This window comes from Cryptomeria japonica, chromosome 3 (assembly GCF_030272615.1).
Source record: "Cryptomeria japonica chromosome 3, Sugi_1.0, whole genome shotgun sequence".
NCBI classification, from domain to species: Eukaryota; Viridiplantae; Streptophyta; class Pinopsida; order Cupressales; family Cupressaceae; genus Cryptomeria; species Cryptomeria japonica.
In genome coordinates, this window is record NC_081407.1 from 223,479,816 (window position 1) to 223,551,904 (window position 72,089).

Genomic DNA, 72,089 nt, shown 5'->3' on the forward strand with positions numbered 1-72,089 from the left:
ATATTAGAGCAACTGCTCCTCTGCATGATGTATGTCACTCTACCACTTGAGACTCCTGTCCAACAAATTTTGAATATTGTTGCTCCCATTGTGCCCTCCTCTACTATGCTAGGGGACGATGTTCCCCCTTTGTGCCTCACTCTACTATGGCTACTTCGCATGTGGGTGTCCTACCTCCACCTGTGGGTGCTGGTGTTGTGGTTGCTTTGTCTAGTGACGTTGTCGTTGCATTTGTTGATGATGGTGATCATATTAGGACTTATGCGGGTGCTAAGGTACCTCCTAGACCTTCTTCTTTTTCTAGTGGGTGAAGCTTTGCTCCCATGGCGAGATCTATTGCTTATCCTCCTTAGGGGAATCGTCATCTTCCTTGTGCCAAGACCTCCCCTATAGTGGTTTATGGCCAGGATGTGGTGAAAAATGCGAGTTTCTACCAACGCATATTGTAGATTTGTTGGGTTTTGGCCTTCTCTCCTTGACCTCCATTATTAGGTAAGTGACTCTTGGAAGCCTTTGGTTGCTAGTAGCATTGAGTTTTACCCTTGTGCTAAAAACTTTTTCATTGTTTCTTTTGTTTCTTCTCATGATCGTAACTTAGTTTTGGGCAAGTTGTGGGCTTGGGGAGTTAAAGTTCTCTCTCTCTATCAAACCTTGGACAACTTCTTTTAACTCTCTTACCGAACCACTCAATGTGCGTTCGGTATGGGTTTGCCTTCCTAATCTTCCCCTTAATTTTTGGGAGCATTTTTGTTACAAGGCCATTGGTAACTCTATAGGTTGATTCTTGAAGGTTGGTGATTCCATGTCTACGTCCATTGGTTAGTCTACCTTTGCCCATATTTTAATCAACATTGACATCTCTATGCCCCTTCCTGGGGATGTGGTTCTTATGGTTAGGGATAGGTCGTGGACTTAATCATTGGATTATGAGGGTCTCCCCTTTCACTGTCGAAGATGCTCCTCAATAGGTCACTTAGCTTTGGATTGTTTTTTCTCACACCATAGATGTGTTACTACTTGGTGGAAAGACGTTATTGCTAATCACTTGACTGTCAAGCCTTCTATTTCTGATGATTTCGATGACTCCTCTCGGGATGAGGTTGTGCCTCATACTGTTGTTGAGGCCCCAGATAGCCCTCTCGTTTCTATTGTTGTGGCCTCCTCTAGCCCCAAGGTTCCTACACCTAATGCTCCCATTCTACACCATGACCTTCTCTTGGTGAGTTTGATTTTGTTGTGAACATAAACTCTACAGGGATCTCCCCGCTTGATCCTTCTTATGATGTTCCTAATAATCACATTTCTTGGATTGTTGTTTGTTGTAAGTGGAAGGGTAAGTCATCCCCCCCCTCAATTCCTCCGTGTTAAGTTTTGGGTGTCTCTCCCCACTCTTGAGTCGGGTTTTTGGGCTATGTATGGTTTGGTAGGCTTTTAATAGTGTTCTTCTAACTTATTGTTAGAGGATTGTCCAACCTAGGATTGTTAAGGGTCAACACCCTTGTTTCGTTGCCTTTATTTTTTGCCACCTATGGGCTATTTGTATATAGGGCCAACACCCTTGTTTTACTGCTTATTTTAATAAATAACCTATCAATTAATTTTAAATATGTATACAAGTAAAATAAAATTTATATAATTTATGTAGCCTTTAATTTTTTGTCTCTTAAATTAGAAAATATACTACAACAATATCAACCTCTCTTGAACACTAGAGCATTAAACATCTAGTCATTTCTATTAGGAAGTAATAGCATAATACACTTCTTGACAAAAATGGCATGGATTTTATGGAATTCTTAATCATGGGCAACACAATAGATAGATGGATTTAGGTAAGTGTAAAATATTTAAAATATTATCAATAATAATTCATAAGTGCATGATAATTTAGCCATCCTTATGTAATTATCTCGCATTCATCATTTTCAATATTTTTGAGCTTTCCCCACTCGTGCTTGCCTTAGGTGTGGTCTCTACATATTGATTTTTTATTTCTTTTCCTTGACATGAGTATTGCTGAATTTTTTCCACATTATTACCTATAAATAATGAAGTTGAGGTTTCATTTGCATGGTCAAAAGCAAGAGATGTTATTTTGGAATCTAATTTTGATTTAATGACTATGAATAATCTTCATAATTCCTAGCCTCCTAAGTGATGCCATTGAATAAGCCATTAAAAAGATAATTGGTTCAAATTTCCTTGAGGCTAAAATTTGTAGTAGGGTTAACACCATATATTTGCATGCTTACTTCAAATTCACTCTATCTAATTAGTGACAAAAGCTTGGTCAAGAGGGTGAGTGTAGGATCATGGGGTCCAAAAAGTGGCAATGGGAGAAAAAATGTGTTTTTACTTAACTAAAAAATGTGAAATTGATGTTTGACTTTTTGTATGGCTCGAAACAAAATTTTATTTTGGTCTGATAATACCAAACCAAAACAAATATCCATCTCCTAAAGTCATTTTCAAGATATCGTGTTTTCCAAAAAATAAATATCCATTTTGTTTAGGCTGAAAAGCATACCTTAGTAAAATGGGCATAAATTTGTGTTTCTTATTGTAATTTTTATTTTTTACAAGCATTGGAAAGGTGATTCAAAGACCTACAAAATGGATAAGGTAATTTTATTATATTATACACCAAAAATAAATTATAATAATTTGAAAGTTAATCCAAGTTCATTTTTTTAACTTTAAATACTCACAACTTTTGCATACGAAGTCCTTTTCTTTAAATTTTTTGGCTGAACTAAATGAATTAAAATATTTTTAAAATAGTAAAAAATGAAACATCTGTATTTTTTCACTAATAAGACTAACAAATTTTCATAAATCATCATAGAAGGTTGTCTTGTTGTCTTTGATCAATATGTTTTGCCCAAGTTGACCTACAAGAACATGTCTCTTTATTTATCTCCCTCCCTCTACCTATACCTATTTATTACTTGTCTCTGTTGCCTCCTTTCTCTCTCACTCTTTCCCCCTCCATCTTTATATCCCTTTAGATCTATCTTCATGTCTATCTATAGCTAATTATAGATCTAACTCTCTCGTATTCACTCTATCTCTCATTCCATGTTTGCTACTCTCTATATCATTTTCTATACATATCTATCTCTACCTCCATTTCCCTATCTCTCTATTTCTCTCCCTATCCATCTTTCTCTCTTTGTCTCCCTCTATCAATATCTCTCTCCCTCTATACATGATTCATCTATCTCTTCCCATCATCCTCTCTTTCCCTCTCTACATATCTCTCCCTTTCTCTAGCTCCATTTTTGTATTCACCCCCTCTTTATCTATCACCCTGTATATCTCTCTATCTCTATTTCTCTCTTTATCACTTTATCAAACCATCCATCTATCTATCTATCTATCTATCTTCCTTTGCCTTTATATCTCCTTGTCTCTTCCTCTTTGTATCTCCCTCTTTGTCCCCCTCTCTATCCCCACCTCCCTATCTCTCTATATATTTTTCAATGCCTTTACCTTTCTCTATCTATTTATCTCCCTCTTATCATAATTTCTATCTCTATCTTGATCATTTTATATCTCTATATATGTCTCCCTCTTTCTATTTATCATTCTCTTTTCATCTTTCTCCCTCTCTCTTCTTAGACCTTAATATCTATATCTATATTTGTGCCTTTGTCTCTTTGTCAGGTACTTCTATCTCTCTATATTTGTCCTTGTATCTCTCCCTCTCTTTATCTCTATATCCTTATTTCTCCATAAATCTTTACTCCCATATATCTCCCTATCTTTATCTTTATCTTTCTATATATCCATGTCTCCATCTCTCATTCTCTCCCTCTCTATCTCTAGCTCCATAGCCATCTCTATCTCTATTTTCCTTTATCTTTCTATCTCCCTATTCGTAATGGAGCTTGATTATATTTCTAAATTAGTAGTTTCCATATTAGATATATTTGGATCTTAGTTCTTGATGAGGGGTGTGGGGTACCTTTCCCTTCTAACTTTTGTTGCTAAGGAGGGAGGGAGAAAAAAGGAGTGGGTGTGTGTATGGTTGAGAGGGATATATGGAGATAGAGATACAGAGGGTAAGAGATATATAAATAGAGGGCGAGAGATGAAGATAAATAGATAGATGAGAAGTAGATAAATATAGAAAGAGGGAATGATAGGGAGAGAAGGAGAGAGAGGAGGGGAAATATCTAAGTATAGAGAGATAGAGGTGGAGAGGGATAAATATATAGATAAAAAAGGGAGAGGGGGGGTGATAAATATAGAGATAAGTGGAGATATATGGAAATAAATAGTAATAGGGGATGAGAGAGAGGGAGAAAGAGGGTTTGAAAGAGGGAGAGGTATCTAGAGATAGATGTGAAGTGGAAAAGCTAGAGGGGGAGAGAAAGGTAGAGAGAGAGAGAGATGGAGATGGAGATGGAGAGGAGGATATATATATATATATATATATATATATATGTTGGTATTTTGGTATGGTTTTATCATTGATGTCAACACCTACTAAAACACTAGCACTTTGGAGATCCAGAAGCATTCACCAACAAGCAAGTAACTATTGCACAATTATTGGTATATGGTTCACTGGCAGGATATAATGATCACTGACACTTGGAATTATGTGGAAGACACTTGGTAATGTCGAAGACATCTTTTGGACATCTTGTCCTAGAGTTTTTTTAATTGGTATATTCATATTTGCATATTTGCTTTTACCGGCAAATAGGTCCAGGGTTACCTAGGGTTACACCGGCAGGTTTATCTTTTCCAGATCAGCATGGCACGCTGTGGAGATGATTAATTATTGTTGTAAATGCATTACGTTGACATGTTCAATTGGTTATTGCATCGGATATTATATTGTTTGTAAAATGTTTTTATTGTAATATCTTGTAGAGCCGACCTACTAAAATTGGTCTTAGGTTATGGTATAAATGTAAGATCTTAATTGTAAGATTGAATGTGGAATGCGAAAAAGAATTGTGTGAAGGTATATGCGAGATTAAGCAGAGCTATACATGAAGACATCATTTGAAGGTGAAGTTAGGTTTTTGTGAAAGCATATCACCAATACACCGATACTGAATCCAGCATATGAAGATGCTATTTTGTGCAGTACATTCTTATTGGATTTAACCATCCAACTATAGTCAGTGTGACTCCCATTTTGTGATTGAGCACTGAGCTCTAGGCTGTTGGCTTTTCTGCATGTGCAGACCCCATTTATGTACACTTACTATCTGCAGTAGTATCATCTGATTGTGGGTAAGGTTTCCCACCGTGGTTTTTCCCCTTACAGGGTTTCCACGTACAAATATTGGTGTCATATGTTGTGGATGACTTTGTGTTTATGTTTCATGCATTAATCTTTACTGGTATAGCTAATAACTGTTAACACTGTCTACCGACATACTTAATTGGTTTACCAATATTAAGCATTAAGGTGGTTAAGTTGTTTTTGGTTTGAATTTAGTTGACAACTGATTCACCCCCCCCTCTCAGTTGTTTCCAAGACCTAACAATTGGTATCAGAGCTAAGTCCTCTTTTGCAGAAGTTTAACAACTTGAGGAGATCCAATGTCTACTAATTATTTCAGGAAGGACAGTCCTAAACTTGATGGAACCAACTATGGCATATGGAAGATCAGAATGGAGACACATCTAAATTGCATTGGCAAAGATGTCTGGGAAGTTACAAAGAAAGGTTACATTGCTGTTGTAGTTGGTCAGCCCAGTCCAACTACCTTGGCTAAAGATGAGGAAAATGATTGCAAAGCAAGAGAAGCACTTTTGAGCGCATTATCAGATCAACAAATCATGGGATTATCATATAGGTCTACTGCTAAATCTATTTGGGATCATTTGGAAACACTGAATGAAGGAGATTCCATAGTCAAAATTGCAAAACTTGAAAGGTTCCAGGTCAGGTATGAACATTTGAAAATGGAAGAAGATGAAAGGATTTATGCTTTTATGGAAAGAGTAAATGAAATTGTTTTGGGTATTAAATGTTGTGGAGGAACTTTAAGTGAGGATGAAATTGTTTCAAAAATATTAAGAGGATTGCCACCGGCATATAAAATGAAGGTTACTACTATAAATGAGTTAAGAACAATGCCTAATACATCAGTAACTAGGGATACATTGATTGGGAAACTTTCAGCTTTTGAAATGGAAGAATTTGGCCTTATTGCTACTATAAGGACAGATTTAGCCTTTAAAGCATCAACATAATCTACTTCATCATTTGAAAAATTTGATTGGAAAGCCTTTTATGCAAGAGAACTTGAAGAAACTAGGAAGGATAATGAAGAACTTGAAGAACTTGAAGCACTATTTGCAAGGGAAATGCCTAAAGGTCCAATTGGAAGTAAGTATGAAGGTAAAGCACCCTTTAAATGTTTTAACTGCAATAAGATTGGTCATATGGCTTCGAGATGCCCCGATAGACATGCTAGACTAAGAGAAGAAGCTAGAAGGACATACAAGCCTAATCCTGAATATCAGAGATACAGATTCAAGAAGAACAAAGACAAATCTTGTTACATTGTTGATGAAGGTGTGACTAATGATTCTGATGAGAATTCGACAGACAATGGATGGGTTTTTGTTGCTATAACAGAAGATCAATCGACACCTACTACTCAACCGGTAGAACAAGCCCTAGCAGCTAAAGTTGAAATAAAGGATGAATGGATCATTGACTCAGGATGCTCACATCATATGACAAGAGACAAAGATAAATTCTTGAACTTTCAAGAATACAATGGAGGTTTAGTAAGATTTGGAGATGACTACACCTGTTCAATCAAAGGTAAGGGTACAATATCTCTTGATGGTAAGCATAACACTGACAATGTCTACTATGTTGAAGGATTAAAGCATAGTGTTTTAAGTGTTAGTCAATTAGTTGAGAAAGGATTTCAGTTACAATTTAAAACTAGAAAATGCAAAATCATGAATAGAAATGGTTTGGAAATTGCAACCGATAATCAGACTAGAGGTAATATCTTTCATTTGAATAACAGTGAAAAGACATGCTTGATTGCACATATAGATGAAAGTTGGTTATGGCATAAGAGACTCTGTCATGTAAACTTTGATTGCATGGTAAAGATCAGTACTTCTTAGGTAGTTAGAGATCTACCTAAAATTGTCAAACCTCAGAACACAATATGCAAGGAATGTCAATTTGGAAAACAAGTTAGAGCTAGTTTCAAAAGTATTCCAAAAAAATCCAATAATGCTCTTGATTTGATTCACACTGATTTATGTGGTCCAACTAGAACTAAAAGCTTACAAGGTGATAGATATTTCATGCTAATCATTGATGATTGTATGCGGGAAAAGCGGGTCGATAGAACTCAATATGTGAAAAATGGAGCTCTATGAAGCCTTGCTCACACACTCACAAGACTTCTTGGTGCAAGATATGGAGTAACGAAGTATCACTCAGCTTCCCAAGGTTGGTCCCATGGTTCTCTATCTTACACGGTCCCTCAAACCAATGTTTTTGCTCTCAGATCAGTGAGCAAAATGGTTTAGGGATGGCAAATGCAAGAACGAGGGATGTTTTTGTTGGTTTTAATATGAGATGCATCCTAAACTATGCATGATTCTAGAAATGCAATAAACTAACTATAAGATGACAAGGTTAGTAAACAAACTATCCTAGCATACTATATTAGTTCAATGATTTAAGCTAATGATAATAGAAAGTATTCTAAACATGCATATCTAGACTAATTCCTAGTTAAAAGAGAGGCTAAATGATGAGCATAAATGATATATGAAAGCTTGAATGTATTTGAGCATAAGTGTGATACTACAAACTTGGATCTTTTTAAAATGGAGGGATGAGAGCTCTATTTATAGCGAAAATAGGGCAATGGATGGTCAGGATTGAAAGAGTTAATCAAGGGCTAAGTTTGAAAGTTGGGAATCCATGTTTGCAATTTGCACCAATGAAATGGTGACAAGTGTCAACATAGGGTTGGGTTGAGAGAAGGGGTTGGAGGCATTAAATGCCTGAGAAGACCTTATGGTTATCTAGAGGGTAAGGGTTAAGCTTAAGTTAGGCTTACCCATTGGATTAAGAGTTAATCCAAGGATAAACCCTTGTGAAAATGATTAAGGGATAACCATAGTCAAAGCAATAAATGCTTGAAGAGACCCTTGGGTTGGATGAAGGTTAAGTTAGGCAAAAAGTCTCTAACCATGTAAGAGGGTTGAATTAACCATTAATGGTTTGGGAGACTTTGGAAAATTAAGTGGTTGAAGACTTGAAGCCTTTAATGGTTATCAAAGACTTTAAGGGTTTGAGAAGTGACTTCCCTTTGTTTAGGGATATGACAAAGTTTAGAAGATGGGTTAGGTTAATTTAGAAGTGATTAGAAGCGTCTAGAAGAAATTTAGGAATAGGTTTTAGAATGCAAGTGGGAGATGTAGGAAAATGCAAGTGGATGGAAGGATAATAGGATTTAATTGAAATAAAGTTAATTTAATTCAATTTGGTTGTAATTTGGGGAAATTAAATAAATTAGATTTATTTAATTTAGGATAAACTATTTAATTAAATTTGAATTTAATTAAAAGTGGATAGAAGGGATTTAATTGAATAAAATGATTTATTCATTAAATGGGTATAGTGAATTTAATTGAGTAATTTACTTAATTAAATAGAGGAATACGGGTAATTTAATTAAATAGAGAAATGAACATAAAATATTCATTTAGGAATATGGTCATTTTTTACGTCTACAATGACTATTCTAGAATGTGTTGGGTTACTTTTCTCAGAGAAAAATCAGAAGTACTTGGAAAGTTCAAACTATTCAAAGCAATGGTTGAAAATGAAACCGGTAAGAAAATCAAATGTTTAAGATCAGATCAAGGAGGAGAATTCACATCTAAGGACTTTAATACATTCTATGAAGTGAATAGAATCAGAAGACAGCTATCAGCACCTCGAACACCACAGCAGAATGGAGTTGTTGAAAGGAAAAACAGAACTATCTTGGATGCAGCAAGAAGTATGTTATCAGAAGCAAATTTACAACATGTGTATTGGAGAGAAGCAGTTAGCACAACGGTCTATACATTCAACAAAGCTCACATCAAAGGTGAAACCGGTAAGACCCCTCATGAACTATGGTTTGGTAATACTCCTACTCTTAAGTATTTCAGAATTTTTGGAAGTAAATGTTATATTAGAAGAGATGAGTATATTGGAAAATTTGATCCTAGAAGTGATGAAGGAATATTTCTTGGTTATTCGTCTAAGAGCAAGACATATAGATATTTTAACAAAAGATTGTAGAAAATTGTTGAGAGTACAAATGTAAAGATTGATGAACAATTCAGAGGAACTTCAAGGTATATAAACTTTGAACCGGCAATAGAAATTGTGACAAATGAACCTACACCAAATCCACCAGTACAGAATGAAGATCCAGTTACCCTGGTACCATCTGAGGATTCCACAATAACTGAAGAACAACATCAAACAAAGACACCCTGGTATGTAAGATTGAATCATTCTAAAGATCAAATAATTGGAAATAAATTTAAAGGAGTTATGACAAGAGGAAGATTGGAAAATGAAGAGGTATGTCTTATTTCTCAAATAGAACCATCATCTGTTAATGAGGCATGTGAAGATAAATTTTGGAATAAAGCTATGGAAGAAGAATTAGAACAAATTGAGAAAAACAACACTTGGACATTAGTTCCCCGGCCTAAAGATAAAAATGTAATTGGAACCAAATGGGTATTCAGAAACAAGCTTAATGAAGATGTTAAGGTTGTCAGAAACAAAGCAAGACTAGTGTGTAAGGGATATTCTCAGAAAGAAGGAGTTGATTACAATGAAACCTTTGCACCGGTAGCTAGAATTGAGGCAGTCAGATTAGTCTTGGCTTTTGCAGCACACAAGAACTACAAAGTTTATCAAATGGATATTAAATGTGCATTTTTGAATGGAGATCTTGAAGAGGAAGTATACATTGAACAACCTGATGGATTTTCTTTGACAGATGACAATGATATGGTTTGCAGATTAAGGAAAGCTCTGTATGGACTAAAACAAGCCCCAAGAGCTTGGTATGCAAGATTGGATAAGTATCTTTTAAAGAATGGTTTTACTAAAGGAAATGCAGACAACAATTTATATTACAAAATAACTAATGATGACATCTTGATTATAGAAGTATTTGTTGATGATATAATCTTTGGAGGAGAAGATGGTTTATGTAAGGAATTTTCTACTAAAATGTAGCAAGAATTTGAAATGTCTATGATTGGAGAAATAAAATTCTTTTTAGGATTGCAGATTTCACAAACTGACAAAGGTATATTCTTGAGTCAATCCAAATACTTAAAAAAGTTACTAAAGAAATTTGGGATGGATAATTCTAAACCGGTAAGCACACCTATGACTACAAATGACAAATTATCTCAAAGGGATGAATCTACACTTGTTAATCCAACTAGATACAAATCTATGATAGGAGGTTTACTGTATCTAACACAAACCAGACCTGATATTATGAATGTTGTATGTATTGTTTCAAGATTTCAAAGTAACCCTAGAGAAAATCATGAATCAACAGTAAAAAGGATTTTCTGGTACTTACAAGGCACTATAAATCTTGGATTATGGTATCCTAGAGATGAAAACTTTGAATTATGTGCATACACATATGCAAATTGGGCAGGAGATGTGGATGATAGAAAAAGCACCACCGGCGGAGCATTCTTTCTTGGAAAGAGATTAGTTTCTTGGTTGAGTAAGAAACAAAGTTGTACATCTTTATCAACAACAAAATCAGAATATGTTGCAGCAGCAACTAATTGTACACAGATACTATGGCTTAAGCAAATGTTGAAAGACATAAAGGTAAAATGCAAGGAACCTATTACCATATATTGTGATAACACTGCAGCAATTGATATATCTAAGAATCATGTACTACATTCTAAAACAAAACATGTTTCTATCAAACTGAATTTTCTAAGGAAAAAAGTTGAAGAAAAGGAGATAAAACTGGTTTATGTGAACACTAAAAAACAGTTTGCAGATATTTTCACAAAACCTTTGCCTAAGGAGACTTTTGCATATCTCAGAGATCAACTTGGAGTCATACCACCATCGGTAGAAACTTAGACAATTGATGATTGTCATCAACCGACAGAATAAAAAGACAAAACTTTTACTCCGGTCTTTGATGAGGAAGCTACTTCTCAGGGGGGGTAGTTGGTATTTTGTATATGAACTTGGTATTATTGTAACTTTGGCATTTGATGTCAAAGGGGGAGAGATATCTATGGAAAAACACATTATCTTTTGGAGAAATTGGTATGGAAACTTTGGAAAACACATGTTGCTCCCAAGGGGAGAAATTGTTGTTTGGGAGAGACTATTACTCTCTATATTCTGGTTATGATCTTTTTAGAGATTATTGGTATTTGGCATTTCTATTTTGGCACTTTGATGGTTTTTTCATCTTGTGTTGCCATCAATGCCAAAGGGGGAGATTGTTGGTATATTGGTATGGTTTTGTCATTGATGTCAACACCTACTAAAACACTAGCACTTTGGAGATCCAGAAGCATTCACCGGCAAGCAAGTAACTATTGCACAGTTACTGGTATATGGTTCACCGACAAGCAAGTAACTATTGCACAGTTACTGGTATATGGTTCACCGGTAGGATATAATGATCACCGGCACTCGAAATTATGTGGAAGACACTTGGTAATGTTGAAGACATCTTTTGGACATCTTGTCCTGGAGTTTTGTTCATTGGTATATTCATATTTGCATATTTTCTTTTACCAGCAAATAGGTCCAAGGTTACCTAGGGTTACACCGGTAGGTTTATCTTTTCCAGATCAGCATGGCACGCTATGGAGATGATCAATTATTGTTGTAAATGCATTAAGCCAACATGTTCAATCGGTTATTGCATCAAATATTATATTGTTTGTAAAATGTTTTTATTATAATATCTTATAGAGCCGACCTACTAGAATTGGTCTTAGGTTATGGTATAAATGTAAGATCGAATGTGGAATGCGAAAAAGAATTGTGTGAAGGTATATGCGAGATTAAGCAGAGCTATACACGAAGACATCATTTGAAGGTGAAGTTAGGTTTTTGTGAAAGCATATCAGCAATACACTGGTACTGAATCCAGCATATGAAGATGCTATTTTGTGCAGTACATTCTTATTGGATTTAACCATCCAACTGTAGTTAGTGTGACTCCCATTTTGTGATTGAGCAGTGAGCTCTAGGCTATTGGCCTTTCTGCATGTCTAGACCCCATTTATGTACACTTACTATCTAGAGTAGTATCATCTAATTGTGGGTAAGGTTTCCCACCGTGGTTTTTCCCCTTACAGTGTTTCCACATACAAATATTGATGTCATATGTTGTGGATGACTTTGTGTTTATGTTTCATGCATTAATCTTTACCAGTATAGCTAATAACTGTTAACATTGTCTACCGGCATACTTAACTGGTTTACCGGTATTAAGCATTAAGGTGGTTAAGTTGTTTTTGTTTTGAATTTAGTTGACAATTGATTCATCCCCCCTCTCAGTTGTTTTCGGGACCTAACAATATATATATATATATATATATATATATATATATATATATATATATAGACACACACACACACACAGAGAGAGAGAGAGAGAGAGAGAGAGAGAGGGAGAGAGAGAGAGGAAAATTATAAAAATATGTGTGGGTATGTGCAGGATCATGGTGTGCCAAAACAAGTCCTTAAATGGCAATGAAATTTCATAAAATCAGAGTTATGCAACTTGACATGAAAATTTGAATAAGTTGTGAACATAATTTTTAAAATATGTAAGAAGAGAATATATAGAAAATTGAATGTAGTTTCTAAGCTACTAGTTATTTTTTGAAAAAAAAATCCTATTTGATGAAAATTTCAAATTTCAATGTAGTGGTACTAAAATTTTAGGAAAAAGATAAGAAGTAGGCATATTTTTGACCATCCTAATCACAATCAAATCATAATATTTTTTTATAATATAAGTATTAGACTCATGTTCGGATGTGACAAATATTTTTTTTATAATTGTTTATAAAGTAAATAATTATTTACGAATTTTTTACTACAGCTTTTTAGAAATTCAGAAACTCCTACGTCTGACCACCTTAACTTGGTCAAAACCTTATGAGTTTTTATTTTATTTTAATTTTTCCCTATAGTAGACGAAGCATAGGATGTGACGTATGTTTCGGATTCAAAAAATGTTATACCATTTGAAAATTATGAGTGTTTTTCAATCAGTCTATCAATCAGGACTTTTGTCGGAATTCAATTAGAAAATAAATAATAATTATTTATTAAAGTCGAATTAAGACAAGCCTTATATTGTTGGAAAGCTGAGAACGTCCTTAAAAAACCTATTTTGTTTTATTAATTTTGGCTATAAAAAAAGTCGTCAGTCACCAGTGTAAAGTTTGGAAAATCAAGGAATACTGAAAAACACATTTTTTCAGTTGACTTTCCAGGCTTGTCACTTCCAAGCAAAATCCCAAAGCATTCCCAAGCCAAAATTTTAAATTTGTACAACAAAAATCGGATATCTGATTTTAATAAGTAAATTCAATAACTAAATTTGCACATAATTAATCTATTGTTAATTAATATATAATATATTAATTTATAAATAAATTAGTAAAGGATATCAGGGAGAGGGAGGGGGGAAGGGAGAGAGAGATAAAGAGATTAGAGAGATAGAGGGGGGGGAAGGGAGAGAGAGAGATTAGGGGAGAGGGGGGAGGGAAGAGAGAGAGAGAGAGAGAGAGAGAGGGAGGGGGAAGCGAGAGAGAGAGAGATAGAGAGGGGGAGGGGGAAAGGGTCATATTGTGTCCTAAGGGGTCATATTGTGTCCTATGACCCATTAGGACACCATATGACCCCTTAGGTGTCAATTTTTTGTAAGCGATATTGGCACTTCTTTTTATATTGTAATAATGATTCATCTTGCCACCTTATGACACACTATGACCCCTTATGACACCATATGGTGTCGTTAGAGGTCATATGGTGTCCTAAGGGGTCATGGGATACCATATGACCCCTAAGGACAACATATGACCCCTTATGACACCATATTGGGTTGTTATGGGTCTTATGGTGTCCTAAGGGGTAATATTGTGTCCTACGACCCCTTAGGACACCATATGACCCCTTACAACACCAAATTGTGTCGTTGTGGGTCATATTGTGTCATATGACCTCTTTAAGACACCATACGACCCCTTAGGACACAATATGACCCTTTACAACTCTATTGATAACTCAATGATTAACAATGAGTACCAAACCGGTACTGAGAGGAGGTGGGTGAATCAGTACAGACACAAAAACTTTTCCTAAACCGGTTTGACTGCAAACAGTGTACTTGACAAACAAACACTAATACTGATCTAAACTAGATTACTACCGGTTGAACATAATGAGATTGTGAAAGACATAAACTAGAAACACTTAGCTTTCATACAATCTACTCCCTCATTTCCACTTCATCCTTATGCATAAACAGATAATCTATCATCAGAGATACAATAATTTTCTAGAACAACATGATTCACCACTAAACAGGAAATAACAAAACATCACATGAAAGAGACATCACACATGATACACATATTTTTCACATGGAAACCCAACTAGGAAAAAACATAGTGGGGATGAATACCCACAAGTTGTTTTTGAACTCTTTAAAAGTCTGCTCTATTAGGAGCCTAGTCCGGTTAAAGATTGTTACAACAAGTTCTGTTAGGAACTGATCCTATTAGGGATCACTCGGTTAAGGGATGGCTAGAATACCCGGTTAAGGGTTAAACCCTGTTAAAGGTTACCTTGTTAGAGGATTTTATGAACTCAATGGCTTTGAGTCACCCTGTTAAAGGATTTACAACAAGCTGGTTAAAGCTACCCTATTAAGGGATTTTCCAATTGTTGAAGTGATTAGAGATAAACAGGTATTACAATGATCTGGTAATAGTACTCAGTGCCAATGCAGATCCGCTTTAGTTCCTTCCTTCTGCACACACACTTTGCAGGTATCAATACTCTTATTTGGTCTGGCAAGAATCACGTATCTCTACACTTAGATACACACACAACATTTTCCAACCATCTCAACATGAAATACAACATTGACCTTATAGGAAACAGATAGGTTGGTAGCATAAACCCTAAACCCTAAACATTTAGGTTGAGCAATTCACTCGGTTCAATCTTGACCATTGAACACTTTGCATTTGAATACAATGGTCTTGAATAGATCTCAAGACATTCTCCATCATTCATTCTTCACCACTTCTTGGAGGCGATAACCCATCACGCGTTCTTCACCATTTGCAAGGACTTCGCACATTCCCGAGGTAGATAGGATCAATCCCCTTCATGAAAGATCCTTCATGCACACGAGGCTGACATGGCAATATGATCTGATCTCCATTACAATGCTAACTCATCACACAATTCCATCGATTGAATCACACAGGCTCAAAACACTTCAACCGGAAACCCTGAGTCTAGGACTACCAACCTGTAGTCATACCATATTAAATCTCGATAGAAAACATTCCATATACCAGTTCACTTGGACAAACATACCGCTTCACCTTTTTCACATATACCAGTTCACAACATTATACCAGTTCACTTTGTCAGTTGCTTAACTTCAATAAACTGGTTCACTCTTCAACATATTACCAGTTCACTCTTCAACATATTATTGGTTCCCTCTTCAGCATATTGACATCAATGACAACACAATATCATCATGTCAACATACTCTGCACATATGCCAACAATCTCCCCCTTTGGCATTGATGACAATATACAAAGATATCTCTCTTTCTGCATCACATCATCTTCTTAATACTACAGATATCTTCTCCGCTTCACATCTTCTCCCCCTTTGACAACAATGCCAAAGTGGAGGCACGAGCTTACCTGTTCCACTATGTTGCTCCCCCTGAGGAGTAGCATCCTTCAACACATCAATCCTGAAAAGATACAGCAAAGTAAGATCTTACTGATGTGGAGCACAAACCTTTAGTTTACCTCTTGAAGGGGTAGCACCCCTAATTCACCTCTCAGATAGGTAAAAGTAGCCTTCGGTAGAGGCTTGGTGAATATGTCTGCTAATTGCTCCTTACCGAAAACATGTTCCAATACCACCTCTTTGTTCTGAACCTTTTCCCTCAAGAAATGATACTTGAGTTCAAAGTGCTTGGTTCTAGCATGTAAAGCCGGATTCTTCGAGATGTTAATTGCACTTGTATTGTCACAAAATATACTTACTAGTTCAAATACAGGAACTTTGAAGCCATTCAATACATGCTTCATCAAAATAGTCTAGGTGCAGTTCATAAAAGCTGCAACATACTCCGCTTTTGCTGTAGACTGAGAGATACAAGTTTGCTTTTTACTCATCCATGAGACCAGTCTGCCACCGAGAAAGAATGTACCACCGATTGTGCTCTTCCGGTCAACCACATTACCAGCCCAATCAGCATCTGTGAACACTTTTAGGTTGAAATCATCATTGTATGGATACCATAATCCATAGTCAATAGTTCCCTTTAGATATCTAAGAATCCGCTTGACTACTGCCAAGTGGGATTCTCTTGGGATTTTCTCAAACCAGGCGGTAATACCCACTGCATGTGCAATGTCTGGTTTGCTATGCACTACATAATGCAACTTACCAATCATTGATTAGTATTCCTTCTCATTTACCAATGCTGAGTCATCCTCTTATGATAGTTTACAACCAGTCACCATTGGTGTACCAACCAGTTTTTTGTCTTCCATGCCAAAGGTCTTCAACACCTCTTTGACATACTTGGACTGAGTAATAAAGATTCCATCTTTCATTTGCTGAATTTGCAGTCCAATGAAGAACTTAATCTCCCCTATGAGTGACATCTCAAATTCCTTCTTCATCTCATCTACAAAGTCATGACTCATCTTGTCATCTCCACCAAAGATTATGTCATCAACAAATACTTCAGAGATCGGAATCTGATCTCCTTTTGATTTCAAGTAGATATTGCTATCTTCACTTGTTCTTTCAAATCCAATCTTCACAAGATGGGAGTGCAAGCGTTCATACCATGCTCTAAGTGCCTGCTTCAGTCCATACAAGGCTTTATGTAGCCTACACACCATGTCATTGTCTTCTGATAGGGCAAACCCATCTGGTTGCTCTATATACACCTCCTCTTCAAGTATTCCATTTAGAAATGCAGATTTTACATCCATTTGGTATACCTTGAATCCTTTAAAAGTTGCATATGCAAGAAGCATATGAACTCCTTCCAATCTTTCTACTGGAGAAAAGGTTTCTCCATAGTCTTCTCCTTCTTCTTGGGCATATCCTTTACATACTAGTCTAGCTTTGTTCCTTACCACTGTGCCATCCTCATTCAGTTTATTTCTGAAGACCCATTTGGTTCCAATGACATTTTTATGCTCCATTCTGGGTACCAAAGACCATGTACCATTCTTTTTATCTGATCGAGTTCCTCTTCCATTGCCTTGATCCAGTCTTCATCTTTATGTGCCTCTTTTAATGATTTAGGCTCAAATTCAAAGATCATACATGAGTTTTCTCTGACCTTTCTTTTTGTAAGAATTCCTGCATCTTTGTCTCCTATGATCTGATCTAGATCATGATTGAGTTTTACATACCTAGGTATATTCTTAACAGATTCCTCTTGCTTTTCTTCTTCATCCTCATCTTCATCAACATCAGCATCCACCGGCGTAGGAGCACAATTACTGGTATTGGGCTGATTTGCAATTGGTTCCCAGAAGGTTACTACCGGTTAATCTCCTACATACTCTCTGCCAGTTTCATCAGGTTTCTCAAAGTTTTCATCAACCCTAACATTGATGCTTTCAACAATTCTCTAAATCCTATTGTTGAAACATTTGAGAGCTTTACTCTTGGTGGAATATCCTAAGAATATTCCCTCATCACATTTTGCATCGAATTTGCTATGATGTTCACTCCTCTTGATATAAAATTTGCTACCAAACACTCTAAAGTAGCTTACTACTGGTGTCTTACTGGTCTAGTACTCATAAGGAGTCTTTTCATTTCCTTTCTTGATGAGTACTTGGTTCATTGTGTAGACTGCAGTGCTCATCACTTCTCTCCAAAAGGTGTGAGCAACCTTCCCTTGGATCAACATAGTTCTAGCCGCTTCAACCACAGTCTGGTTGTTTCTTTCTGCTAGGCCATTCTGCTATGGAGTTCGAGGGGCATACAGTTGCCTATTGATGTCATTCTCTTCACAATATTTGTTGAATTCACCGGAAGTGAATTCCCCTCCTTGATCAGTTCTTAGGCATTTGATTCTTCTACCGCTTTCCTTTTCTACCAGTGCTCTGAAAGCTTTGAACTTTCCAAAGGCTTCAAACTTGTCATTCAATAATGTGACCCACATCATTCTTGAGCAATCATCTATAAGAATCATAAAATACCTATCTCCCTACACACTCCTAGTTTTCATAGGACCACACAAATCAGTATGCACAAGATCAAGTAAATTGTCTGCAGTGAAATATTTACCTTTGAATGTTGAGGAAGACATTTTCCCCAGTTGACACTCTTTGCACAAAGGATTTTCTGGTTTGCTCAGCACCGGCAATCCTCTAACTGCCTTGATATTACTAGCCTTCACAATATTGTCAAAGTTTACATGGCAGAGTCTCCTATGCCATATCTAGCTATCATCAAACTTGGCCATAAGACATGTACTGACATTTGCATTCAACTGAAATAGGTTACCTTTGGTCTACATACCGGTGGCCATCAGTTCACCATTGTTTCCTTTGATTTTGCACACTCCATTTTTGAATTCCAGAGTGAGTCCACTATCATTCAGCTGGGCAACACTCAATAGGTTGTGTTTGAGACCTTCCACCCAATACACAATGTCAGCACTGCTCTTTCCATTCAGAGAGATGGACCCTCTACCTTTTACCATACATGGTGCATCATTACCAAAATGAACCACACCACCATCATACTCTTCTAGAGATAGAAACTTACTCTGGTCACCAGTCATATGGTGAGAACAGCCACTGTCGATAATCCACTCATTGGAATTATCAAAGCGAGAGACAAGAGCCTTCTTGTCTGAAACATCTTCCTTGACTGCTACAAACACAATATCTTCATTTTCTTCATCTTCTGATTCCTCATCAGTGACACCTTCATCAACTGCTACAAAACAGTTTCTCCAGTTTCCTCCTTTGAACTTCTTGAACTTTTCCGGTTTGTCCTTGCTATCACCATTAGGACAGTTTACAATAATGTGTCCTATCCAGTTACAAGAAAAGCATTTCAAAGGGAGATTACCTCTGTATTTATCAATTCCCTTAGGAAGTCTCTTGGCAAGAAGAGCTTCAAATTCCATCAGGATCTCCTCATCATCCATTTCTCTATTCTGTCTTGGTTCACCACTGGTACTAGCTTCTTTTCCTTTTATGGATGGTGTAGCAGATGCTCTGAAGGTTGATTCTATCTTCTGAATACTGCCATCATAATTATTTAGCTCATAAGTTGTTAGCTTTGCAATGATGGAGTCCAGAGATACCTTTGTCTTGTCGATAGACCTCAACTCCTAAATAGCTACAACCCTTATTGCATAGACCGGTAATAAGGATCTCAAAACTTTGCTAACAATAGTGGAATCTTCCATTTTACCACTTGCACTCTTAATATCTCCAACAACAGTTTTGATTCTTATTTCATATTGTTGAATGGTCTCTCCTTCAATCATCCACATGTCTTCAAACTTTCCCCTAAGGCTTTCTTCTTTAGCTTGTTTCACATGCTCATCACCACCATAGATATTCTCAAGGGCATCCCATACTTCTTTGGGATTATCTTTGTCCTAAACATCATTAAACTCAATGTTAGATAAAGTACTAATTAGGGCTTCCATGACTTGCCCATTCTCCTAAATCTCTCTCTTTTGGTCATCGGTGAGAGTACCGATAGGGATAACATAAGCATTCTCAACATAGCTCCAATGTTGAGCACCCATGCTTCTGATGTATATCTTCATTCTGTCCTTCCATATTTTAAAGTTATCTCTGTTGAACTTTGGACCTTCCCTCTTCATCATTACAATAGGATCTTTCCCTCAAGTGGTTAATCTTACATCACAGAGGACCTAGAGGATGCTCTAATACCAATTGATAACTCAATGATGAACAGTGAGTACCAAATAGATACTGAGAGGGGGGGCTGAATCAGTACAGACACAAAAACTTTTCCTGAACCGGTTTGACTGCAAACAATACACTTGACAGACAAACACTAATACCGGTCTAAACCAGATTACTACCAGTTGAACATAATGAGATTGTGAAAGACATAAACTGGCAACACTTAGCTTTCATGCAATCTACTCCCTAATTTCTACTTCATCCTTATGCATAAATAGATAATCTATCATCAAAGATACAATAATTTGCTAGAACAACATGATTCACCACTAAACAGGAAATAACAAAACATCACATGAAAGAGGCATCACACATGACACACATATTTTTCATATGGAAACCCAACTGGGAAAAACCACGGTGGGGATGAATACCCACAAGCTATTTTTGAACTCTTTAGAAGTCCGCTCTGTTAGGATCCTAGTCCGGTTAAAGACTGTTACAACGGGTTCTTTTAGGAACCGATCCTGTTAGGGATCACTTGGTTAAGGGATGGCTAGAATACCCGGTTAAGGGTTAAACCCTGTTAAAGGTTACCTTGTTAGAGGATTTTATGAACTCAATGGCTTTGAGTCACCTTGTTAAAGGATTTATAGCAAGCTGGTTAAAGCTACCCTGTTAAAGGATTTTCCAACTGTTGAAGTGATTAGAGATCAACAGGTATTACAATGATCTGGTAACAACACTCAATGCCAATGCAGATCCGCTTTAGTTCCTTCCTTCTGTACACACACTTTGCAGGTATCAATACTCTTATTTGGTCTGGCAAGAATCACATATCCCTACACTTAGATACACACACAACATTTTCCAACCATCTCAACATGAAATACAACATCGACCTTATAGGAAATAGATAGGTCGGTAGCATAAACCCTAAACCCTAAACATTTAGGTTGAGCAATTCAGTCGGTTCAATCCTGACCATTGAACACTTTGCATTTGAATACAACGGTCTTGAATAGATCTCAAGACATTCTCCATCATTCATTCTTCACCGCTTCTTGGAGGTGATAACCCATCACGCATTCTTCACCATTTGCAAGGACTTCGCACATTCCCGAGGTAGATAGGATCAATCCCCTTCATGCAAGATCTTTCACGCGCACAAGGTTGTCATGGCAACACGATCTGATCTCCATTACAATGCTAACTCATCACACAATGCCATCGGTTGAATCACACAAGCTCGAAACACTTCAACCGGAAACCTTGAGGCTAGGACTACCAGCCAGTAGTCATACCATATTAAACCTTGATAGAAAACATTCCATATACCGGTTCACTTGGACAAACGTACTGCTTCACCTTTTGCACATATATCGGTTCACAACATTATACCAGTTCACTTTGCCAATTGCTTAACTTCAATAAACCAATTCACTCTTCAACATATTACTGGTTCACTCTTCAGCATATTACCGGTTCCCTCTTCAGCATATTGACATCAATGACAACACAATATCATCATGTCAGCATACTCTGCACATATGCCGACATCTATATGGTGTTGTTATGGGTCATATGACCCCTTATGATACCATATGGTGTCGTTAGGGGTCATATGGTGTCCTAAAGGGTCATGGGAAACCATATGACCCCTAAGGACAACATATGAGCCCTTATGACACCATATTAGGTTGTTATGGGTCCTACGGTGTTCTAAGGGGTCATATTGTGTCCTACGACCCCTTAGGACACCATATAACCCCTTAAGACACCAAATTGTGTTGTTATGGGTCATATTGTGTCATATGACCCCTTTAAGACACCATATGACCCCTTAGGACACAATATGACCCTTTACGACTCTGTATGGTGTCATTATGGGTCATATGACCCCTTATGACACCATATGGTGTCGTTAGGGTTCATATGGTGTCATAATGGGTCATGGGAAACCATATGACCCCTAAGGACAACATATGACCCCTTATGACACCATATTGGGTCGCTATGGGTCCTATGGTGTCCTAAGGGGTCCTATTATTTCCTACGACCCCTTAGGACACCATATAACCCCTTAAGATACCAAATTGTGTCATTATGGGTCATAATGTATCCTAAGGGGTCATATTATATCATATGACCCCTTTAAGACACCATATGACCCCTTAGGACACAATATGACCCTTTATGACTCTATACGGTGTCGTTATGGGTCATATGACCCCTTACGATACCATATGGTGTCGTTAGGGGTCATATACCGTATGGTGTCCTAAGGGGTCATAAGACACCATATGACCCCTAAGGACAACATATGACCCCTTATGACATCATATTGGGTCGTTATGGGTCCTATGGTGTCCTAAGGGGTCATATTGTGTCCTACGATCCCTTAGGACACCATATGACCCCTTATGACACCAAATTGTGTTGTTATGGGTCATATTGTGTCCTAAGTGGTCATATTGTGTCATATGACCCCTTTAAGACACCATATGATCTCTTAGGACACAATATGACCCTTTATGACTCTATACGGTGTCGTTATGGGTTATATGACCCCTTATGACACCATATGGTGTTGTTAGGGGTCATATGGTGCCCTAAGGGGTCATGGGACACCATATGACCCCTTATGACACTATATTAGGTTGTTATGGGTCCTATGGTGTTCTACATGATCATATTATGTCCTACGACCCCTTAGGATACCATATGACCCCTTAAAACACCAAATTGTGTCGTTATGGGTCATATTATGTTCTAAGGGGTCATATTATGTCATATGACCCCTTTAAGACACCATATGACCCCTTAGGACATAATATGACCCCTTATGACACCATATGGTGTCATTAGGGGTCATGGGACATCATATGACCCCTAAGGACAACATATGACCCCTTATGACACCATATTGGGTCGTTATGGATCCTATGGTGTCCTAAGGGGTCATATTGTGTCCTATGACCCCTTAGGACGCCATAATCTCTCTCTCTCTCTCTCTCTCTCTCCCCTGATTCCTCTCTCTCCCCCTATCCCCTAATCTCTCTCTCTCTCCCTCTCCCCTAATCTCTCTCTCCCTCCCCCTCCCCCCTCTCTCCCCTAATATTTCTCTCTCCCCTCCCCCCTAATCTTTTTCTCTCTCCCCTACCCCCTCCCCCCTAATCTTTTTCTCTCTCCCCTACCCCCTCCCCCCTCTCCCCTAATCTCTCTATCTCCCCCTCCCCTAATCTCTCTCTCTCTCTCTCTCTCTCTCTCTCTCTCTCTCTCTCTCTCTCTCTAAAATATGAGTACTAAAATCGAATATCGGATTTCATCAGATATCTGATTTCTACCACTACCATTAATGTGGCAACAGTAAAAAAAAAAGGCAGCAATGGGAATAATTTTTGGGACCACAAATTTATACATTAAAATCGGATATCCAATATAATTTGATATCCAATTTTATCAGATATCTGATTTTTATAAATAAAAAAGAGCCTCGTGGGCCATTTTGTGGATTCCAACAGCTCGCATTCTTCACATTTTGTTTTCTATCGACAATCACATGTTTTCAGCCAAGTTGAGACAAATTTGTGCTTTTGAGAGATTCTTAAAGTCAAATCTTGCATTGTCAATCATTGAGGAGCATCTTTGTGGAGGTAAATGGGGAGTAGTAGTTGTAGTCACATAAATCTGTCCACTTAATTAAATGAATACTTAGTATTTATTTGATTATTTAACCATCAATTAATAATTAATTAAATTAATATTTAATTAATTCATCTTAACCCTCTTCTCCTATTAATTAAATAAATTATTCAATTTATTTGATTTAATTCACTTAACCAAATTCAGACCATTAATTAAATAAATAAATCATATTTATTTATTTAAATATTCTCTCACATTTAAATAAATTAATATTTATTTAAATCCCCCAAAATCCCACCTCTCACATTTAAATAAATTAACATTTATTTAAATCACCTTTATCCTCCACCCACTTGCATTTTCCTACAAATGCAAGTTGCACAATTATTTTAAATAAATAATTTATTTAAATCACCTTTATCCTCCACCCACTTGTATTTTCCTACAAAAGCAAGTTGCACAACTATTTTAAATAAATTATTTATTTAAAATCCTATTTATCCTCACCCACTTGAAACCTTTAATGGTTTCCCTTAAAGTATTCAAACTTGATGGCTTTAAAGTCTTCAAACTTGATGGCTTCCTTCTATAGTCTTCTTAAAGACTTTAATGGTTTTCCTTAAAGTCTTCAAGCCTTTAATGGTTTCCCTCAAAGTCTTCAAGCATTTTAATGCTTTATCTTCATTTTCTCATTTAAATAAATTAATATTTATTTAAATATTTATCCAAATTCAACTTACACCATTTAATTGAAATAAATGATTTTATTTTAATTGAAAATACCAAAATTTCTCCCACTTGCATTTTCCTACAAAATCCACTTGTATGCCTAAACCCCTTCTAGATTCTTCTAAACCCTTCCTAATTAGCCTAAATCCATCCCTTAAATATTGTCACATTCCTAAGCAAATTGGAGTCACTTCTCAAAGACTCCAAAGTCTTTGAAAAGCAATTAATGCTTTGTGTGTTCAACAAATTAACCCTCAAAGTCTTGGATAACCTTTGAAAGCTTCCAACCTTCAACCACTAAATGGCTCAAAGTCTTTGATAACCATTGAAGGCTTTCAACCTTCAACCACTTAATCCCCAAAGTCTCCAATAACCATTAATGGTTACCTCAAACCCTCCCACATGGTTAAAACATTTGTTTTGACTCAACCTCTACCCAACCCAAAGGTCTCATCAGGCCATTAATGCTTTGACCATGATTATCTCTTAAACATTTGTACAAAGGTTTATCCTTGGATTAACTCTTAATCCAGTGGGTAATCTTAATTTAGACTTGACCCTTGCCTTCTAGATAACCATGAGGTCTTCTCAGGCCTTTAATGCCTCCAACCTCTTCTCTCAACCCAATCCTATGTTGAAACTTGTCACCATTTTATTGGTGCCAATTGTGCACATGGATCCCCAACTTTCAATCCTAACCCTTGTTAAGATTGCTCAATCTTAACCCTTCATTTCCCTATTTCTTCTATAAATAGAACCCTTCTCCTCAAGCAAAAGGAGAAGCATTTTAGAGTATTGTTGTTATACTGGCATTAGCATAGAGCTTTTTCATAGCATCACTATCTACTCTTGCATAGTATTTGCTTATCATATTCAACCATCTTGAATCTCCATATGGCATCCATGGCTAGTGCTAAAAGCTGAGAGCTACACTCATTTGGGACTTGGAGAGGAGAGGAACAAGGGAGAAGCATCAAAAGGCATCATGGAAGCATCTTAGGGAGGCTCTTCTCCTTTCTTTTATTTTGTTAAACTTCTTTCATGCTTTTTGAAATCTCTCTTGATATGTTTGGAATGGTTTTTAGTTCTTTGTTTTGTTTTTATGGTTGAAACTAACTTATTAACATTGAACTTTGTTGTTGCCTTGTCCCCATTTCCATGACATCATTTGGTGAACCCGACGTGAATCCAAACACCAAAAAGATCAACTTTTTTTTTTTTTAACCAATAACATGTTTGAATGTTGAAAATGTCACACAGGTTGCGCTTTTGACACTGTTTTGGTGCGTTTGACATTATTTTGGCGCTATTCACTCTGTTTCAGTGCTTTTCCCTTCTCTGTCTTTCCCTTTCTTTTAGTGCGTTTGTGTTAAATAGTGCCTCTGTTCAAACGCAGACTAGTGCTATTGTAACAAAACGTTGTACAAATCACCTTGTAACCAAAAAAAAAAAAAAAAAAAATTAGGCTTGTAGAAGCCCACCAAATAGGCGGATTTTACTAACTATTTTTCTCTTTTGTGCAGATTTAAATTAGATTAAAAAGTAGATTTATATTTTTTACTAACTTGTTTTTTGAAGTTGGTTTTAAAAATGAATTCACTTTTTATTTCGGTTTAAAATTAACTTCACATTTCAAATTTGGGCTTTTAAAAAAGAATCACACATTTGTTTGGGGCTCTTAAAAAGAATTTCATTGTTCAAAGGTAAAAAGAACCACAAACTTATACAAAAACAACTTTATTTTTTTTGCAAGTTAGGAAACAAACTTCGTTTTGGTGCTTAAAATCAACAAGGCAAATTTTATTTCTTGCATCAAGATAAAACTCACAATCCACACTTCCATTTTTGGTGCAAATAAAATTCACAATCAACTTGTCTCATTTTCAAAGCAATTTTACTTCATGCAAACGTGTTTTTCATTAAGTTGACCAGGATTTTCAAATTCTAGTTTACTCAAACAATTGCCTTTGAAAATTAAAAAGAACACCATGATTGTTGGAGCAACATCTCCAAATAGTTAGATCACATTGCAATGATAGATTAAAAAGAACAAGTGTTTTTCGTGCTTGGCACACTTGTGCAAAGAGTTGGTCGAGTGGTCCTACTTCTAACACACACTATCCTCTCCCTTGGCTTTCGTGGTCCTAGGTGCAAGAGAAAAGTGTTAGTAACACTCAAAATTTTATCTTTTTAAGAGAGGCCTGCCAAGAGACACATCACTCTTGGGAACGACCTTGAGCGGTAAATCCTTCGAGCCGCTATAGAAATCAGGTGTGAGCGAAAGCTGTAGCCTTGGGTATAGCTGTTCCTACAGTGTAACTGGCCGAAAGGACAAATGGGCCCCACCACCAGTTACAAGGCTCTTAAGTGAGTCACTGCAGAATGAACTTATGTCCAAAAACATCGAACATGACTAAACACCTTTAAATAGTAGCCCACCCGTTCTATTGATTGAGGATATTTGAGGTATAATTTAGTGCAAGAGCATAGATGGTTTTGCTCCCAAGATACTCACCATACATATTTCCTTGAGTAGAAACATAGCTTTTTGAAAGGTCACTTGTGGCTTGATAAAAGTGGTGACTCCCCCATCATAGGGATCATCTATTTGTTATGCTCGTGCAAGACTTAGTATATCACATCCTTACCTGCCACGGCGGGATTCATAAGGTATGTAGTACCAAAGTCGAAGAAATATCAAGATGTGGGCTAAATTTATCACAACTGGCCATTTGACCTTAGGGATAAAAAGTGTTTGAAGTGTGTTCGTTTTACAGACCTAGTGCGAATTGAGCCGACTTCAGGCTTTGGAAATACACCTTAAAATACATCTAAAGGAAGGGTCAAAAACAAGTCCAAGAATTGGGTTGATCTAGACCCATACTCATTTGTGCCTTTGAGGCTACAATCTTGTGTTTGTGTGCTTGCTTTGTTTTCTTGTCAAAGAAAAATCAGAAAATCAATCCCAAAAACAAAGTATTCATCTAACATCTGTCAACACAACCAAAAATACCAAAAACAAGGTACAAACAAACAAAGAGTCAAAAATTTATGACCATTCTTCACATCTTGCGAAAGAAGAAGTGTCATCAGAGTATCACCTTGAAAAGGAGACCACTAAGCTCAAAGGCTTTAATCAAAAGGAGGAAATTCTTCTATATCAATCGACAAATCTTTGTCTCCCATAGAGTCTTTCTACATCGCATGCGTCTATACCTTCAAGGTAAAACAAACGAGTTTGATTTAGAATCATTGAACCACAGAGCTTTTATGCAATATAGAGCTCTGAGTTATCACAAAAATCAAGGAGGAAAGATTAATCCCAATTTCTTCCCAAACATCTGTATCATCTACAACACAGCTCGAGAAGTGCCACCAACGTCTGAAAGGGAAGAAGAAGAGTTTGTCCCATTTGTGACACAAAGTTTTTATTGAAAGTTGAAAACATTTTCATCCATCATCCCACTCATACATCATCACTTCATCATCAATCCATCCCAACTCTCAAAACATTAAGAGGTTCTTGTCCCACGATTCCTTTTTAGATATTGCTTGAAATCAAACACATCACATCACTTTTAGATTGTTTCTACAACTAGGATAAGCTCATCCTAAGAGACACATCTACGCAGGTTAAAACTAGTTCATGAGTGAATCCTCTCATTACTAGGTAGTTAAATCTGTAACACATCTCAGATTTCTCTACACCTTATCACATCCAAAAATCATCAAAACAAACAAGCAATTCAAAGAAGGAATTCTGGTTACATCTACCTTTAGACTGCTAGAGATCTACATATCATACAATCCACTAATCATCCATCTTTCCTCAAAACAACTCATCATCATCATCAATCAACTTCAAACATAAACTTGCAAACAAAATGGCTCAAACCCGATCGCGATCAAGGCAACGAGAAATAGAAATTGAGGAAGAAGAGGACAACCTCAATGAATTTCAAGAAGCACTTGGAGGAAATGGGAATGATGAAAACCCAGGTACACCCACTCCTTCAACAATCGAAAGGGTTCAGCATAATCCTCATTTTAACAGATTATTTGATGAAATACTAAGGAGCAACGCAGATGCTCACTTCTTAAAACTCGCTCAAGAAGGAGCCAAACTCCCCTCAGACTTTGATCTTGCCCAATTAAGACAAGCATCAGAAAGACAAAGTCGCCATGAGGAAGAAAGGCGTAGAGATCCCATCAGATATAACATCCCTCGAGGTAACCCACCACCTCCTCCTCCTAATGAAATGGAGATGTTGCGGCAACAAGTCGAGAATCTCGCCCAACAACTTCATAGTGGTGTTAAGACCAATCAATTCTCACTTAACGACATCTGTCCCTATCCGTTTGATAGGAATATTTATATGCCACCCTTTCCACGCGGGTTCGAAACACCCAAATTTGAAAAATATAGAGGAAAGGGAGATCCCCGCGATCATGTCCGAGAATTTCATTCCGCTTGTCTCGAAGTTGCATATGAAGACACATACTTAATGCGCCTTTTTCCCCAAAGCTTGGGAGGAACAACCACATCATGGTTTTCCCGACTACCAGGTGGCATTAGAACATTTGAGGAACTCATCCAGAAGTTCCTATCTCATTACTCTCATAACATTGAACGCGACATCACCATGGCTGATCTATGCAATACCAAACAAAAACCAGGTGAACTATTCTCAGTATTCCTGCAACGATGGTGCCAAATGTCTAGCAGACGTTCTCTTCAGTTACCTGAATGAGAACTAGTGGAAATTTTCATTTCCAACTTAAACGAAGAAATGGAATTTCACCTGGATGTCAAAGACACAGATTCTTTTAACGATATGATCACCAAGGGTATAAAATGTGAACGGGCACTCATCAAAAAAGGACTCATCAAAATCTTTAATGAACCAAAAGATGGTCCTCGCCCGCGCTTCAATAGCGATAAACCGAACTTCTGGAACAAGAATAAGAATATCGTCAACGATGGAGTTGTGGATGCTCGGACTATCCAAAATGCACAACCTGTGGTTCGATTTGCAGGACAAAATCTTCCACCTCAGAATAACACAAATGTTCCTTCCAATCAAGCTCGCATCACATCTCATGATGAACCTAGACCTCGTCAGCAAAAACAAAAACGAACATACACTCCCTTAGGGGAACCCATTGAAACAGTGTTGCGACAACTCCTCTCTCAAAATTTGGTCACTCTACCTAAGCTATCAAACTATGAGCCTCAAGTCAAACCAGCATGGTGGAGAGATACTGAACATTGTGAGTTCCATCAAGGACGAGGACACAAGACAAGTAATTGTCACCGATTGAAAGATCTCATTCAGGATCTTATTGACCGAGGAGAAATTGAAATTGAAGGACATGACCCAAAAACAACCAATAATGATCATCAGATGTTCAAGAATGCCATGCAAGCCGTTCCATCTACCTACCATCAATGTATCAAGTTCCCACATAACGGTGTAGAGATCACAATCCTGGGCGATGCAAATCCCTTTGCATTTTGCCATAATATCAGCCATCAACCAGAGATTACTGTCCCTAATAATAGGGAAGCCATTTCCTCCACATCATATGTAAATCCCGCCTCTCTTGCCAGTTCAAACACTCCTATACCCAAGCAAGAAAAGCTTAAGATGAAAGTCGCAGAGGAAGGTCCTGGAGAATACAACTTGAGTCAGCTCTTTTGTGTGGGACAAATGCCCACTTCTCCTAGAACACATGGTAAACCACAGCAATTACTCCAGCAACCACTAAACACGCCTGCATGTGCCTTAACGCCTTTCATCCTTGGAAAGAGTCAAGAGGAAGAGACACAAGATAAGGACCTAGCGGAATGGATCTATAAAGATCCCATCACCACTGACATACCGCGAGTTACACTTCCTACAGAACAGTATGGCAAAGGCCTCCTCATTATGCAAAGAATGGGATATGATGGTCAGAGTGCTTTGGGATACTGCAAACAAGGACGACATGAACCGCTGCTGCCAGAGTTCAAGCCCAAAGGTAATACAGGCCTAGGCTTTGAAAAAGAGATCCTTCCTAAACTCAGATTTAAAGGAAAACCTAGCAAACCATTTTGCCCACCTACTGTAAAGAGGACACCTTTCATAATCAAAGCACCATCAAGCAATATTGTCACTGCCCCATCGAGGCTCACAAACCCATCGCAACCATCATCAGTGCCAAAAATCCCACCAATCGAACTAGTAATCCCATCCACAGCAGTCATCACATCAATAAAACCATTCATAGCAGCAACTATATTGGAACCCGCAGCAACATCTATGGCACTAGCCCTTCCAGCAGAAGTCACTAAATCAACACTGCCGATACTTCCAGTAACAAATCCTATAATCCCCATCACAGTTCCTGCAGCACCGATCACTACAAAGATACATAAACCAATCACACCTGCCGTGTTTAACTCCAAAGACATCCCAGTATGGTATAGCAATCGGATGCTAGAAAGTGATTCAGAGACTGACTCACATGAGTGGGAATTTGATTCTGTACAGCTTAACACTTCAGATGAGGAAGACACGTCACCACCTCCACCACGCAAAGACATTCCTGTTTACGGAGAAGCACAGATAAAGACCACTTGGGTACCTGAGCTGGAAACATCTTCCACAGACCCTACGTCTCATCCTACGCCGGATTCTGACAGGGAGAGTACCATCAACGACCTTCACCACACTGTCTTAACCCTCACTGATACATCTCCCGTACTTAACTTAATCGATGAAGTAATGCCCATTATCCACCCTGAACTCATCGAATGGAACCAACCAAATCCCCCATGTCTTGACCTCTTCCAAAACGATGAGGCTATCATTGACTTTTTGGAATTAAGGGATAACCTACCAAGCGGGGATCACAAAGCTGGATTCGCCATTGAACTTAATAGCGCAGCATACTTCGGGGCGGATGCCAAACCCTTCAGCTGCAAAAATATAACATTAAAACATGGATCTTCCAGTGAAAACTACACTGTGGCACTGTTTGATCCGACAAAAGTAAAAAGAACGAGCGTATCCAACGGTGAAAACCTCTCTGAGGCGCCTAAGGATGAAGGGTTTGACATTCTCCCTGCTAATGCACAACAGGAACGATCAACGATCCTCATTGAGGAGACCAAAGAATACAATGTGGGGACTCCTGAAAACCCTCATATCATACATCTGGCATCTCTTCTCACTCCAGAGGAACAGCCTCAATTTATAGAGTTCTTCCAACAGCGTCAGATCAACTTTGCATGGTCATATGCAGACATGCCTGGGCTTGATCCTGATTTAGTCATGCATCATCTCACAGTAGCAAAAGGAGCCAAACCTGTCAAGCAGAAGCTTCGTAAGATGCATCCTCAGATTGTCGTGCTAGTCAAAACAGAACTCAAGAAACTCCTGGATGTTGGTTTCATTAGACCAATTGATTATGCAGAATGGATCTCCAATATTGTGCCAGTTGGCAAACCAAAAGGGGGCATCCGCATTTGTACAGACTTCAGAGATCTAAATAAAGCATGTCCTAAGGATGACTTCCCTCTACCAAATATTGACATCATAGTAGATTTGACAGCAGGACATGCCATGCTTTCACTCATGGATGGATTTTCAGGATACAATCAAATAAAGATCGCACTAGAGGACCAACATAAGACAACCTTCACATGTCCATGGGGCACATACTGCTGGAATGTAATGCCTTTTGGTCTAAAGAATGCAGGAGCGACCTATCAAAGAGCAATGACCACCATCTTCCATGACATGATGCATACTATAATGGAAGATTATGTGGATGATTTACTAGCAAAATCACTTACTAGAGAAGGACATCTTCACATCTTAGATAAAATCTTTGATAGACTGGAACAATACCATGTTCGACTCAACCCAAAGAAATGTGTCTTCAGAGTGACCTCCGGGAAGCTTCTAGGATACATTGTCTCAAGCAAAGGCATTGAGGTCGACCCAGCAAAAGTAAAAGCAATCATGGACATGCCACCTCCAAAGAATATCAGTCAGCTAAGGACACTACAAGGACGGCTTCAATCCATCCGAAGATTCATTGCACAATTGGCTGATAAGTGTCACCCATTTACACATCTGCTACACAAGAACATACGCTTTCAGTGGGATGACAAATGCCAACAAGCATTTCAGACGCTTAAAGACTATCTCATGAATCCACCATTGCTGATGCCACCAAATCCAAGTAGACCGTTGTTACTTTATATCTCAGCAACAAGTACAGCATTGGGTGTGCTACTGGCACAACATAATGCAGAAGGTAAAGAGTGTGCTGTATACTACATCTCCCGCACACTGGTTGGCTATGAACTCAATTACACACCTATTGAGTGAGCTTGCCTAGCAGTAATCCTGGCAGCCACTAAATTGCGGCACTATCTATTAACACACAAGGTACAACTCATTGCAAAGATTGATCCACTCAAGTACTTACTCAGCAAAGCAGCATTGACAGGTCGCTTGGCCAAATGGGTAATGATTCTAAGTGAATTTGACATTGAGTATGTGGACCGTAAAGCTATCAAAGGGCAGGTTATTGCAGATCAGTTGGCCGATGCACCACTCATAGGCGATCATCCTCTCATTTCCAATTTTTCAGATGAAGAGATATTCATGATCACAACAGCACAGCCATGGAAACTATATTTTGATGGTTCATACACTAGGCACGGCTCGGGGGCAGGCATTCTGTTTATCACACCTCAAGGCGATAGCATCCCGAAGTCTTACAGGCTCACATTTCCATGCACAAACAACATAGCAGAGTATGAGGCCTTGATCACAGGACTCAGGTTAGTCGTACAATGGAAATTAAAAGAACTTCAAGTATATGGCGATTCCCAACTGGTCATTCGACAAGCAACAGATGAGTATCAGACTAAAGATGATAAACTCATGCCATACAAGCAAATGGTGGACACTCTAAAGACATCATTTACAACTATCACTTTTGAGCAGATATCAAGAGATCAGAATCGAGCTGCTGACGCCATGGCTACCATCGCATCTCTCCTAGATCTTCCACAGAATTCAACACGCTATGAGTTCTTGGTAGAACAGCTTTGGATCCCCGCTTATGATATCCCCGAATCTGAAATGATATGTTGCCTTGTCGGTTCAGAATCCCCATGGTATGGTGAGTTCTACACCTATCTCCATGATCACACCCTTCCTCCTAACCAATCAAATAACCAACGTAAAACCTTCATTCGCCAAACTGCTCGATATACCATTATTGCCGAAACCCTATACCGACGCGGTCTTGATGGTACTCTCCTTCGATGTCTGGAACAGGATGAGATAACAAAGGTTTTGGAAGAGGTACATGAAGGAATTTGCGGGACTCACTTAAGTGGTCCATCACTAGCCAAGAAGATCATGCGAGCTGGATACTATTGGCCATCTATGGAAAAGGATTCCTATTACTTTGTCAGAAAATGCAAGAAATGTCAAGTTCACGGTGACCTGATACATGCACCAGCACAGGAACTACAACCAATCACAACACCATGGCCTTTTTGTCAATGGGGCCTTGACCTTGTGGGTAAAATCCATCCATCTTCATCCAATGGCCATAAATTCATTATTACCGCCACCGAATATTTCACCAAGTGGATCGAAGCTGTTCCACTTACCCAAGTCACCGGCAAGTAGATCGCCTCATTCATCCTCAATTACATCATCTGCCGGTATGGTGTGCCCATGTCCATTGTCACAGATAATGGTCTTCCTTTCAAAAATCAGGATGTTCGTGAGCTTTGTGAGAAATTTCATATCCAACACCGCTTTTCCACTCCCTATTACCCACAAGGCAATGGTCAGGCCGAAGCATCCAATAAAAACATATTGAGGATCCTAAAGAAGACAGTCAATGATGCCGGCCGTGATTGGCATGTTCAATTGAATCCAGCACTATGGGCATATCGAACTAGCATTCGGACCCCTACAGGTGCAACTCCTTATTCATTGGTCTATGGTGCCGAAGCTATCTTACCTATTGAGGTTGAGATACCATCATTACGAGTTTCCTTGCATAATCTCATTGATGATGAAGCATACAGAGTCTCACGCCTTCAGGACTTAGAGTTACTTGATGAGAAACGACAAGCTGCATACAATCACCTCAAAGCCTATCAGCAGCGCATGAGTAGAAGTTACAATCACCGAGTTAGATCTCGTACATTTGAGGTAGGTGATCTTGTTCTTCAAGAAAATCCTCGCAACCAACCAAATAGAGAACATCAAGGCAAGTTTGAATCAAACTGGCTGGGCCCATATGTTGTCACTGCTGTATTCGGGTCCGGGGCATATCAGTTGGCTACTTCAGAAGGAGAACCGCTTGCAGATCCAATCAATAGCATGCACCTCAAAAGATTTTATACCTAAGGTGTACAAAGCATCAGGCTCCCCTACATATCAGAAAAATACCAAAAACATTCAGAAAATGTCCTGAAGAAAATACAAAAACATTCAAAAAAGTAAAGAAAAATCATGCATCCAAACGGTGAACAACCACTCCAGTGGCACCTTGGGTAAGTACGATGGCGAAAACTTGGCAAACAGGCGCCACTCATAAAGGCAATGGCTCCAATATCTTTCAGGCTCATTGCGATCACATTCATACATACACACATCCATCCATCTAACCATGGCTTGTTATTTGATCTGTCATCCAAGAAAGTACTTCATGCGTCTAGCATCCCGCTTTTTCATAAATCATGTCCAACTTGGGGGCAATGCCCTTACAATCTAGATGATGGAAGTGGATTCTACATTACTGGTGATTCATTGGCAAAAACATTCAAAAATGTCTCGCAAAATACAAAAACATTCAAAAATGTCTCACAAAATACATTAACATTCAAAAATGTCTCGCAAAATCCAAAAACATTCAAAAATGACTCACAAAATCCAAAAACATTCAAAAACTATTACACAAAATCCAAAAACATCGAAAAACCCATCGAAAATCACACCAAAACATGGCAACACCTTGTACATATTCATTCAAGCAGATGCAAAACCAACATTAACACAGTACTCACACAATGACCATTTATCAATCGACCACACAATCCACATCCAACAAATCAGAAACTGTCTTTAAAAACAAGGATGCATCCTTCCTTACCAAAACAAAGACAAAAGTGACGTTTTCTTTGACAAGAAAATTATGTTAAGCTATCAAATGCTTGGTTGATTCGTGAGTACAATCATTTGTTTATCTGTATCGGGATCTTTCAGCATTGTTTTGTATCGTTTGCGCATTATTTCCGATGAAGTTCTGGGGCATGTACTAATGGTGTCTACGTGGGAAGTTCACTAGGCTATGTGATCTTATGCCAAATGCAATCATAGATCACTACGGCTTGCTGACTACAGCGTATACCTCGACCATATGAGCATGAACCATTACCAAGGATCCATATTCTTTTATTCTTTATGTATATACTGTTTGTTTGCAGGTACAATGCTCATTCTTTGGTTCCTCCTCATCCAATTTGGATAAAGGTTTTTATTTCTTAGTACGGTATGCACTTGTCTCAGGATCTGATCAACCTAAGATCAAGGAGGACGATCCAAGTCATGCATGAAAGGAGATAATCCTTGTCTGTTCCGCAAGCAATACTCAGGTCAACTTGATCCATTATATCAAGTTGCTTGTATTAACTTGCTATATCAAAATCCATGTAAGAAATACTCTGGTCATCTTGAATCTTTATGTCAAGTTGCTTGTATTTTCTTACAACATTTTAAAGCTCAATGATGAAAAATAAAGCACCATGGATCGTCATTTCATCTCATCTGTATATATTGCATTTCGTTGCATTCCATCCATCCATACATTCATAAATAGTTGCATATCATTCATACATAGTAATGACAATGGATACTCTATTTTCCTCTTCTTCCATAGGAATGTAATAGGTCCTCCATTTCTTCTATTTAACATTGAACCCCCCCAACCCTCCCCATCTCGATAATCAGCATCACATATCCTTCATCGTTTCCCATCAACCCAATCAAGCCACGTTCATCACCATCCATCTCTAATAGGAGGGATTGTGTTTCCCATCCTCATTCATCCACACAATTAAGCCAGTTACTCTATCTACACAGATACATCGACTCCCACACACCTAGACTATCAACAGATACTCTGATCAAGTATCTTCGGGTCTCAACAGGTAATCGATTATGGTAATCCTAGACTACATCAGGCATTTATCATAATGACCTAGTCTCAACGGGGCTGCCATGATTCCCCACAACCATCCATCACACGCACATACTATCAATTGATCAACCAATCAAACACAATCCAACGGACAATTACATCAATTGTCTACGTCTCAACGAGTATTTTGCTTCATATACCTTGACTTCATTGGGCAATTACATCAATTGTCTAAGTCACATCAGGTCACTTTGATTCACTTACTCAGACTTTATCATGTCCAAGCGACCAACTGACATCAACTGTCACGCTTTGACTTGACTGGGGCAATTAAACCGATTGCACCAGATTGTCCAAACAATTTTGATCAATTGTATAGCATCAATCCAAACCCCACACTACATCTGCTATGTATCTCTTGCATGACCTCAGGGTACTCGTTGGTTTGTTGTTTCTTCATATTCACTCCGTTTTCTTCCATTCTTTCATCATTATTGCTAATTTCTTCTATTCTACTTCCCCTCCACTTTTCATTCTTTTTCGAGAGATCGCCCAATTTTTCAAAATAAAATTCGGCCCATCTCTCGAGGGGGCATACCACCCATTAAATTTACATTTTATGGGGCATTTCTTCACACCTATTTTTCTTTCTTTGAAACGACGCGATAAACTGCACCGTCTCAAAGAGGGGCAAATGTAGTCACATAAATCTGTCCACTTAATTAAATGAATACTTAGTATTTATTTGATTATTTAACCATCAATTAATAATTAATTAAATTAATATTTAATTAATTCATCTTAACCCTCTTCTCCTATTAATTAAATAAATTATTCAATTTATTTGATTTAATTCACTTAACCAAATTCAGACCATTAATTAAATAAATAAATCATATTTATTTATTTAAATATTCTCTCACATTTAAATAAATTAATATTTATTTAAATCCCCCAAAATCCCACCTCTCACATTTAAATAAATTAACATTTATTTAAATCACCTTTATCCTCCACCCACTTGCATTTTCCTACAAATGCAAGTTGCACAATTATTTTAAATAAATAATTTATTTAAATCACCTTTATCCTCCACCCACTTGTATTTTCCTACAAAAGCAAGTTGCACAACTATTTTAAATAAATTATTTATTTAAAATCCTATTTATCCTCACCCACTTGAAACCTTTAATGGTTTCCCTTAAAGTATTCAAACTTGATGGCTTTAAAGTCTTCAAACTTGATGGCTTCCTTCTATAGTCTTCTTAAAGACTTTAATGGTTTTCCTTAAAGTCTTCAAGCCTTTAATGGTTTCCCTCAAAGTCTTCAAGCATTTTAATGCTTTATCTTCATTTTCTCATTTAAATAAATTAATATTTATTTAAATATTTATCCAAATTCAACTTACACCATTTAATTGAAATAAATGATTTTATTTTAATTGAAAATACCAAAATTTCTCCCACTTGCATTTTCCTACAAAATCCACTTGTATGCCTAAACCCCTTCTAGATTCTTCTAAACCCTTCCTAATTAGCCTAAATCCATCCCTTAAATATTGTCACATTCCTAAGCAAATTGGAGTCACTTCTCAAAGACTCCAAAGTCTTTGAAAAGCAATTAATGCTTTGTGTGTTCAACAAATTAACCCTCAAAGTCTTGGATAACCTTTGAAAGCTTCCAACCTTCAACCACTAAATGGCTCAAAGTCTTTGATAACCATTGAAGGCTTTCAACCTTCAACCACTTAATCCCCAAAGTCTCCAATAACCATTAATGGTTACCTCAAACCCTCCCACATGGTTAAAACATTTGTTTTGACTCAACCTCTACCCAACCCAAAGGTCTCATCAGGCCATTAATGCTTTGACCATGATTATCTCTTAAACATTTGCACAAAGGTTTATCCTTGGATTAACTCTTAATCCAGTGGGTAATCTTAATTTAGACTTGACCCTTGCCTTCTAGATAACCATGAGGTCTTCTCAGGCCTTTAATGCCTCCAACCTCTTCTCTCAACCCAATCCTATGTTGAAACTTGTCACCATTTTATTGGTGCCAATTGTGCACATGGATCCCCAACTTTCAATCCTAACCCTTGTTAAGATTGCTCAATCTTAACCCTTCATTTCCCTATTTCTTCTATAAATAGAACCCTTCTCCTCAAGCAAAAGGAGAAGCATTTTAGAGTATTGTTGTTATACTGGCATTAGCATAGAGCTTTTTCATAGCATCACTATCTACTCTTGCATAGTATTTGCTTATCATATTCAACCATCTTGAATCTCCATATGGCATCCATGGCTAGTGCTAAAAGCTGAGAGCTACACTCATTTGGGACTTGGAGAGGAGAGGAACAAGGGAGAAGCATCAAAAGGCATCATGGAAGCATCTTAGGGAGGCTCTTCTCCTTTCTTTTATTTTGTTAAACTTCTTTCATGCTTTTTGAAATCTCTCTTGATATGTTTGGAATGGTTTTTAGTTCTTTGTTTTGTTTTTATGGTTGAAACTAACTTATTAACATTGAACTTTGTTGTTGCCTTGTCCCCATTTCCATGACATCAGTAGTCGTTGGAAGTCTGAATGCAAAAGAAAACTTTCAAATGATCAAATTGAAGTGTATAGAGAAAGAGATAGAGAAGGTCATATGAGGAGAAGACAAGGTATGTTAAATATTGCTAATGTTACTTCAAATGAAGAGGAAATTGAATTTGAAAATGTTGAACAAGTTATTGAAAATGAAAATGTAGATTTTGAAAGTGAAAATTTTGAACATGTTGAAAATGTTGAAAGTGATAATGAAAATGGTCAACATGACGTGAGAATGGAAAGTGAAAATTTGGGAGTTGACAATGAAGGTGTCCATAATTTTGGTGTAAATATGAATTTTTTTGACATTGGAGGTGAAAATGTCAAAAAGTTTGACATAGGAGGTGAAAATGTGGAGAATTTTGACATTGGAGGTGAAAATGTGGAAAACTTTGACATTGAAGGTGGAATTGCTCAACCAAGTGAATAATATGTAACACCTAATTACTTTAGAAATGAAGAACCTATCATGGATGAAAGACAAATTCCAAATCCAAGACCTTCAAGAATCCCAAAATGGTTACTTGAAACTGATGAGAACATTATTGCGAATCTCGAAGGCAAGAGGTCAACAAGAACAGTTCGATTGTGGGCTACACAAATTTTCAACCAAAATTTCAGCAATAAGACATTGACCAAGCAATGCCAACTTTTTGTTCAATTGCTAAAGATGATAAAGATGAGACCATTGTTAAACAAATAGAAGATTCGTATGAACAAGAAGATAGAGAGAAATTTTATTATTGCCAAAAATCTATTTGATGCTCTCAATTCTATTGGAAAAAATACCAAGGAAAGAGATAAGAGAGTCGCTCGAAGAGTGATTACAACCTCCTTAGTAAGCCATCAATTGAGGAAGGCTCGTCACATGAGACAAACTTGTGTTGATTTAAACATAAATCATAAAACTTTGGATAGAGCACTTGCACGAAGACAAAGACTTGACGATCCACTTCAATTCGATACATGGGCTTTTGGTGGGAGGCTTCCACATGTTGATATAAAGTTGACTGACAATGTGGAGGAGGAGATTCAACAATTTTGGCACTCTAAATCTAGAGTATCACCCAATGTAAAGAACATTTTGAAATTAAGAATTGACAACCGAGACCACACATTGCATCCCAAACATTTCTTGGAATCAAGCCAAACAATGTTGTACAATTTGTTTTGTGAAGTAAATCCAACTTTGCAAATATCACAAAGGGCCTTTAAATCTTTGAAACCATTTTATTGTGTACCTCTTAAGATTCGTAATACTTGTTGTTGCAAGTACCATGTGGAGTTTTCAATGTACCATGAACTTTTATGCCATATTCGTTCTATGATGCATACTAATGAGATGTTGCAGGAGTGTGGTGCAATGCTATTTCCGAGATCATCAAGAGACTTGCAAGATCTATTTTTATGCCCTAGAGATGATGGCTGCTATTTCTATAGAAATGATTGTTTGAATGAGAAGAGCTCACAATGTGGTGAGTTGTCAAAGTTTGTTTCATGTTTTCATGAGGGCAACGAACATGAGTTTGGAAAGAATTATGTTGAGAAAAAAAGATATGAGACAATGAAATATACTTTGAAGAGTGGAGGTGAAGGTTCTAGATGCGAATTAGTCTCAAGAGAAGTGAGTGTTGCTGATTTAATTTGGGATTTTAAGGAAAATCTTTTCTACAAGTATGCAAGGCATACCCATAGGTCTCAGTGGTTGGATCAACAGTTCAGGATGTGTAAGAACTCTTTCCCGATTGGCACTATTGTATCGGTGGTTGATTTTGCATAGAACTATACATTGCAACCACATAACGAGGTACAGTCTCAGTACTACAATTCAATCCAAATTGTTGTTTTTGTTCACATTACATATAGACATTCCCTTGATAGTAAAAAAGAGGATAGGAAGATAATCAGGGAGTATCATTTTTATATGAGTGATGATAGATCACACTCCTCTGAGTATGTGTAACATTCTTTCAAGATTTTTTTTGAGTTCTTGCATGAGAAAGATATTGCAATTGATCGACATATCATATGGTCAGATAATTGTACGGGTCAATTCAAGAATGCCCATGTCTTTTATTGGTTGAGTAGAATGCATGTAGAGAGACATATACCTCATATTTGGTGTTTTTTTAGGCAGGGCATGGGAAGGGGGAACATGATGGAGTAGGTGCATGTTTGAAGAGAGATCTAGTTAAGGAGCAATTGAGGATTTCATGTGCAAATTTCTCTGATGCACGTTCTATTGTTGATTGGTGTAGTTCAACATTGTCACATGGGGGTACTCTTGATTCAGTAGTGACCAAATTCTTTTGGTTGGTTGAGGAGGGCACAATGGGACACAAATTGGATTGTCAAACAATTAAAGATTCTTCAAAGATGCATTCATTTCTCAACTCAGATGCAAGTACATGGACCATTTGGACACGAGCATTGGCTTGTTTTTGTCAGAGTTGTGTTCGGTGTGATTGGGATCAGTGCGAGTCAAGTGAGTGGGTTGATATTTGGGTTCCCCAATATCTAACTCATTTATCTCAAACAATATCCTTGTCAAACGATGGCATGGAAAGTTCACTTGAGTATGACCGTCTATCAGATCTTGTACAACCAGTACATGTTTTTGCAGTTGTTGCACTGCAAGGGAATGAAGAGAGATCAAAATATTGGTTGAAATGATGTGTACAGGGAAAAAAAAAGCTAACACAACCAGTGACAAATGATGATGGGTTCACATATCCTACAGGTTCAATTGTTGTTGTGGGAACTTGGTTGCGAACATACATGATTAGAAAGAATGGCATACCTACATTTGAAGACTATGAGAGACACAAAACCATTCTCATGTATTCACAACTTATTATAGCTACAAATGTCAAGTTGTTGAAGCATAAAGCAAAACCAAAGACCAAAGACCTATGGACAGTGACTACTGTTGATCATGAAGCAATACTGGATACTCTTAAGCAAAGAGATGACCCTTCAGGCATACTTGAGTAGTAGATATTTAATGGTGCCTTATTTTTTTTATCATGCATTTCATTTCAAACAATGATCATAAAACCTTAATGTTAAAGTTTTTTACGTGTATTTTAAGGATGTGTTCAAAATGTAGGTCTATTGATGAACGTTTTTTTGGCAACATGGTTTTTCCATGCACATAGTGGGTACACTTGATGTAATTCGAAGGAACGCATTTTTGTAACACAAATTATTATCATGCATTTGATGAGCTTTATTAAAAAAATTATTAGACAACACTATTTGACAATTTTTGATGATATAATTATCGCAAAACCTTTATGCTCATTTAGGTCTTTTTGTTGATATACAACACTATCACATTATGATTTTTGCATCAACATAGTGGGTTCTCTTGATATAATTTGAGGGGACATATTTTTATGGTATATAATCCCACCTTTTCATTTATTATCATGCATTTCAGTTAAAGTGATTATCATAAAGCCTTTATGTTCATGCATGCATTTTATGTGTAGACTAACAATTCTTAAAAATGCAGGTTCATGCTAGATCATTCGCCATTGACTAGTTTACTCTTGGTGATGGTACATATTCCTTTGTGCATTAATGAGATTAAATTTTGTGCATAAACACTAAGTCAAGTGAATGTATTGCCATTTAGAAATGACAATATCTACCATCGTCTTCAACCATGCAAAGAAATGCAGTGAGAAGGACTTTAATCAACATGCGTCTTTCTTCAAAGTTATGCTTGTAGACTTTGCAAAGAAACTAGTAAGTTTCATAATTATACAATCTTGTATGTCTTTAAAATGTTTCAAATTATCTATTTATAATTTGACAAAATAATCTGTATTAAGTGTTATAATTTGTTTCTTGTAGCACATTCATTTTAGATGAAAAGGTTGCTTATTTTGGTCTTCATTTATATGTAGACATTGATGTACGTAAGATTTTCTCTAAGGATATGAGGATGTCTGATGTAGATGAAGTGGTATGTTGTATTTGTAAATGGATGTGAATTGATGTAACTTTGTTATGATGATATACGATGTCCATGAGAAAACTGGTTTAGTTATATTGATGATATACAATGTATATGTACATGAGTACATTGGTGTAGTTGTACTAATAATGATGAAAAATCATGTTTGCATATTTGTTCATGGATGTCACATGCAAGTGTAATGGTAATTATGTGTATACAATACATGGAAATATTGATGATCATTATGTGTCTATAGTGTAATGCTTGTTTATCTATATTTTTTCATTGAATGAGACTGACGGATTTTTTGCCAATTGAAAAAATGTTGCTCTAATAAAACCATAGGGAAAATTGAAAAACCGAGATAGGCTTTTGTAGGGACCCCTATCGTGGCCTTGTAGGTTCAAACAAATAATTCTTAGGTGCCACAAATTCTGAGTTAGGGCCCGTCAAATTTTGACAAATTTTAGCACTTAGGGTGCTCAAGGGACGACGTTGGTAGGGTATGGCAGTGTTCAACCAAGTGGGGGGGTGGGGGGGGAATAGGAGCATGCATAGGGTAATAATGCCTAACTAGACATGGTGAAACTGACGATTCATTATCATGATGAGCAAAACGAGAAATTGGCCACACGACAACATTCGATTGAATGAGTGACGATTTTTCGCCAACTGAAAAAATGCTTCCCTAGTAAAACCGTAGGGAAATGTGAAAAACCAAGATAGAATTTTGTAGGGACCCCTCTTGTGGCCCCATAGGTTCGAACAAATCATTCATAGGTGCCACGAATTTCGAGTTAGGGCCCGTCAAAGTTTGACAATTTTTAGCACTTAGGGTGCTCAAGGGACGACGTTGGTAGGGTATGACCTCGAACGTTCAACCGAGTGGGGGGGAAAAATAGGAGCATGCATAAGGTAATAATGCCTAACTAGACATGTCAGAACTAACGGTTCGTTATCACGATGAGCAGAACGAGAAATTGGCCATGCGACAACATTCGATTGAATGAGACTGACGATTTTTTCGCCAACTGAAAAATGATGCCCTAATAAAACCATAGGGAAACTTTAAAAATGAGATAGGCTTTTGTAGGGACCCCTCTCGTGGCCCCATAGGTTCAAATGGATCATTCGCAGGTGCCATGGATTCTGAGTTAGGGCCCGTCAAAGTTTGACAATTTTTAGCACTTAGGGTGCTCAAGGGATGACACTAGTAGGGTATGACCCCGAGTGTTCAACCGAGTGCGGGGGGTGGGGAAATAGGAGCATGCTTAGGGTAATAATGAATTGTATTGTATTGTTCATTATACAAACAAAACTTACGATTCAAGGCATCCCACACCCTAGAAAGGTTGGATGTCAAAGTAGTTCACATGTTTTTGTTGGCATTATGTGAACCGACATGAAGACATAATGATATTGTATGTTGTCATTACTGTCAATATGTGTTATGAAGTGAACCAACATATGTGATATGTGAGAAGAGAGAACTGGCATATGTGTTAACTGGTATATATGCCAAAGTGAAACAGTATATTTATTCAAGGTGAATCGGCATGTCAAGGTGAACCAACATGCAGTGATGGGAACTGGCGCATGGAAGCATTGTGTTACTACTGGTTGGTAGGTAGTTTCCACTTCAGGATTTTGAGTTGGAGTATCTCAAGCCTGTGTGACTCAATCGGTGATCTTTGTGTGATGAGTTAGCAGTATAATGGAGAATAGATCGTGTTGCCACGTAAGCTCTGTGCGCGTGAAGGATCTTGCATGAAGAAGACTATTCCTATCTACCTCGGCAATGTGTGAAGTCTGTCAAATGGTGATAACGCGTGATGGGTTATCAACTGCCATGAAATCGGTGGAAAATGGATGATGGAGAATGTCTTGAGATCGATTCAAGACTGTTGCATTTAATGCAGTATGATTCAACGGTCAGGATTTAACCGCTCGAATTGCTTAACCTAACAGGTTTAGGGTTTAGGGTTTTTGCTACCGACCTGTCTGTTTCCTATAAGGTCGATGTTGTGTTTTCTTCTAAAGTTGTTGGCAAATTTTGTGAGTGTGTATCCAAGGGAAGAGATACATGATTCTTTCCAGACCAAAGGAGAGAAGAGATACCTACAAAGTAAATGTGCAGAAGGAGAAGAGGAGCCAAAATGGATCTGCATTAGCATTGAGTGCTGTTATCAGATCATTGTAATTCCTGTTGATCTCTAACCACTTCAATAGTTGTGAAATCCCCTAACAGGGTAGCCTTAACTCGCTTGATGCAAAATCCCCTAATAGGGTGGTCTTAACAGGCTTAATTCAAATCCCTTAACCGGGTAACTCGAGGTTAATGAGTTCTGAGAAGCTATAGAGCTCGAGAGATCCTTTAGCTATTGAGTTCTTGAAATCCTCTAACAAGGTAACCCTACCAAGTTTAACCCTTAACCGGGTATTATAGCCATCCCTTAACCGGGTGATCCCTAACAGGATCGGTTCCTAGCAGAACCTATTGTAGTGTTTTTAACTAGACAAGGCTCCTAATAGAGTGGACTTCTAAAGAGTTCAAAAGCAACTTGTGGGTATTCATCCCCACCGTGGTTTTTCCTAGTTGGGTTTCCATGTGAAAAATATGTGTGTCATGTGAAATGCTTTTATCTTGCAATGCTTTGTTTTACCTGTTAAGCATATGATGGTTCTATGTTCTATGCCTATTTATAAAACATATTGAACTCACTGTTGTGAAGATCTGATGTTAAGATTACCTGTTCATGCATGAGAGTGTAATGATACTGTAGTATTGAGCTAAGAGGAAAGCTTAGTGAGTGACCGGTTCATGACTGATTGAGCTGTACTGGATGTTACCGGTTGCACTCTGTTTTTACCAGTATCCCTGTTTGTCAGTTATTTGGAGTATTTGTTGTCAAACTGGTTTTGGACTATATTTGTGTTTGTACTGATTCACCCCTCCTCTCAATACCGGTTTGGTACTAGTGGTTCGTCATTGAGTTATCAGTTTTCCTAAAACAAACTCAGCATACAATTTTTTGATGAAGTAGAAGGGGACATCAAGATTGTTGTTGGGTGGTTTATCGAAAACCATCCACCAACGATCCCAAAAAATTTTCACAATACCATCATTTGTGCACCATTTAATAGAAAGTTTTTTTTTTGGGGGGGGGTCTACAAGTTGATCAGTGCGGGGATTCACAAACAATGCGGCAATAGTGGCTTTAGATATCTCGAGATCCTTGATCTCCTTATAGGACAAACCATCTGCATATTGTTCCCTCATAGAATCTCGCCACAAAAGAGCTGCATTGTGCTCCTCAGTGACAGTTTCTATACTCTTTATGATCGACGTGAGGGGATCAAATACTGGGTTCAGGCGAGGAATCCTACGATAGACATTTGCAATCCCCCTCAATTGGTTCAAATTTTGTGCAATTAAATCCTGAATTGATGGGGGGTTTGGCAAAGGAGGGTTTTGTGCAGGAGGGTTTGGTTGTTGCAGTTGTGGTTGATCAATGTTTTCACTATTATCACCCATTTTAAACCTAATTGAATGTAAACAATTGAATTTAGTTAACAAATTTGAACACTTTTGTATTTGATTTGAAAAAACCTAGTTTTCATGAAAAAAACATATTTTGAATGAAAAAACAAATAAACATTAAAAAAAGTACAAAAATTTGAATGAAAATGATGAAAAACAATAAAAATCCTACCTTATAATGGATTTTTTTGCAAATTTGGGTCACAAAATCAGATATCGAGTCCAATTGGATATCGGATTTTTAAAAAATCGTGCAGCCCATGGGTGAAAAATAACTCACGGGCTGTCATAGTCCACTTATATTGTCTCAGAAAATTGGATATCCGATAAAATCCAATATCTGATTTTATCAGATATCAGATGTTTATACTTAAATTATTTTAAAATTGCATTATATTATATGATATAATAATATATTATGTAATATAATATTATATTATATAATATAATATTATATTATGTAATATAATATATTATTATATTATATATTAATATAATATTATATTATATATTATTATATTATATATTATATTATATTATATTATATAATATATTATATTATATTATATAATATATTATTATGTTATATTATATATTATACAATATATAATATAATATATTATATATTATATTATATATTATACAATATATAATATAATATATAATATATTATATTATATATTGTATAATATATAATATAACATATTAATATATTATATAATACGTATTATATATTATATAATATAATATAATAATATATTATATATTACATATTATATAATATATCATTATATATTGGCCTGCTAATGGGCTGCTGAGGGCTAATCCTCAGAGTCGGGGCCTTTCAATCCCTAAGTGGACTTCGCCTGAAAAGGCGTGGATTAAGATTAATTTTGATGGCACATCGAGGGGCAACCCAGGGGCTTCGGGTGATTGTCTGCGATGATCGGGGCAACACGCTGGCCATTGGTGCTAAGAGATTGGTGGATGGAACGAACAACGTTGCTAAGTGTCAAGCAACATTAGAAGCAATCCTAATGGCTGGGAAATTGAGGGTCAAGAAACTTCATTTGGAAGGCGACTCTCAGGTTGTGGTGAATGGGATAGCTTGAGGTCGAATGGAAGTGTGGTTTTTAGACAAGCAGGTGTGAAGAATGCAACTTCTGTTGAACGGTTTTGAAGATTTTAAGGTGACTCATGTCCTCCGGGAAGCAAACTTGGAAGATGACAAACTTTCCAATGTGGGAGCGAATGGCTCCTTGGAAAATATGTTTGGTTTGTTTGAGGACTCTAGAAATTGTAGTCCTCTTGATTTTGATTTTGGGTAGAAGGCTTATTTTAGAAAAGTGAACCCGAGCTTGATTTGATGCGACCATATGTGGCCATGATCCTCTGGGAATTAATGTTCCTCATGGTGTGTGTTCCATGATGTTACTGCAAGTGGCCTTGCGGTGATGGATGATGATGGAGGCGAGCGGTGTGAGTGATTGGTGATGATGCTTAGTTTTCTGCGAAGTGTGTGGAGTATTCATGACTTGTGATGGTGGTGGCTTTTAAAGGCCCTTGTGTTTCTTTTCCTGGCATTTCATGGTGGCTGCTTGGTGGTTGACACAGTGCTTAGGGTTTCTTTTTGTGCAACAGCGAGAAAGGATGGAAGCAATTTTTTCTTTGGAGTCAGATGGGCAATTGCCTGCGTTTCGTGGGTTGATCTCAAGGATTAGGTGAACGAACGTTTTCAAAGTGGATGGAGACAATTTCTGGAGGGCAGTGAGGTTGTTCTTTGGAGAGGAATTCCTGACTCAGGATTGGCAGCCGAGAACAAACCTTGACATTTCGTCGCTATTTACTTCCTTGGCCTTGCAGGTGGGGAAGTCGGTGGAGGAAGTGCAATGGATTACTTCCCTAGTGTTAAGACCCAAATGGGCAGGAGGTTTGCAGGAAATGGTGGCCTGAGCTCTCATTGACGAGGGGTTGAAGTCGGCAGAAGGCCCGTGCAGGAGGATTGGAGTGGACGTTGGGGAGCTACAGCCTTTTGTCATCTGGTCAGCTTCTCGGTCGGTTGCATTGCAGGTGGAGGACGCAAGGAAAGGCTGGGATGAGATTGTGAATTTTGTTCGTCAATTGGGGCTGATTGAGTGTGTGAAGATCCGCGGAAAGGTGACTCCCATTCGGTCTGAGGCCCCTCTGGGCAAGGATGGGAGGCCTTTGGTTCATCTCCAGCTTCCAAAGAAATTGGCGAAGGTGGTGGAGCGTGGGTCTCTGTGCGGAAACAGGCTAGGAACAGTGCCAGGTGGAGGGAGTGTGACGCTGGAGGCTGGACCCAGCAGGGGTATCCCCAATTTTTCAAGAGAAGAGGCATTGGGGTGGTTTCGTAGCTAGGATCTTTGGGTTGTTCGGGGCCTAGTGTGTGGATTTTGTGTATGTATGTGACCCTTTTTGTGGTTGTTGGTCAGGGTGGGATGGTGCTTTATTGGGTTCCTTTTTGTAGTAGGGGTGTGGCCCCTTAGTGTTGCAGATAGTCTATCTGCTCTTTGGATGTAATACTTTTCTATTCTAAGCAATATATTACATAATATTATCTATATATATATATTATATAATACATAATTTATTTTTAATTTAAAATTACCTATAAAAATCCGATATCTGATATTCTCGGATATCTGATTTTATCCGATATCCAATTTTCTTAGGTGTTTACCATGCCAAGGTGTGCTGACACCCAAGCCAAGCAAAAAGTCAACATGGATTTTCTCTTTTTAGGCAAGTGGAAAAGGCTATTTTTTTCACATCTCCACTTTTTTGCCCCCCATGATCCTACACTAACCCTTGTGCTTTCATATTTAAAAAATATAAATATCAATAATGTATAAAATGTTATAATAAAACCTTAATGTGTGCTAAGGATGGGTAGGGTGAAGTAAAAGGCATTTCACAATTGAGATAATAGAAAAAGATATAATAATATAAATTAAATGAAGAATTGGTAATGTAGAGAGTTTCAAATATAAAATTGAGATGTAGATATCATGAAAGTATAGATCTAAGAAACCCTAGAAGAAGGCCAAGTTGTATAGGATTGATTTTGTTCACTAAAATACAATTCTCTAAAGATCCAGACAAAGAGAGAGGAAATGAGGATGGGAAGGAGAGGTAGAGAGATAAGGAGGGAGAGAGAGGTGCATAGAGTTAGAGTGAGAGAGGAGAAGGAGATATATTGAGTGATATGTAAATGGATTGGGGAGAGAGAGGTGAGATTGAGAGTAAGGAGGGAAGGAGAGTTAGTGAGAGAGAGGTATAACGAAATACAACGAGAAACCCAAAAGAAGGGAGGGAGGCAAAGGTAGAGAGAAAAGTCTACCTCTTAGGGGAGAGCGAGTGAGATAGAGGAGGGAATGAAAATGAGGTAGAAAGATAAGTGTATATAGCTTGACAAGGAAGGACGAATTAAGGGAGAGGTAGAGAGATATAAGTGTAAACTTATATTTACACTGATATCAAAGTTTGAGACAACACCAACTATAAAAACCCTAACCACCTAGCCAACATTTATGATCATATTGTTTTTAACAGAACACCATCCAACACTCAACTCCTATACAAATATACATAATATATTCTAAAGACCCATTACTGTATTCATCTTTCATACAAAGATTATGGTTATACACAATAAAATAGACCACAAACAAACTATTCTTTCAAAATTCACAAAATTCTCTTAAAACTATTCTTCATTTAAACATATATTTCGTGCATTCCCTAAGGATTCCATTGACCTAATAGTCTTCAAAATTGAGCCTTTCTCAAGCTCTACCCTTTTTCTCCTTCTTTCTCCCATCATCCTCATGCTCTCATTTGCACAAGCTTTCCCCTTTTTCTCCCTCTTTGCACCAACATCCTCATAGTCCAAGCCCCACTCACAAAGATAGTCCTTCAAGGCCTCCTACCCAATGTATTCTTTCGCCTTCCTCTTGTTCATATTTCTCTCCAAAATCCACTGAATGAATGGTTGGAGCTATGATGGTTGATCACCAATTTTCAGCCAATCTCCTTCTGTAACTAGAAGGCCTTCACCGACTGTTCCCCACTCTAGAACTGGCCTCAATCCATATATCTAGTCTTCTTCCATGTGAACTCCTTAAGGACCCATTAGACGTCCTCCCTACTTTCCAACTCTATCCCCCATAGCACCAAAATTGAGACAATATCAATATTTGTTTGATACCTATGATGATTCATTCTCATGTATTATTCTCCAAATAGTATGTCTATAATCTACATGAACAAAGGTTCGTCAAATTTAAAAACACTATTGAGTCTCTTCTTGGAAATCCAACCCAAGAAGGCAATTTGTTGTTTGGGAGTGACTAGGTTGAAGTTTCCTTCCATTTTGCCTCACTTCACTACTAGTCCATTGCACGCCAACCTAGGCCGCAACCAACTCATATTGCATCAAATGAAACCTTGATGTCGACTATAAAATAGACCCTTGTCCCATCGCATTAAATGTGTACACCTTCCCATGATTGTATCTATTTTTGGTTGCGTACGACCCATCATAGATTAGTGATTGGGATCCCCTACAAATCTTCCCAATAAAATTCTATTCGATCCTCCATTAATGATACCACCCACTTTGATAACCTGTCTGCCACCTTATTTTTGTTTCTCAATACATGAGGAATATTAAGTTTTTAAAAAAGAAATTAAAAGATTTTTTATCATTTTGACAATTTAATTTAAATTCCAAGTAGGACATGCACCCCTTTTTGTTACATTAATAATAATTTGAGAATCGCCTTCTAAATGCATAGTTGCCACCAACATTCTCTTGGCCATCCTGATTGGTAATAATGTCGCTTGGATTTTGGCTTCATTATTTGTGTCCTCCTTTAGCCTTTTCGCTCCAAAGGCAAGAACATTGTTGTCCCAATCTCTTTCTACAAACACTACTCTTGAAGGTTTCGTGTTCCCTTTTGACACCCTGTCAAAGTTGACTTTCACCCTATCTGTTTCAAGCTTCATCACCATACTTCATCCAAATCAACCTGGACAGGCCCATTAATAGGCTTATTATTATATCATTAATATTGTATTTATATTATTATTCCATTAATTTTTAATTATTATATTCTTATTATACTATTAATATTATATTTTAATTATTGCATTATATTATATTACTATTATAGTCTTATTATTAATTAGAATAAAAGTTTGATTTGAATAATTAATCAATTGTAAATGATTGATTTATTAAATTAAAGAACTAACTACATATTTGGTTATTATCTTATATTAAGATTATATCATATTTTTATTATTATGCAGTACATTCTTATATTATAAATTATATTCTTAATATAATAATTATTGTATTATTATTGTATTGTGTTATTGTATCATAACCCTAACCCAACTTTTCTTAAATAAAAAACTACTAAGTAAAAATAAGTTAGTAAATTAACTCTTAAAATAATAATACTAAAGCGCTGTAAAAAAAAATTATATTTATTATATTGTAAATACATTTAAAATATTTCTTATATTATAGAGAAAAGCATGATTATTTTTTATAAAAACAAAATATACAACAAAGTTTTCTAAAAGTGTTATAGTATTCTATTATCATATTATTGTATTATATTAGTATATTATATTATATTATAATTACATCCTAACTCTAATTGAATTTCTCTTACATTAAAAAAATATTAAGTAAAAATGAATTAGTAATTTTAAAATATTAAAAAAATTATTATATATTCAAATTAAAAATTAAAAAATAATATTAATTATATTGTCAATAAATTTAATTACATAAAAATATTTAGTAAAAATGATTAGTAATTTTAAAGTATTAAAATTATTATATATTCAATTTATTTTTTTGATCGATAAAAGGCCGAGGCCAAAGAATTTTATTAATTTAAAAAATAGATACATTTACACCTCCATTCGGTGTGGGCACCGGTAGGAAAGAATGGAGGGAAGAAAACCTCCGGTCTAGCCCAGATCCCTCAAGGATCAGAAATAATTAAGAATGCGATACAAAATGGAGATACAAGATCACAAAGGGAACTTGTCCAAAATAATGAAGATTGTATGTAGAAATCCTCTATGTAAAGTTGAGCAGCAGATTGCCCATTTCTTGGGATGATGCTGCCATTTGTGGGCGACAGTTCTTGATATTCATGAAACATAGGGTTAAGCATGCTCTGCTCCTTATGCTGCACAAAATCTTGAGAAAATCTCTCACCAGAATGTTAGGAAAAGGAAAACCGAACAGGTCAACTTATACAATATATCATACCTGCCTGGATGGTCACCCTCTTAGGATACACAGCTCAAAATATTATTCTCAAAAAATCTCTAGAAACATAATGCAAGAGTGAGTACCCATCGGAGAGCATAAAGTCAATAAATAATAATGAGGCAAATTCCATAAGTATTCCTGCAAAGAGATCATGGGGAGCTACCATCTTAAAGAATATGGTTCTAGAGCCTTCTAGGTCCTAATTGAGTGTCATGGGAAAGCTTTAAGTGAGAAATTTTTTTATCAGGTCGACCCTTAATCTAATAATATGATGTTGGGGATTACTGGGAAGAGAGAGGAAAATTGACATGCATCTGAGACTGATTTAACTTAAAACTGAGAGAACAAGCAGGAAGATAGGAAACTATATATGAATATGATAATATAGATGTGAGTCTGAACAAAATCCTAATATATAATGTGAATGATGATAAATATATATAGAAATATAAATACAAATATATATATATATATATATATATATATATATATATATATATATATATATATATATATTGTGATCATGGAAGGCTTAGAAAGCCTGGAGGTGGCTGGGACCGATCATACACAGGGAAGAGGATGGCGCAAAGCATATACACAACTTAACAAGATTACGAAGCTAAGTTAAAGCAACCTAGAGACATTAAAGCCTGAAAGCTTCTTTAGAACAAAACAAGAGGCAAAACATCAAGAATATAGGGAACCAAAAAGGTAAAATAGAGATGAGGATAGCTAGGTAAGTGTTAGTCCTAAAAGAAGGCAATTCTACATAAATAATAATACCTATATATCCATGATCACATATATCCGGGAGCGAGATATGCCAGCACGTTTATATACCTATGCTCATTAATGTAAGGTATTGCCTCCTTCTAGTCTTAAAGCTTATCCTAGCAGAGTGCCAATGAATTTCAGAAAAGACTCATCGAAGACAGTAATTCCATTGACAAAAGATATTGAGGAAAGCGGAGATGGTTTTCATCGACGGGAAAAGGTCTTTGAGGAGATAATACCATCAGTGTAACATAAAAAGGACTCATCGAAAGGAATGTTCTCATCGAAAGAATAATGTCGATCAGACAAAAGGAAGCTACATCGATAGAAGATATCGATGAGGAAATAGGTTTCGAGGAAGCCAAAAGGCATGCCTTTGATACTCATGGTTTCACCGATGCGACTTTATCGGTGGAAGATGATAAAGGAGGATAAAGAAAGGCTTCGGTGAGACAATAGATCCACTCACCGATAGGGCATGATGATTTCGATGGAAGAAGTGTTTCGGGGGAAAAAATAAAGGAGGTCACCGAAGCCCGAGGTTTCTTCGACATAAAAACCCAATGGATATCAGATAGGTATTGGTGAGGAAACAACAATAGTGACCGGATACAGTATTTTGATGAAAGAAGGATTATCTGTGGAGTTAAATTATAAAAGCCACCTATTGTTAAAATCATTTTCATTAATACCATGATAGCCCACAAGTCATCAAGTGGGTGTAATAGCATCCTATTAAGATATCCGGGTTCAAATAATATCGATGAGACCCAACGATGTCTCATCGATATAGAAGGGCCATTGAAGAAAGGAAGCGCTGATGAACTTCAGAAAAGACTCATCGAAGACAGTAATTCCATCGATAAAAGATATCGAGGAAAGCAGAGATGGTTTTCATCGACGGGAAAAGGTCTTCGAGGAGATAATACCATCGGTGTAACATAAAAAGGACTCACCGAAAGGAACTGGTGCAGGAGCACCCATGGTGTAAGGAAAATATATGGTCAAAGTCATCCTTTGAAATATAATTGATATTTTAAGGTCATTTATAATGTATTTTAATCCATTTGGAATGATTTGTAAGGCTTGGAAGCCTAAAAATGTAAGCAAGTCCTGATTATGTCCTAGTTGTCCATATAGGCCCTTATAGGTCAAGATGGTCAAAATTGTATAAAAGGCCATGAGAAGGCTATCAAGTATGTAAAATTTATTAAATAGATTATTTGGACATGTTTAGGGGGTTTTTAAAATTTTGAGAGTCATTAGGAAAAAGTGTCAAAGCTGCAAGAAAATTGAAAAAGTGCAACATTTGCAAAAATGTAAAAGTGCAAAAATTGCACATAAAGTTGTAAAATGGAAGATGAAGGGTCATAAAGGTAGTTAGATGGTTTATAACTACAAAAGAGTCTATAAATATTTTTTATTGGTCGAACCAAATGATTATTGGAAGAATAGAGAAAAAAGGAGAACATTTTGGATACATTTTGGTGCATTCTACTATTGTTATTTTGGTTGGCTTTCCAGTTTTTGTGTTGGTTCCAAGCCTTGTACGACCATGTATGGCCTGGAAACCTTTGTATATGTATAATGGATAGTTATATATGTTACTTACCTTTCTTTTCCTTTTGGTTTGGAGTTATTATGTTTAGAAATGAAGAAGATATGGAAGTTTTGGAGAAAGTTGTTAATTGCAAATTTGATACTTCCTGAGAACAGTCACATTGCAGCGTATGGTATGAACTCATATGATATTATTAAGAGATATAAATAGACTTATTGGAAAGATATGTGAATCATATTTCTTTTCCCTTTTGTTTGAGGTGTTTTTGTTTATATTTGTGGAAGTTATGAAGATTTTGGTGAAAACTAGCTTTAAATTGTCTTAAATGGAGTTGTTGGAAAGGGTTTGTACTTATCTTGTGATTTCACCATTGGAAAAATTAATGAATTGCATATTATGAAATTAGACTCAAAGGGATTTCATTTGAGCATGGTATTGTTTTATTTTTGTTAAGTATTTGTTGTGAAATATGATGCCCTAGCAGGCAACAAGCATACATTTTCCAGATTTATGACAGTCAAAATTGGTCTTGGTGCAGAGATGATAACTTTTTATTGCACCGTTGGATCTTTATGAATTTTGGATATGTTGTTTATAATAAATTTATTTAGGGTCTGAACAAAGGGATTGATATTTTTAGTTCTTTTTAAAAAGTTATAGACCTCCGTGTATAGGTCTATCCAAAGGGGCAGCGAGTTGGCAAGTTTGATACCTAGATTAAGTTTTCTTGATTGATTGATTGTTGAAGAATGATGAAATATGCCTCTAATGAATTGATATTATGATTAAAATATGTATGGATCAATATGATCCTAGAGTTTGTGATTGGTTTTTCATGATGCTTTGCATCAAATTGGTATCAGAGCTAGAAGAGCTTGAGTGTGTGGGTAGAGCGCTGAAGGAGGCAATCCACACCAGGACCTAGCCCATGAGATTGTTTATTTGATTCTAGTGATTAAAGTTTCTTGGTTGTAGGTTTGGTGCAGGTTCACTCAGCTGCAAGTGGGTGGACAGGAAGGTCTACTAGAGGGGGCCATAGGAGATGGTCCAAAGGGCCTGAGAAGGAGGTCCAGTGTGTTGCCAAGAGTCTTGGGGAGAGACGCAAGAGAGGACTCCCAGGTGAGGGACATAAGTTGTTGGGTGTTTGTAGCAGCTTGGAGGAGTGGAATTTAGATGAGAGATGCACCATTGGAAGCAGCTAGTATAAACTCCATTGATAGGAGTCTTGATTGAAGCAAAATGTAGCAGAGGCATCATGTTACTCATTTCCAAGAGACTTGGAAACCTTTCAAGGCCGGTAGTATGGTGCAGGAGCACCCATGGTGTAAGGCAAATATATGGTCAAAGTCATCATTTGAAATATAATTGATATTTTAAGGTCATTTATAATGTATTTTAATCCATTTGGAATGATTTGTAAGGCTTGGAAGCCTAAAAATGCAACCAAGTCCTGATTATGTCCTAGTTGTCCATATAGGCCCTTATAGGTCAAGATGGTCAAAATTGTATAAAAGGCCATGAGAAGGCTATCAAGTATGTAAAATGTATTAAATATATTATTTGGACATTTTTAGGGGGTTTTTAAAATTTGGAGAGTCATTAGGAAAAAGTGTCAAAGTTGCAAGAAAATTGCAAAAGTGCAACATTTGCAAAAATGTAAAAGTGCAAAAATTGCACATAAAGTTGTAAAATGGAAGATGAAGGGTCATAAAGGTAGTTGGATGGTTTATAACTACCAAAGAGTCTATAAATATGTTTTATTGGTTGAACCAAATGATTATTGGAAGAATAGAAAAGAAAGGAGAACATTTTGGATACATTTTGGTGCATTCTACTATTGTTATTTTGGTTGGCTTTCCAGTTTTTGTGTTGGTTCCAGGCCTTGTACGACCATGTATAACCTGGAAAAATTTGTATATGTATAATGGATAGTTAGATATGTTACTTAACTTTCTTTTCCTTTTGGTTTGGGGTTATTATGTTTAGAAATGAAGAAGATATGGAAGTTTTGGTGAAAGTTGTTAATTGCAGATTTGATACTTCCCGAGAAAAGTCACATTGCAGCGTATGGTATGAACTCATATGATATTATTAAGACCTATAAATAGACTTATTGGAAATATATATGAATCATATTTCTTTTCCCTTTGGTTTGAGGCATTTTTGTTAATATTTGTGGAAGTTATGAAGATTTTGGTGAAAACTGGCTTTAAACTGTCTTAAATGGAGTTGTTGGAAAGGGTTTGTACTTATCTTGTGATTTCACCATTGGAAAAATTAATGACTTGCATATTATGAAATTAGACTCAGAGGGATTTCATTTGAGTATGGTATTGTTTTAGTTTGGTTAAGTATTTTTTGTGAAATATGATGCACTAGCAGGCAGCAAGCATACATTTTCCAGATTTATGATAGTCAAAATTGGTCTCAGTGTAGAGATGATAACTTTTTATTGCACCATTGGATCTTTATGAATTTTGGATATGTTGTTTATAATAAAGTTATTCAGGGTCTGACCGAAGGGATTGATATTTTTAGTTCTTTTTAAAAATTTATCGACCTCTGTGTATAAGTCTATCCAAAGGGGCAGCAAGTTGGCAAGTTTGATACCTAGATTAAGTTTTCTTGATTGATTGATTGTTGAAGAATGATGAAATATGCCTCTAATGAATTGTTATCATGATTAAAATATGTATGGATAAACATGATCCTAGAGTTTGTGATTTTTTTTTCATGATGCTCTGCATCAAGAACATTCTCATCGAAAGAATAATGTCAGTTAGACAGAAGGAAGCTAGATCGATAAAAGATATCGATGAGGAAATAGGTTTCGAGGAAGCTAAAAGGCATGCCTCTGATACACATGGTTTCATCGATGCAACTTTATTGGTGGAAGATGATAAGGGATGATAAAGAAAGTCTTTGGTGAGACAATAGATCCAATCACCAATAGGGCATGATGATTTTGATGGAAGAAGTGTTTCGGTGGAAAAAATAAAGGAGGTCACTGAAGCCCGCGGTTTCTTCGACATAAAACCCAATGGATATCAGATAGGTATCGGTGAGGAAATAGCCATAGTGACCGAATACAGTTTTTTGATGAAAGAAGGATTATCTGTGGAGTTAAATTATAAAAGCCCCCTATTGTTAAAAGAAATAATAATTTTCATTAATACCATGGTAGCCCACAAGTCATCAAGCGGGTGTAATAGCATCCTATTAAGATATCTAGTTTCAAATAATACTGATGAGACCCAATGATGTCTCGTCGATATAGAAGGGTCATCGATGAAAGGAAGCACCGATGAACTTCAGAAAACACTCATCAAAGACAGTAATTCCATCGAAAAAAGATATCGAGGAAAGTGGAGATGGTTTTCATCGACGGGAAAAGGTCTTCGAGGAGATAATACCATCGGTGTAACATAAAAGGACTCACCAAAAGGAATATTCTCATTGAAAGAATAATGTTGATCAGACAAAAGGAAGCTACATAGATAAGAGATATCGATGAGGAAATAGGTTTCGAGGAAGCTAAAAGGCATGCCTCCGATACGCATGGTTTCACCAATGCGACTTTATCGGTGGAAGATGATAAGGGAGGATAAAGAAAGGCTTTGGTGAGACAATAGATCCAATCACCAACAAGGCATGATGATTTTGATGGAAGAAGTGTTTCGGTGGAAAAAATAAAGGAGGTCACTGAAGCCCGCGGTTTCTTTGACATAAAAACCCAATGGATATCAGATAGGTATCGGTGAGGAAACGGCCATAGTGACCGAATACAGTGTTTCCATGAAAGAAGGATTATCTGTGGAGTTAAATTATAAAATCCCCCTATTGTTAAAAGAAATCCTCATTTTCATTAATACCATGGTAGCCCACAAGTCATCAAGCAGGTCTGATAGCATCCTATTAAGATATTCGGGTTCAAATAATATCGATGAGACCCAATGATGTCTTATCGATATAGAAGGGCCATCGAAGAAAGGAAACGCTGATGATCTTTAGAAAAGACTCATCAAAGACAATAATTCCATCGACAAAAGATATCGAGGAAAGCGGAGATAGTTTTCATCGACGAGAAAAGGTCTTCGAGGAGATAATACCATCGATGTAACATAAAAAGGACTCACCGAAAGGAATGTTCTCATCGAAAGAATAATGTCGATCAGACAAAAGGAAGCTACATCGATAAAAGATATCAATGAGGAAATAGGTTTCGAGGAAGCTAAAAGGCATGCCTCCGATACACATGGTTTCACTGATGCGACTTTATTGGTGGAAGATGATAAGGGTGCATAAAGAAAGGCTTCAGTGAGACAATAGATCCATTCACTGACAGGGCATGATGATTTTGATGGAAGAAGTGTTTCAGTGGAAAAAATAAAGGAGGTCACCGAAGCTCGCGGTTTCTTTGACATAAAACCCAATGGATATCAGATAGGTATCGGTGAGGCAACAACCATAGTGACCGAATACAGTATTTCGATTAAAGAAGGATGCATATGTTGAGAGTGCTTATCTATCCCAGATAATTCATGAAAGGGTCCTGGGCCACAAGAATGTGAGATAAAACCTACACACACACACACACACACACACACACACACACACATATATATAAGGATATGTGTGTGTGTGTGTGTGTGTGTGTGTGTGTGTGTGTGTGTGTGTCTATGTGTGTGTGTGTCGATGAGAGGTTGAATACGAGGATGGATGATTGAATCAAGGTGAGGGTCTGATAATGAAAGTTCCTAGATAAGTATATACAAAAATATTAGATGAGGGGCCTCTCCTTGGGCTAAAGGATGGAAGACTAAATGGGTATGAAGGAGAGGAATAAAATCTATGGTTGAGATTTGTGTTTTAATGATTATTTCCGACCATGGATTGAGCCTAACTACCTAAGTTAAATTCTAGGAGAACAGATATATGGGCATATTTAAACTGAATGTTTGTCTGAGTATCTATATGTAAATATAGGGGGTAGGAAGAGGAATAAATAAGGGGTTTAAAATAGAGTCTGGTCAAGAGAAACATAAGGGGATGAAAGGAGAAACATGCTAATGACCACTTAGGATACGAAAACAAAGGAGGGGGTTGCCTTAAGGTGGCACAGACAGGAGATTGATGCCATCGGCTCCCAAGTTGGCCAACTCATCCACTCTTTTATTGCCCTCCCTATAAATATGATTGACTATGAACCTATCAAAATCTCTACATAAGTCAAGAGCTTTTGAAAACAAAGTATTTAGTCTCCAATTAGGCATACTACCTTTCCTTAGAGCATTGACAATTATAGCCGAATCTCCTTCAATTTCCAAGTTCTTAACTCATAGTTTCCTACATAACTGCAGACCCTCCACCAAGGCCATAAGTTCCACCCAATTGTTGGTGTTGATGCCAACCGGAGAGGCAAGGGTTGCTAGTTCTTTTCCTTCCCAATTATGAGCAACACATCCTATCCTTGCTTTCCCTGGGTTGCCATAGGATGCCCCATCAAAGTTTAGCTTCACCCAACCTTCACCTGGGGGCTCCCATCTGCATGCATCCCTTGATCGAAGATTGGCAATAGGACCATCTCCTATAAAGGGAGGAAAGGATAAGACTTCCCAATGTTTAATCATCTTTTCATCCCAATAAGTGATAAAGGCATTCTTCAAAGTGCTTGATGATAGTCGGTTGTTCATGAGCTCAGTGATAGCTGACTCTATCCTGTTAATGATTTTGGGAACCTCTAGTTTTTCATTCTTAAAGAGACATCTATTTCTCTCCTTCCATAGTTCCCACATAATGGAAGAAGGAAGAGTTGTCAATAAACCTTCAAAGAGACAACCACGCTTGAGCATTCCAAAGATGGTGTGGGGGAAGGCCGCAGACCAATCACGTTTGTTGGTGAGCCAGATCCAACATTTGTGAGCAAAGGGGCAATTAAGGAGGATATGATTGGTGTCTTCCTTGTCTGTCTCACAAAGAGGACATCTACTAGGGCCCTCATACCCCATTCTTCTAAATTTGTCTGTAGTTAGGAGCTTGTTCTGAACCACAAGCCGGGAGAAGATACCTGCCTTAGGCAGACAGTATTTATCCCAGCAAAGTTTCAAGGGAAGCTCAGTCATAGGTCTTAAAAATGATTTGGAGATGAGAGAGCACCCATCCTTGGAGTTGTATTCTCCTCTTAGGGAGTCATCTCAGATGAGCTTGTCCTCATTCTTACCTAAGGCAATGTTCCTTGATTTAAGAATTGCCATAACTTTTTGTTTATCCCTTACCGGGATATGCTCATCTTCCTTCTCGATCCACTGCCAACCAGCCCCATCCTCTAAAGGGGAGATATAGTTGTTTAATAGGGGTCCTCTATGAGATTCAAGAAGGATACAATTAGCACCAAAGTCATGGATATTATCAATAACCTTATATCCACCCCATGAATCTGACCAAAAAAGAGCTTTATCCCCAGACCCTAGGTTCCAAGTAAGTCTGTCAAAGATAATCCTCCTGTAGTCTAACATAAAATTCCATAGGCAGGACCCTCTAGGAGGGTTGGTTTCTCTGAAGATTTGGATAGGGTTCCCTCCATTAAGGTATTTGTGGTGCAGGGAACATCCTCTAGACCAACTTGGCACCCAAGGCTTTGCCCTGATCACGAAGGTTTTTAATGCCAATTCCACCTTCTTCTTTAGGTTTGCATATCTTGTCCCAGGTAATGAGTGATATTTTACGATTGTCATTAGCACCTTGCCAAAAGAAATTCCTGAGATGCTTGTTGAGCTCTGCAAGTTTAGAAGAAGATAAATGTTGACAGGATAGATGGTAAATGGGCATAGTTGACAAGACTGATCTAACCAAGGTTGCTCTACCTGCAAATGAGAGCCATTTTCCTTTCCAAGTGTTAATCCTAGGCTTGATTTTATCCACCAAGTTGTCCCATAATTTTGAGGGTCTTCTACCGTTGTCAAGGGGAATGCCTAGGTATTTGCAAGGAAGAGTTCCTTCACTAATCTCTAGGACATTTATGATCACTTTCCCTAAGGAGGGGTCTATGTTGAACATAAAAACTACAAACTTGGCTAGATTCACCTCTTGACCCGAGGCTAGCATATAGGAATTAAGGATGCCTTTGAAGGTGCTTGCTTCCCTTACACTTCCCTGCCCAAAAAGCATCGTGTCATCGACAAATTGATGGTGGGTAAAGGGAGGGAGGCCGATGGTAATGGGGATTCCTTGGATCCAACCTTCCTCTTTGGCCTTAGGGATGGATCTACCTAGGGCTTTGGCCATGATGATGAAGAGGAAGGGGGACATATGATCTCCTTGCCTGAGCCCTCTTGAGCTGCTGAAGAAACCTTCCAGGGAACCATTAACCAAGACCGAGAATTTGGGGGTGGATATACATTCAAAGAATAGGTTGATCCAGGATTTGGAAAATCCAAAGGCCTCTAAGCATTTGCATAGGAAGCGCCAATCAACTTTGTCATAAGCTTTGCTTATGTCAAATTTGATTAGCATACTTGGGGCCCTGTTGAGCTGGACTGAATGAATGGCCTCTTAGGCTATAATAACCCCATCATAGATTGATCTATCTACTACGAAGCCGGTTTGTTCTTCACTAATGATAATGGGGAGAAGATTCTAGAGTCTAGCTACTAGGGTTTTGGTTAAGAGTTTGTACAGAGTGTTGCAAAGGGCTATTGGTCTGAAGTCATTAAAGCTTTCAGGATTCTCTTTTTGGGGGATGAGAGCTAAGAAGGTATTGTTGATTTCTTTGAGAATATTACCTAAGTTCCTAATACCTTCTAAGGCGTCCGTGATCTCTGTCCCCATAAAACCCCAACATTTTTGGAAAAAGCTAGTGGGGAAGCCATTCGGGCCCGGCGCCTTGTCGGGATTCATCTTCATAAGGAAATATTTAACCTCCTCCTCAGAGAATTTATTTGACAGGATTTTGTTGTGGTCATCGTTAATGAGTTTTGGAAGATTCTTGATAATATTGAGTTGGCCTCTGAGGTTGGAGCCTTCAATATTGTTTAAGATTTTATCAAAAAACCTTGTTGCCTCGGAGGCAACATCATCCGGTTCAGATAGGATGGAACCCTGACAATTCTTAATTTTAGAAATTCGATTGACCCATCGCCTCTGCTTAGTACTATTGTGGAAAAACTTAGTATATCGGTCCCCATCACTCAACCAAGTCTCCCTCGATTTTTGTTTCCAAAAGATCTCTTCATTTGAGAGTGTCTTTTCATACTCAGAGAGTAGAGCCTTTTCTTTGAGGAAGAGATGTTCATCCATCCCCTTCTTAAGAACCTCAATGTTAACATCCTTAAGATCATTTTCTATTAGGAGTTTTTTATAGAAAATATTTCCAAAATTAGTCCCATTCCATTCTAACAGCTTCCTTTTGATAAGCTTTAACTTGCTTGTGATAATGAACATCTTTGAACCAGAGAAAACTGAACTTCTCCACTACTTCTCAATTAAGTTAAAAAATTTATCATCTCTGAACCACATGCTCTCAAATTTGAAGGGGCATTTTTTAGGGGAGTGGTCAGATGATAAGATTAGTTGGAGTGGGAAATGGTAAGATCCCGCTAAAGGGAGGAGTTCTGCATTCAGGGTAAAGTTAAGCTCCGAGAGCCCTCCATGGATAAAGAACCTATCTAGTTTCTCAGCAATGTTACGGAAACCAAGCCTTCTGTTGTTCCAGGTGAAGGCATTATCTGTCGTCTGTATTTCCAACAGGGAGTTCCTATTGATCGAATGATTGAAATCTACAGCCGCTGGAGGAAGTTTGTTGCTACCTCCTCTTTTGTCTGCTATCTTAGTGATAGCATTGAAATCTCCCCCAATGATGCATACATCATTTGGGAAACTTTCGAGGAAAGACTCCAGTTCCACCCACACCCTAGCCTTATCCCTATTTTGGATAGGACCGTAAACATTAATCAATTTGAACCTTAGGTTATTTTTATAACTTACTACTTCTCCTCCCATCCAGTTTTGCTTAATCTCTAAAGGTGTAAACGAGATGAATCTAGAGTCCCAAATGACGGCTAAGCCCCCTGAGGTCCCTGAAGCAAGGGAGTGCTTTAGTTGTCTAATGCCTAGTTTTTTCTCAAAAAAGGCTATCTCAGAGGAGTTCATTTTGGTTTCTTGGATTAACATTATATCTGGTTTAGAATCAAAGATGCAGCACTTTAAGATGCGTTGTTTTTTAGGGGTATTCAAAACCCTAACATTCCATGTTATGATTTTCATGGCTCTCTGGGGAGGAACTTCCCCTCCCCTGCATTAAAAAGAGTAGATATTTTAGCCTGACCCTTGGCATCTCCATCCTTTGATCTTAGTTCATCAAGGGATCTCCTACCTCTTCTCTTACTGTGTTTAGCACAGTCAAGAGAGTCTTTGCTTCTGTCAGAGCTGAGAATGCCTAGAGTATTTGGGTTATCATTTTCTAAGTTATCTAATGCTATAAATAGATCATCTGTTTCTACATCGACTCTGGCAATATCCATTAGATTTTTGACAAAGAAATCCCTTTGTCTTTCAAGTTCCTCATCATCACAAATTTCATCAACCAATTGATCCATGAGGTCGTTTACTACTTCTTCCCCTACAAATTTGGCAATGATATTAACTTCCCTAGCAACTCGATCACTCTCAGATTCTGCAATTGAATCTGAAACAACCATCACAAATGGAGGATGGACCTCTGACCCCTCAAAGGTCTCAATTCTTGAGACTTGAGAGATTCGTTGACCTTGCGCAGGTGCCATTCTTAGATTCAGGGGAGGCCTGTCCCTCTCTGATTGCTTAGAGGAGGAGGTGGGTTCCATTAAAGGGGAAGACCTCAAAGGACTTAGCCTCTCTGGTGGGATGAGAGAGCTAGATGATGGCAAATTATTCAGTCCGGGCTTCTCTTTCTAAGGGAGCACCTCACTGATTTCACCTTCTTCCAGGTCTCGATCCCAAAGTGATGAGTCAACTATAGGTGGATTAATAGTTGGCAATGGAGGAAGAGGTAGGTGAGATATCATAATAGGGGAGCGGTGAGGACATAAGTCCGTGGTGAGATGATTAGGGTTGATATTAAACTTATAGCCTTCAAAGGTAAAGCCCCCTCCTGCCATAAATCTAAATGAGGTGCCATTAGATTTGAAGACCGAATCAGAGAAAGGTTTCTCAAAGGGGATCTTCCTCGGCGTAGAATCTTCGAAAGAGCCATTATAAAAGGGCAATTCTAGGGTTAAACATAAATGGTCGTATTTCACTGTTATGGGCTCTAAAGATTTAATGTTAATATTCATATTAACAATCGAAAGATGGTTAAAGAAGCTTAGGGCTGATTTTTTAACTTCTACAAATTTGCCTATTTTGTTACCTATTATTCTTAAGAACTCACTATTTCGCAATTCTATAGGGAATTTATCAAGTGAAATTGCTCTGTTAACCATGCAGGAATTAAGTTGAGATGGAAGAAAGAGGGGTTGCCATTCCCAACAATCAAACCCTAGACCTTTGAATGTTAATATGTCCCCGTTTAGCAAAGAATTTCTCAAACCTTGATTACCACATTCAATAGCTAAGAAATTATCAGGAACGATATCAATTTTTACCTGTTATTGAGAGAAGCCGACATCGAATTAGCAATTTGATTAGACGGGATCCCCCAACCTTTCCACCGAGCAAAGAGCATTTGGTCATTGCAATGCATTTGATACCTGATCTTAGTATGGGTATTAATTTCAATAACCAACCCATTAGGATTAGTTGGAGGATTTGAAGGTGAATTCGGATTAGGATGCTTAGCCTCCTTTAAATTGTGATTATTCATGAAAGAGTGACGACTTGGGGATACCAATTTCTTTGAAAATTTACCCAAGGACCTCCATGGAGGAAAGACATGGTGAGTAGAGGAAATCTTTGACTGGTTAGGTTTTACAAAACCCTCCCCCCAACAATGATTGGGATTCCGCTTGAGGTAGTTTGGTTGCCCTAATTCTCTATTGTTTATGTGGCTCACCAAATGCCAATCCCAATCCCTGCCCTTGCAAAGAGCAGGGGGAGCCCTAACCGTATCAACCAGAAAATATTTAGTTTTTGCAAAGGTTTCTTGATCGCGGGTCTGTGATATAACCTTGCTAGGTTCTTCAGTCCCAGAGATACTAGCCAAAACAGTGAACCGATTTACAGAGCCTTTGTAAATTCCTTGCTGCGGGTAAGAATGCTCGAAAAAGGGTGTCGATGCAATACATCAATTTTTTGCTCGCGGAGACATTTTTTTTTCATAACAATATTATATATTCAAATTAAACATATTAAAAAATAATATTAATTATATTGTCAATAAATTTAAAAGATTCTCTTATATTATAGAGAAAAATATGTATATTCTTTGTTATATTGAAACCAAGCAAAATAGTTATATAAGTTATACAAGAAGAATGGTAAAGTTATGAAGTTTTACAATTTACAAGTCTATTCATTGTAAATTTACAATACAATTAAGAAATTTATGTAAATTTCAACATATTCACAAGTCTAATTATTATACTATATATGTTCATAGATATTATTCACACACACACACACACACACACACACACACACACACACACACACAATCTATGCAAAGCACATCTAGAGATATTAAAGATTAAATTAAAATAATTAAGTTTATAATGAGTAAATATTATTAATAATATTATTTGTAATACTCTATTATCTTATATTAATATTATATTATATACTAGTATACCTATTTTTATAAAAATATAGGTAAAGTACATTGAAAGATATCATATTTGTTCATTATTCCACTTAAAAATAACTATATTATTATATTATAATTAATAATAAATTATAACAATACCACACATACAATTTATTTTAATTTAAGTTATTTAATTTATTTTCATATAAATTATTTAATATAATTAATTTATTTATTTATATTAATGTAAGTTATTTAATTTATTTAGTTTGATTTAAACTATTTAATTTCATTAAAGCTTTATAATTTATTCTCAGTTGTTTAATTTAATTTAGGTTATTTTAATCTAATTTAAATTATTATTTTATTTTATTTGCATTAATTTGAAATAAAATCTAGTAAATATTTTATTTTATTTGCATTAATTTGAAATAAAATCTAGTAAATATTTTATTTTATTTGCATTAATTTGAAATAAAATCCGGTAAATATTTTATTGATTTCTATTTATATATACAGATATTTAATTTATTTTCATTTAAGTTATTTAATTTTATTTATGAAATAAAATTTAATATATATTTTATTGATTTCTATGTATATTCTATAATGAAAATTTAAATACTCAATTTGAGAACTCTTAGTTGACTGGATTAAAAATATTTAATTATTTTAATTTAATTTATTATTTTATTTTTATTATTACTATTAAATATTTAACTAATTCTAACTTGTTACAATACTACTAAAACTAATAATAATTATGACGAGTGTCAATTTTAATCATATGAGGTATTTAATCACAAATATCTAATGTTAGGTTTAGTTTTAGTGGAAGGTTTATGGTTTAGAAAGCATTAGGGCTAGATTAGAAATTTTATTTACAATAGGTTAGGGTGAAGGTTAGATTTGTGTTAGTAATTTAGGTTTAATTAAGATTATTATATAATTAAGGTTTAGAGTTAAGGTTCAATCAAGATTCAATTATGATTAGGGTTAGGGTCATAATTCAATTACAATGACTTTTTAATCAAGTTTAGGATTACATTTAAACTTGGGTTGCATTTTAATATTAATCTATTAATATTAGAGTTATATATAAAATTAAAATAATATTGGAATGACTATTCAATCAAGTTTAAGGTTACATTTAAATTTGAGTTTTTGTTTTAATAAGGATAGGTCTTATTTATGGTAAAAGTTGGAGTTCAATTAAGGTTATTGTTTAGCTTTGGTGAGGATTATGGTTTAATTAGAGTAATGGTTAAACCCGATTTAGGGTATAAATTAGCATTAGAGTTCACCTAGGGTTATGTTTTTATTAGGATTGTAATTAGAGTTTAATTAAAGTTAGTTTTTACTTAAACTATGATTAGAGTCAAGGTTTAATTGAAGTTAGACTTATAGTTCATTTTAGGTTTAATGTTTAGTTAGGTTTGGGGTTAGAATACAAAGTGTTATATTTAATTTTATGATTAGGGTTGGGTTTAGGGTAAAAAAATGTTTATGATGACTATTTAATACGCTTCCGAAGCAAAAGTTGACCTTTCTTAACACCAGACATCCATCCTATTTAGTTATCTATATAAATTACATCAACATATATTGTAATTAATATTACATTATTATTATACTTATAAAAAAAATTACATTATTATTATTAAAATATTTTTTTACTTATATTATATCACTAATTGAACCATAATCTGAAACCCTGATTATTGTTAGTAATATATAATCCATATTATCTTATACCATAACCCTAATCCTAATGTAGATGTTACTCTAAATAAAAATTTAATTGTAAGCCTTAATCAATAGCCTTACTTAATAGTAACTATAATCTAACCCTAAAAAGACACTAATCCTATTTGTTTTAAAAAATATATAATCCGAAATGCATGTAAATCTTATTAGACAGGACAAAAATATATTAATTAATTATTTAAAATCAATATTAAACATATACAAACAATTTAAAATCATTTAAAAACAAAGCTAATATCACATATTGGTGGCTCGGTTGGCTGACTATTTGCCCACGTAGGAGATGGAGCAACAAGGAGAGATATTGAATGGAGTGATAAAGGAGTGGATCATTCAAGATAATGTATTCGGGGATGGGTCCCTCTGGTCTCATTTATTCGTAGGATGGGTCCTTTTGGTCTCATTGATTCGTAACTTCAGTTAAAAGTGATTATCAATCAAAAATCAATAAAAAATTATTAGACATTAAAAATCTTTTAATTAATTATTAATAAAAATTAAATTAAATTAACAAATAATATGACTATGACTTTGGACATAATAAAAAATATAATATAAAGAAAGCTTAATAAAAATCATATTCCTAAATTACATTAGTCCAACAAAAATGTTCCCTCAAGACACGTAATCTTAATCTTAAATCTTTGGATTAAATGTAATGGTGACTTCAACTATACATATGAATGGAAACTAACTTGCGTAAAATATAGCGTAAAAAAATGATTAACCGTCGATCTGAAGAAATAGATCGTGCATAAAGGATTAACCAAAAAACAATTTAAATAATAAAAAAGAAAACTAAACTGAAAAAAGGCAATTTATTTCAAATCTCCAACTAATAAAATGAAGTGTAAGTGGCTTAAATTGCATGCATGTCAATTCAACATTGATATAAAGTCGTAAAGCGGCAACCGAATATTCGGAAGATATTATTAATGTAATAAATATAGAAAGCATGCTTTGCTTCAAAAGTCAAAATAGTAATAAATGAAAGCATTGAAAAGCGTATACAAACGGAATTAATAATTGATGGCTGATTAAGATTTTAGTCGTGAATACCTATGAAAAAAATCATGTTGTCTCACCTGATTTGTAGCTGCAGCTGTTATTCTCAACTTTTATTAAGATCAATACAATACATAAAAACTTTGATCCAATTATATAGGGATAAATTAATTTAGATTAATTAATGATAGTTGTAGGTGTATATATTTTGAAATGGCAATTGTTCAAACATAGAATTAAGTGTATAAAATAAAAGTATTTAGTTTTGGGTTCGAAGATGAATAAAATTTGATATGGTATTGAGATTTTGATGATTTCAATTTAAAAAAAGTGTGAAAGGTTGAATTAGTCGATTTGTTTTGAAATGGTTGAGCTTGTAGAAGTGAGACACTTTCGTAAATATAGATTTTCCATTGTAAGAATGATCTATAATAATATAGTTTGTTTTTTTCCTTCATGCATGCATGCACCTTTGCTTTCTTTTTTATTTGTCCTAACAATATTTATAAATACCTTTAGAGGATTGGTGTTATGATGCTAGGGGACTTGCTCTCCTAGGTCAACCCTCGGGAAAATTGTGTAATGGATGGAAGACAATGAGTCTCAAATGTGCAAGTCCTCCTAGGCAAAATGTGCATATCTACATTCATTTTAGCACTCCAATAGAAGTGTTCCTTACATGTACCTTTCTTATATGTGAATGAGATTCAAATGATGCTTGTTCTGATTAAGGTAAATGCTTTTGACCAAAGCTATGAACCAAAATAAACAAGAAGGGCTTGGACACACAAATGCATTGACCAAAAAGGCGAACAAAACATGTCTCATAAGAAGATAGATAGAAAGCAACAAAAATAAAGTAGACAACAAAGACCAATAGATACTTTTGATCAAAGCATGGAATTGGGATTTGGTTTTTGAATGAACCCAAAAACAACAACAAAGCAAAGACAATCAAGGTGATTTGAAACCAAACTTCACTAGAGCCCTCAAAAGAGGGACGATATGGGAATGAGATCTACTTCCATGTTTTGCAAGAGAAAGCTCAACCAATTGATTCTCAAGCATGGTATCATTTTCCTTTTAACCTTGCTTGGGGATCCTTTGCCCCTATTTTGATTGGTCATTTTCTCTGTTTGCAACATCTTCCTAGCCACCAAAGGGATTTGAAGATGCCATCTAAGTATTATCTTAACCAACTTCGAAGAAAAACCATTCTTAGAAGAGGGGATCTCAAAAATGTGTTTCTTATATGAGGAACTTAGATCCTTAACAATATGGTATCTCATTGTTTTTTCCAGCACCATCCCATTATAATGAACCTGAGCACACTCCACATCAAACATGACTTCAATAGAGTGTAAATTATCATGAAGGACTTGACAAATCATAAAGAAGTGCCCTACAATATAAAGGTGATATTGTCGAGAGGTCTTATAATGCAGTTCATGTATTACTAAATCCTAAATTTGGAGAAAATTTTAAACTATTGGGCAACTTTGAACCACTTTGAACCAAGATATCAAATCTAGCAAAAAGAAAACTAATTCTAGATTTAGTGACATTGTCAATTGTAACAAACTAACCAAAAGAAATAAAAAAATTGTAATAAACTAACTAATAGAATTAGCAATTCCATGTATGATATTTACATCCCAAAATTCCAAAGTGAGCATATTAACCTTAGTAACATCAAAACCAATAGACCAACTTCTTAAATGAAGAAAAGCCTTATCAATGAAAGGAAGCTAACTGCGGAATAATGCTTCCAATGCTAATCGAATGAAAGAGTGGATACACAATATTTATTGTAAACCCTTTACCGATTATAGATCGGATGCACATAAATTCTAGATTTGAACAAATAAGACCATAACACCATATTTACATGGGAAAACCCATACATAAAAAAAACCCACACTCCATAACAAAGAGGTCAGTTGTATTACAACAACAAAGAGTTATAATGCAAAGTACAAAGCCAATGCTCTTCAAGAATAGATACAACA